Source organism: Ornithorhynchus anatinus, chromosome 5, assembly GCF_004115215.2.
Source record: "Ornithorhynchus anatinus isolate Pmale09 chromosome 5, mOrnAna1.pri.v4, whole genome shotgun sequence".
Taxonomy (NCBI): Eukaryota; Metazoa; Chordata; class Mammalia; order Monotremata; family Ornithorhynchidae; genus Ornithorhynchus; species Ornithorhynchus anatinus.
Window position 1 is genome coordinate 13149 of NC_041732.1, and position 67127 is coordinate 80275.

General features: G+C 61.0%; 4 protein-coding genes across 4 annotated transcripts; all 4 read right to left on the reverse strand.

Moving 5' to 3' along the window:
* Positions 1–1586: 1586 nt before the first annotated feature.
* LOC103168854 (Fc fragment of IgG binding protein) lies at positions 1587–18327 on the reverse strand. Its single transcript, XM_029065185.2, has 19 exons — positions 17065–18327; positions 16326–16663; positions 14633–15203; positions 13557–14158; positions 12534–13101; positions 11703–12298; positions 10254–10836; positions 9773–9972; positions 8989–9130; positions 8324–8643; positions 7587–8160; positions 6685–7283; positions 5654–6218; positions 4599–5170; positions 3609–4182; positions 3240–3439; positions 2672–3043; positions 2236–2528; positions 1587–1670 (listed from the first exon to the last, which is right to left on the reverse strand). The coding sequence occupies exons 1-19, from the start codon at positions 18245–18247 to the stop codon at positions 1628–1630; spliced, it is 8895 nt and encodes a 2964-aa protein (XP_028921018.2). The 5' UTR covers positions 18248–18327; the 3' UTR covers positions 1587–1627.
* A 7700-nt stretch (positions 18328–26027) lies between these two features.
* HPN (hepsin) lies at positions 26028–44204 on the reverse strand. Its single transcript, XM_029065298.2, has 12 exons — positions 43993–44204; positions 32721–32822; positions 32390–32431; positions 32074–32203; positions 31719–31841; positions 31531–31571; positions 29396–29561; positions 29041–29231; positions 28738–28833; positions 28483–28625; positions 26428–26592; positions 26028–26237 (listed from the first exon to the last, which is right to left on the reverse strand). Exons 2-12 carry the CDS (start codon positions 32734–32736, stop codon positions 26199–26201), a joined length of 1152 nt encoding a protein of 383 aa, XP_028921131.1. The 5' UTR covers positions 32737–32822; positions 43993–44204; the 3' UTR covers positions 26028–26198.
* A 1547-nt stretch (positions 44205–45751) lies between these two features.
* SCN1B (sodium voltage-gated channel beta subunit 1) lies at positions 45752–50964 on the reverse strand. The gene is made up of 6 exons (XM_029065343.2): positions 50599–50964; positions 49229–49394; positions 48485–48725; positions 46338–46479; positions 46168–46240; positions 45752–46062 (listed from the first exon to the last, which is right to left on the reverse strand). Exons 2-5 carry the CDS (start codon positions 49334–49336, stop codon positions 46174–46176), a joined length of 558 nt encoding a protein of 185 aa, XP_028921176.1. The 5' UTR covers positions 49337–49394; positions 50599–50964; the 3' UTR covers positions 45752–46062; positions 46168–46173.
* Positions 50965–58463: 7499 nt separating this feature from the next.
* Positions 58464–66706, reverse strand: PSMC4 (proteasome 26S subunit, ATPase 4). Its single transcript, XM_029065292.1, has 11 exons — positions 66615–66706; positions 66097–66195; positions 65740–65926; positions 65493–65639; positions 65261–65370; positions 65077–65170; positions 64588–64755; positions 64422–64498; positions 64060–64228; positions 63730–63785; positions 58464–58667 (listed from the first exon to the last, which is right to left on the reverse strand). The coding sequence occupies exons 1-11, from the start codon at positions 66648–66650 to the stop codon at positions 58554–58556; spliced, it is 1257 nt and encodes a 418-aa protein (XP_028921125.1). The 5' UTR covers positions 66651–66706; the 3' UTR covers positions 58464–58553.
* Positions 66707–67127: the final 421 nt, after the last annotated feature.

Sequence of the window (67127 nt, forward strand, 5' to 3'; positions counted from 1 at the left end):
GGGAGAATCAAGGATAGTGGGGAGGGTCTGGGCTTGAGATGCCCCAAGGAGGGTGGTGTTGTCAGAGTCATGGGCAAGTCAGAGGTCAGTGAGGATTTGGGAGGGAAGAAAATAATAAAAATAATATTTGTTAAGCACTCACTATGTGCCAGGCACTGTCTTAAGCACTGGGGTAGATATGTGATAATCAGGTCCCACATGGGGCTCAGAGTGTAAGTAGGGGGGAGAACAGGTACTGAATCCCCAGTTTGTAGATGAGGGAACTGAGGGACAGAGAAGTTAAGTGACTTGCCCAAGATCACACAGCAGGACAGTGCTGGGATGGAGAGTTCAGGATTAGGGCTGGGAAGGAAGGAAGGGTTAGGGGAAGGAAGAGGGTTAGGACTGAGGAGGAAGACTAGGGCTGGGGAGGACGGAAGGGTTGTGGGGAGGAGGAGGAGGGTTAGGGCTGGGGAGGAGAAGAAGGGCTGAAGGGGAAGGGAGGATTGGGGGTGGAGCTCTAGGCTCAGTAGAGAAGTGTGGCCTAGGGAACAGAGTATGGACATGGGAGTCAGAGGACCTGAGTTCTAACCCCCACCCCGCCACTTGTCTTCTGTGTGAACTTGGACAAGTCACTTCACTTCTCTGTGCCTCAGTTATGTCATCTGCAAAATGGGGATTAAGACTGTGAGCCCTACATGGGACGTGGACTCTACCCCGCCTAATTATCTTGTATCTGCCCCACGATTTTAGTAAGTCTTTGAAGCTGGGGAGGATGAGGTCTATTGTAGGTGAAGGGGGAAGGAGTTCCAGGACAGGGGGAGGATGTGAGCGAGAGAGTCAACGGAGAGATAGACGAGATGGAGATACAGTGAGTACGTTGGTATGAGAGTGGAGTATGCCGGCTGGGTCGTAGTAGGAAAGCAGTGACAGTCCAGGTTCTCTGACTCCCGGGCTCGTACTCTTTCCACTAGGTCACGCTGCTTCTCCCTTGGATCTGTACCCTTTTAAGCACTTGATTTTCACCCCATTTTCAGCCCCACAGCACTTAAGTCATTTATTTTAACGTCCGTCTCCCCCTCTAGACTGAGCACTCGTCGTGGGCAGGGAATGCATCTGTTTATCGCTAGAGTGTACTCCCCCAAGGACTTAGTACACTGTTATGCACACAGTAAGCGTTCAATAGATACGAATGAATGAATAAGTGAATGGATGAATGTCACCTCCTCTAGATTGTTAACTCCTTGTGAGCAGGGAAGGTGTATCAACCCTGCTGTATTATGCCTATCCAAGTCCTTAGTACAGTGTTCGGCCCTCAGTAAGCGCTCAGTGGGGATTTGCGGTCCAGAGCCCACTAGCTTGACCCGGGGGCCGCATCCCTCTCAAGGCCCCCAACCCTCTCAAGGCAGTGATTGGCCCCGAGACCCGGTCCTCGCCCCCCACCCCCCGAAGCCGAGCCTCCCTGCCCCACAGTTCCCCGTGGCGGCGACCCTGCACCTCCTGAGCCACGCGGGCCCCGTCGGCCTCTCCCAGATCACGGCCCACCCGCCCCGGGGAGATGGGCCCCAGACGGACACAAGAGGAGGAGGAGGAGACGGACACACAGGCTGTGTTCAAGAAGATTTTTATTGGTCCTTTCTGGCAGCCACTAGCGGGCCACGTCTTCTCTGTGGTCCTCCTCGGCTTGGTAGCTGGGGAGGAAGGGGAGAGGGAGCCGGAGTTGTGGGGTCTCAGGCGTGGCTGGAAGAGAACAAAAATCAGCCCCTGCCCCTCGTCCCACTCCTGGTCTTGCCCCCCGTCCCTGCCCCTGTCTTTTCCCTGTTCCTCCCCTGCTCCTGCCTCTGCCTTACCCCACCCTCTGCCCTGCCCCTACCCTGCTCCAGCTTCTGCCCCATCCCTACCACGCGTTTGGATTTGTTCCCATTTGTTCACCCCTCTCTCAGCCCCATAGCACTTAGGTCTATACCTGACATTTACTTATTTACATTAATGTCTGTCTCCCCCTCTACACCGTAAGCTCGTGGTGGGCAGGGAACTGTTACATCGTACTCTCCCCAGGGCTTAGTACAGTGCTCTGCACCCAGTAAGCACTCAGTAAATACGATCGATCGCTCTGGCTTCAGCCCTGTCTCTCCCCTACCCCTACTCTGCTCTGTCCCGTCCCTTCCCCGCTCCTGTCCTGCCTCTACCCTGCTCCTGCCCCCGCCCTATCCCTACCCTGCCCCCGCCCCGCCAGCGTCCCCGGCCCCTCCTCACCAGGTTGAGAAGTCCTCTGCCCTCCAGCTGCTCATCACCCCTTGCTCGTCGTCGACCGCTTTCTTGCCCCGGGCCTCCTGCAGGTCGTTGGTCTTGTCCCCGTCCAGGTTCCCGCACAGGCCGCACAAGGCGCCGGCCAAGGCGTCGGGGGCCGTCACGTCCAGCTCCCCGTTGGGCCGGAGGCGCAAGCGGACCCCGGCCGCCTGCTGCACCACCAAAGACCCGTCCGGAGAGCGACTGACCGACACGCCGGCCAACACCCGGGCCGGGAGGGACACGGGCCGTCCGTTCACCTGGAGCCCCGGGGAGGCGGGGAGAGGGGGAGCCGACGGTTCAGAAGCCGAGGCCCGAAAGTCGCCGCCCCCACGCCCGGTCCTCCCGCCCCCGCCCCCCACCCCCGCCCCCCACCCCCTTCCGCGCCCCCCCCCCCGCCTACCCAGACGCCGGACTGCCGGGTGACGGTGACCACCCCGTCGCGGAAGAAGATGGTGCCCACGGTCAGGGCGGCGGGATTGTGCCGGAGCCCGACCAGCACGCGGAACCAGGCCCCGAGGCCGTCCCGGCAGGGGGCCGACAACTCATAGGTGCCCGAGCCGACGACGGCGCCCCGGGCCCCGTCGAAGGAGGTGAGCCGGTTCCCGGCGGCGAGAGAGCAGAGGCCGCGCCAGGGCCGGCAGGTCCGGGAGCCTTCGTGCAGCTGGCAGACCCGATCGGGCCCGCAGCCCCCCGCCGCCGCACAGCGCAGCCCGGACCCGCCGGTGCAGCGGCAGCGCTCCGAGCAGTCGGGGGACAGGAGGCTCCCGTTCACCTGGCCAGCGGGACGACGAAGGGCAAGGGCTCAGGGCCCGGCCCGGCCCCTGCCCCCGCCTGGCTCCGGCGAAGCCAGCCCTCCTCTCCTCCTCCCCGGCCCGCTCCTCCTCCCCGGCCCGCTCCTCCTCCCCGCCCCGCTCCTCCTCCCCGCCGCCCGCAGCAGGGGTCCGGGCCGACCCCGTCCCGGGCCTCACCGGGAGGTAGCGGCCTCGGTGGAGGCAGCCGCAGTCCCGGACGGGGACGCAGGCGCCCTGGGACAGCAGGAATCCGTCCCGGCACTGGCAGCCCTCGAAGCAGCGCGGGGAGCAGAAGCCGGAGGTCGACAGGGCCGAGCACGAGCTCTCACACGACCGCATGCACACGGAGTAGCGGCCGTTGGAGGGGCAGCTCGGGGCTGGAGGAGGAAGGGAGGGAGGGGCGGGGAAAGGGACAGAGCCACCGAGAGTGAGGAGCGGGACGACGGGGGCGGAGATCGGCCGCGTCCCAACTCCGCTCCGCCCCCGGCCCGCCTCCAGCTCCCCGAGCCCCGGCCCGGCCCGGCCCGGCCCGGCCCGGACACTCACGGCACAAGTCGGGTCTCCTCCAGGACTGGACGGAGGCCCCGGCAGCCTGGCACACCGCCGTGTAGGCCTGCAGGCTGCGGCACAGGGCGGCCGCGGCGCCGCGCGTCTGGCACAGGTCGTAGACGCACTGGCGGAAGTACTCGGACGGATTGACCCGGCCGTGGCAGTCGCCGAAGGGGCCTTTCACGTCCCGCAGCATCCCGCAGGCCGTGGGCACCTCGTAGGGCGCCGTCTCGGCCGCGCTGCAGACCCGGCAGCCTCCCGGCCCGCAGCCGTGCCCGCACTGGGCGGCGGACCCGGGGGCCTTCCACGAGGCGCCGAAGTCTTGCACGCTGGTGGTGACGGCGCCGCCGGGCAGCCGAAAGTCTTCGCTCCAGTTGCCGTTGAAGTTGCCGCACAGGCCGCAGACCTGGCCCCAGTACGTGCTGGGCACGGACAGCAGCACCAGCGCGTCCCCGTCGTACAGAATACGCAGCCCCAGGGTCGCCTGCAGCACCACGTTCTGGCCCTCGGCCGTCAGCCGCAAGGCGCCTCCGTCCAAGGGCAGGGACACCGCTTCCCCGTCCACAGAGGCCTGAGGGGCGGGGGCGGGGGCGGGGGGAGACAAGGGAGGCAAGGGAGGGGAGAGGGACGGGGAAGGACTGAAGGGAGCTCGTCCCGGACCCGTTTCTCCCCTCCACTCGGGCGTCCCGGACCCGCTTTGACCCTCCGGTCCGTAAGCTCCTCGCGGGCGGGGAACGCGTCGGTTCAATTCTGTGGCGTGGTAGCACGTGGCAGCGCGCTCAAGGAACACCTCTGATCGATCCGTGGACCCAGACGTCCCGACCCCCGCCCCCCCCCAACCCGGCTCCCGCCCGCCCCCGGCCTTCGAGTCCGGCGTCCCGACCCCGTTTCTTCCCCTCGCCCCCTCCCCAGCCGAGCCCTCGGCGACCCGGGCCCCAGCCCCGCTCCCCGACCCCGACCCCGACCCCGGGGGTCCGGTTCCCTCACCTTCTGGCCCTTGCCCAGGACCACACGGTGGCCAGCGACCGTGACCAGCAGGCGGGCAGTGTCTCCAGCCGCGTCCTTCTCCAGGATGACGGAGAAGTCCTGTAGGCCTCGCGCCGTGGGGCACAGCTGGCTCAGCACGTAGGAGCAGGAGCCGTGGAAGTCGAAGACGCGGCCGTCGTAGGTGATGAAGTGGGCTCCGGCCGAGGTCACGCAGCGGCCGCAGCCCTTGGGGTGGCAGCCCGGGACTCCGGCCTCCAGTCGGCACTCCTCGTGCGGCCCGCAGCCCGGCCTCTCCTGGCAGCTGACCTCGCCGTTCAGCCCGCACTCGCAGAGCTGCTCGCAGCCGGAGCCGGGGTAGAAGGTCTGGCCCAGGGGATAGTAACGGCCGAGGTGGACGCAGCCGCACTGGGCCAGGGGGACGCAGTCGGTGCCGCTGAGCACGAAGCCCGAGTCACAGACGCAGCCTTCCCGGCAGCCGGACCGGCAGCCGGCCGGGCCGGAGAGGTCCGCACAGGTGGACGGGCAGGAGTCGCCGCACAGCTCGTAGTGGCTGTTGGGGGAGCAGCTGGCGGCTGCGGAGGCCGTTGGACACGGTCACCGGGAGGCCGGGAGCGGGCGCCCGGGGCGGGGGGTGGAGGGGAGGGGGAACCAACACCCACCCTGGAGTCCCTCAGACAGCCCCCGGGGGCCGACTCCGGCCCGGGCGGGGCAGGGCAGGGCAGGGCAGGGCAGGGCAGCGAGGAGGGCAGCGGCATCCGGCCCCGACCGTGTGGGGGACACTGACCACTGACCTTTCCTCCTGGGTTCTCCCCACCTGTTCTGGGCAACTCCCTGGGGCTCTGCCCCTGCGAGCTAGAGGAGGGTCTTGGGAGGAGGGGCGGGGCGGGGCGGGGCGGGGCGGGGCGGGGGGGGCTGGCTGGTCGAGGGGGAGACGGATAGACGGGATGAATAGAGGGGGCGACGCTGGGAGAGAGGAACGGACAGGCCAGCGGAGGGACGGAGAGGGTGGGCAGACGGATGGGGAGGACGGACAGGGGGAGGGGGGAGCCACTCACGGCAGAAGTCCGGCCGTCTCCACTCTTCCAGCTTGGCCCCCGCGGCTTGGCAGGCGGTCACGTAGGCGGCCACGGCCGAACACAGAACACTGGGGTGGCCTTGGGCTTCGCAAGCGTCCAGGAGGCAGGAGGAGAAGAAGGGGCTGGGGTCCACCAGGCCGTGGCAGGCGCGGAGGGGTCCGTCCGGCTGGGAGATGACCCCGCAGGCCTCGGGGCCGCGGTACTTGTCCTGTTCCTCCTTGCTGCAGACGGGACAGCCCCCGGGGCAGGAGGATGCGCACTCGGGGCCTCCGCCCACCTGCCAGCTGTTTCCGAAGGTGGAGGGGTCGGGGGTGGGCGTCCCGTTGGGCAGCGTCAGGTCGTCCGAGGGGTCCCCGTTGTAGTTGGAGCACAGGCCGCAGAGCGAGTCGGTGTAGGGGCTGGGCGCCGACACCCGGACCAGGCTGTCCCCGTCGAAGGTCACCTGCAGCCCGAAGGCTGTGGCCACCACCACGTCCTTCCCGCTGATGTAGGCCCGGAGCCGCCCGTCCAGCTGGAAGGGCAGGTCTACAAAGGCGCCGTCCACCTGCCGGGCCCGGAGCAGACCGACGGTCAGGGCGGAGGAGCTGCCCCCGCCGCCTGCCCCCGCCCCGCACCCAGTCCCCTGCTCGACACGGGTCGCTGTCGCCTCCGTGACCCCCATCCCCGGGGAGCCGTCCCCTACCGCCTGGGTACCCCGGCCCCCCGTGTCCCCCGTCCTCTCCGTGCTCAAGCTCCTGTCCTCCGGCCTCCGTGGTCCTCTACCCGCCATGTCCCTCTGTCCCAAGTGCTCCCCCCCGACTCCCCGCACTCCCCCCTCCGTCCGGCCGTCCCCCGTGTCCCCCTCCTGTCCGCAGACTTTCCCCAGCCCCGCGTCCTCCTGTCGCCCGTGCCCCCCTCCTCCGGGCAGACAGTCCCCGGTCCCTCCCCCGCACCCCGGCGCCCCTCTCCGCTCCTCCCCGCTCCGCCCCGCTCCGCCCCGCTCCGCCCCGCTCCGCTCCGCTGGGACGGACCTGCATCCTGCGCGGGAACTCCTGGCTGAGCGCGAAGCTGTGGTTGTAGACGTGGAGCGTGGCGGTGCGGGTGTAGGTGACGGCCCGGCTGGCGCGGTGCCTGTTGGCCACCACCACCTGGAAGGGCTCCAGGCCCGGGCGGGGGCGGCACAGGCCGCTCAGCAGGTAGTCGCAGCCGCCCTGGAAGTCGTAGCGGCGGCCGTCGAAGGTGACGTAGTGCGGGTCTCCGTAGGCCTGGCAGACGGCGAGGGAGGCCGGGTGGCAGCCCAGGACCCCGTCGAGCGCGGAGCAGACCTCGCCGGGCCCGCAGGAGGCGGCGCCGCACAGCAGCTCGGCCCGCTCGGGGTCGCAGCGGCAGCGGGACCGGCACGACTCGTCGCCCCAGAACTCGGTGCCCGGCGGGTAATAGGTGCCGTTGGCCGAGCAGCCGCAGCCGCCCAGGGGCACGCAGGCCGCCCCGCTCAGCACGTGGCCCGCGTCGCACTGGCAGCCCTCGGCGCAGGGCTCCGGGCACGGGGCCGGCGGGGTCCGGTCGGAGCAGCTGGCGGGGCACGAGGAGCCGCAGAGCTCGTAGTGGCTGTTCTCCGGGCAGGCGAGCGCTGCGGGGACAGAGCCGGGGCGGGGACGGAGTCAGCCGGGGACGGGCGACGGAGGGACGAGAGGCGGGCGGGAGGCGGGCGAGGGCCGGGCGAGGGCCGGGCGAGGGCCGGCCCGGAGGCGGGGGAGGGCGGCCGGGGCGGGGAGAGGCGACGGGGGCGCGGGGGGGAGGCCTGGGTATGGGTGTGCATGTGTGTGCGTGTGTGTGTGCGTGTGTGTGTGTGTGTGTGTGGCCGGCGGGCGGGGGGGAATTGGGGGCAGGGGCACCGGTTCCTCCGTCCCCGCCCCGGCCCCGCCCCACTCACCACAGCCGGCGCCAGACCGCCAGTCGTCGATGGGGACGCCTTTCTGCTGACAAGCGGCCGCGTAGGCCGCCAGCGCCTGGCACAGGATGTCCTGAGCGCCGCCGCCCAGGCAGACGTCGTAGACGCAGCCGTCGAAGAAGCTGTCAGGGCTCACGACGCGGTGGCAGGCCGAGAAGGGGCCGTCGGGGGCGGCCGTCAGGACCCCGCAGGAGCTGGGGCCCTCGTACTTCTGCTTCTGGTCGTCCGAGCAGGTGGGGCAGTGCCCGTGGCACTCGTCCCAGCAGAAGGGGTCTCGGTCGGGCACTCGCCAGCTCCCGCCCCAGCTGGGGATGGAGGCGGCCAGCGTCCCGTTGGGGTAGGCCAGGTCGTTGGCCTTGTCCCCGTCGAAGTCTCCGCACAGCCCGCACACGGCGTCGTGGTAGCTGCTGGGCAGGGTCACCTCCACTCTCCAGTTCCAGTCGTAGGTCACGCTCAGCCCGAAGGCCGTGTCCACCACGGCCTTGCCCGGGCCCTGCTTCACGGTCAGCTGGCCTCCGGCCAGGGTCACCGGCAGGGTGGTCCGCACCCCGTTCACCTGCAGCGGGGGTGGGGGGAGAGGGGTCGGCCGGCCGCCGGAGACCGGGCCTGGCGGCCCGACCGCCCCCCCCTCCGCGCCCTCGCCCCCCGCCCCCCACCGCTTCCCGCGGCGCCCCCCGCGCCCGCCCCGCACTCCCTCCCCTCTGCGTCCCCCCACGGACCCGCGCTGCGCCGAATTCCCCCTTGTGCACGGAGACGTTGAGGCCATAGACGGAAACGGTGACGGAGCGGGCGTAGGACACCGAGGGGTGTCCCCGGTTCTCGTTCTTCGTGGTGACGGCAAAAGCCGGGAGTCCGGCGGCCCCGGGCCCGCACGGGGCGGCCAGCAGGTAGCTGCAGGTGCCTTGGAAGTCGAAGGCGCGGCCGTCGAAGGACTGGTAGTGCGGGTCGCCCCACAGCCAGCAGGTGGCGCTGTAGTCCGGGACGCACACCCCGTCCTTGCAAGTCTCCTGGTCCCGGCAGGTCACGTCCCGGCAGGGGTCTGGGGGAAGGCCCCAGTGTGTGTGTGAGTGTGTGTGCCCGTGGGTGCGCCCGTGGGGGTGCGCGTGGGTGTCCGGGGGGGAGGGGGGGGGACGCCGGGCTCCGGGGAGAGGGAGAGCGGGGAGAGGGGAGGAGGGGGGAGGGAGGATGGAGACAGGGAGAGGAGAAGGGTGGGGCAAAGGGAGCAGTGGCAGGGAATGGAGAGGGATGACAACGTGGGGGCGGGGCGGGGAAAAGCCCACTCATGTCAAGATTAAGCCAGGCATTCCGGCCCCACCCCCTCCCCACTTGCCCCTCGCCCTCTCTCCACACGTCCCAGTCCCGACTCCGACCCCCGGTTCCGCACCTCGGGAGGTGCAAGTTAAGGCGCCATCGATGGCCTCGCAGACGTGGTCGCTGGGGCAGCTGTGAGGGCGGCAGGTGAGGCCCTGGCCCGGGCGGCAGGTGCATATGTCGTGGCAGTTGTTCACCAAGACGTCCTCGTTGGGCTGTGGGGACGGGAGCCGGGCCGCGGAAGGGGTGAGCACAGGTCTGGGGCGAAATCAAGCTCAGCCCAGTAGTGACTGCTCCCACTCCCCACCCCCCAGCCCGCTTACACTCTCCCACAGAAGAGTATTCCCCAGGGGCCCCCCGCAGGGGAGTCTCCCCGAGTCCCCATCCAGAAGATGTCTCCCCCATCCCCACTGGAGTCTCCCTCAGTGTCCCACCCTACCAGAGGAGTCTCTCTCAGTGCCCCCCCCAGCAGAGGACTCCCCAAGTCTCCCCGACAAAGGGGTCTCCCCCATTCTCCTCCACAGAGGAGTCCCCCTCGGGCCCCACCTCTGACAAGAAGCGTGGCCTAGTGGAATGGGCACGGGCCTGGGAGCTAGAGGACTTGGGTTCTTGTCCCGACTCTACCACTTGCCCGCTTGTGTGACCTTGGGCAAGTCACTTACCTTCTCTGTGCCTCAGTTTCCTCAACCGTAAAATGGGGATTTAAGAGCTGTTCTCCCTCCTCCTTCGACTAGGCGCCCCAGGTGGGACAGGGACGGTGTCCAACCTGATTAACTCGTACCTACCCCAGCGCTTGGCACGGGATAAGTGGTTAGCAAACACCACAGTAAATAAATAAGAGTCTCCCGGGGCCCCACCTCATAGTATCTCCCGTCCTCGAAGCATCCGCAATCCTGCAGCGGGACGCAGGTGGGTCCGGCCGCCAGAAAGCCGGGGTCACATTGGCAGCCTTCGGAGCAGAAGCCGGGGCAGTTGGGGGTCTGGTCTAGGGCGGCGCAGCTGGTGGAGCAGGAATGGGCGCAGAGCTCGTAGTGGCTGTTGGCGGGGCAGCGCATGGCTGCGGGAGGCGGAGGGCGGGGGGGCCGGGCTCAGAGACGGACCGGGGCGGGAGGCCCCCCCGCTCACCTCCCGGACCCCTTCTGCATCCCCAAGCTCCCAGCGCTCCTCCCGCCGGCTTCCTTTCCACCGCTCCCCTCCCCAACCCCCGCCCCCAGCTACCCCTCCTCCCTCCTCCTGCCCCGCGCCCCCAGCTGCCCCCTCCTCCCGCCCCACCCCCTCAGCTACCCCCTCCTCCCGTCCCCCCCAGCCGTCCCTCCCCGACCCGCCCGGGAGACTCACGGCAGAACTTGTCACTGCGCCACGGGCCGACGGTTACGCCGGCGGCCTGGCAGGCGGACACGTAGGCGTGGACGCTGTCGCACAAGATGCTCTCGTTCCCGCCGCCCAGGCACAGGTCAAACACGCAGTCCTTAAAGTAGCCTTCGGGGTTGATCACCGCGTGGCAGGGCGCCAGGGGACCCTGCTGGTCGGTCAGCAGCCCGCAGTAGCGGTTCTGCTTGTAGTTGTCCTCGAGGGCGGGAGGGCAGGTCTCGGGCGGGCAGGGGCTGCCCCCCGGGCAGATGGAGGTGCAAGAGGAGCCGGGCACGGGCACCTCCCAGGAGGCCCCGAAGGTCGTGGGGTCGTTGACCGTCTGGCCATCGGGCAGCCGGAAGTCGTCGGCCGCCACCCCGTTGTAGTCGCCGCAGAGGCCGCAGACCTGCCCGTGGTAGTTCCCGGGGACCTTGACCCGGACGTGGTAGACGAGGTCATAGGTGACACGTAGTCCAAAGTCCGTCTGGATGACCACGTCGGCGCCTTGCTGAGCCGCCTGGACTCTCCCACCAGCCGCCGACACGGGGAGTTTCAGGGAGATGCCGTCCACCTGGGGGTAGTTCAGGCTCAGAGTGGACACCTCCCCCGACCTCCCCCCGACCCTGAAACTCCTCCCCTCCCCCAGCTCCCCAGCGACCCCCTGGCCACGCGGTTCCCCGATCCCCCGGGCCCCCGGACCCCACTTGTCGCGGCCTCAGACCCTAATCTCTGCCCCACCGGTCCCTGGACCACAGCGGCGACCCCTTCCGCCTCCTTGGACCCCTACCCTGTTCCCCAGCCCCTCTGCGCCCAGCTCCGCTGGTCTTCCGGCCCCCTGGGCCCCGGGTCCTAGCCCCTGCTCTCGCTTCCTCTGACCCCTCTTGGTCAGAGCCCTACTGAGAGCTCACCTCCTCCAAGAGACCTTCCCAGACTGAGCCCCCCTTTCCCTCTGCCCCCCACCCTCTGGTCCTCCCCCTTCCCCTTTCCCCTCCCCTCAACACCGTGCTCATTTGTATATTATTCATTACCCTAATGATTTTGTTAATGAGGTGTACATCCCCTTGATTCTATTGATCTTGATAACGTTGTCTTGTTTTTGTTTTGTTCTGTTTTGCTTTGCTGCCTGTCTCCCCCGTTTAGATTGTGAGCCCGTCACTGGGCAGGGATTGGCTCTATCTGTTGCCGAATTGTCCATTCCAAGCCCTTAGTACAGTGCTCTGCACATAGTAAGCGCTCAATAAATACGACTGAGTGAATGAATGGTCCTGTCCCCCCCGCCCCTGGCCTCGCTCCCTCTACCCCGTCCTGGTTCCGCCCCCCACCTCCACCGGAGTCCCTTGGCCCCCGTTCCCTCTGTCCCCCACTCCCGGTCCTGACCCTTCCCTCACCCCCCCCCCCCCCGCGAATCCCCTGGTCTCCCCTCCTCCCGGGCCTCACCTTGACCAGTCCTCTCTGGTTCTGCTCCAGGACGAGCTTGACTCCGGCCGTCTGCAGGGCCACCAGGCGCGTAACGCTGACCCGCCCGTTGCCCCACTTGACGTTCTGCACGAAGACGGCGAAGGCCTGGAGGCCGGGCCGCTCGCCGCAGCTGCGGGCCAGCACGTACGTGCAATCCCCCATGAAATCGAAGCGCCGCCCGTCGAAGCTGGTGTAGTGAGGGTCGCCCGAGGCCGAGCAAGTGGCCGAGCCCACCACGACGCAGCCCCAGGCCCCGCCGGAGAGGCCGCATTTCTCGTGGGGGCCGCAGGAGGCCGGGGTACAGTGCAGCTGGCCCCCGGCGGTGCAGGAGCACTGCTGGGCACAGTCCGGGCCGGTCACGAACGAGGAGCCGGGCGGGTAGTAGGAGCCGTGCAGCGAGCAGCCGCACTGGGCCGGCCGCACGCACGTCTCGCCGTTCAGCAGGTAGCCGTCGTCGCAGGCGCAGCCCTCCTGGCACTGGGAGCCGCAGCCCCCGGGCACCAGCTGGGTGCCGCAGCTGGACGGGCAGCCGCGGACGCACAGCTCGTAGTGGCTGTTGGCGGGGCAGGTCAGAGCTGCGGGGCACAGAGGAGGGGCGGGGGGAGCGGGAGGTACAGTCCAGCTCTGTCCCACCGGCCAGGGCTTCTTCCCCGCCCCCTCCTCCCACCCCGACTCCAGCGGCCTCCGCGTCCCACAGCTCAGCCCCAGGCCCCTCGCCGGCCTCTTTCCCTCTGGACCTTAGTGCCTCCCGCCGCTCGCCCCCCGGCCCCCGGCCCCCGCCCCCGCTCCCCCCGGTCCAGCCCTACTCACGGCAGAAGGTGTCCGAGCGCCAATCTGTGACGGTGGCCCCAGCGGCGTGGCAGGCGGCCACGTAGGCGGCCACGGCTTCGCAGACCACCCCCGGCCGGCCGGGCAGCAGGCAGGTGTCATAGACGCAGTCCCGGAAGAAACCCTGCGGGTCCACTTTGCCGTGGCACCCGCGGAACGGCCCGTTCGTGTCCACCAGGATGCCACACTGCTTCCCGCTCTGCTGCTGCTGCCCCATCAGGATGTTCAGGTCCGGGCATGAGCCAGGGGACGTCTCGCTGCAGCCCGGCACCGTCTCCTCCCGCCAGCTCTGCCCGAAGGCCGTGGGGTCGGGGGCAGGGCCCCCCCCGCGCAGGAGCAGGTCGTCTTGCGGGTCGCCGTTGTAGTTCCCGCAGAGCCCGCACAGAGCCTCCTCGTAGCTGCTGGGGGCGCGGACGGTGACCCGCGCTTTCCAGTCGTACGTGACCGTCAGGCCGAAGTCGGTCCGGATCACGGCGTCCTCGCCCTGGCGGAAAATGTCCACGCGGCCGTCCGCCGTCTGGTGGGGTAGGTACTGCAGGAGGCCGTCCACCTGGACAGGGGTGAGGGGGTGTCAGGGGAGGGTGCGGAGCTGAGTCCCCGGCCCGCACCCAACGAGGCCCGCGGCGGCCGCAACCCCGCAGACCTCCGCACCGACTCGCGGCTCCGCCCCTCCTTCCCCTTTCCCCCGGGAGCCGGTTCGCCCGGGCCTGGGGTCCCCCGGGACCGATCCGCCCAGACTCGGGATCCCCCAGGACTCGTCCCGTCCGGGCTGGGGGGGGTCCCCCAGGACCGATCCGCCCAGGCTCGGGGTCCCCCGGGATCGGGTCCTCCCAGGCGCGGGGTTCCCTAGGACTTGTCCGTCCGGGCTCGGGGTCCCCCGGGACCGATCAATCCACGGGGTCTCCGGCTCCCCCGGGGTGGATTCGTCCAGGCTCGGGGTCCTCCGGGACCGGGTCCGCCCGGGCTCGGGGACCCGCGGAGCGGATCCGCGGTGCCCCGACTCACCAGGACCCTGCCGGGATGCTCCCTGCGGACGGCGATCTGGAGGCCGTAGACCTTGACCCGCACGGCCCGGGTGTAGGACACCGTCTGGCTCCCGCGATGCTCGTTCTCCACGAGCACCTGGAAGTCCTGCAGGCCGGGGCTGGACTGGCACAGGCCGGCGAACAGATACACGCACGTGCCCATGAAGTCGAACCTGCGGCCGTCGAAGCTGATGTAGTGCGGGTCCCCGGACGCCGAGCAAGAGCCGAATCGGATGGGGTAGCAGCCGCGGAGCCCGTTCTGCACGGTGCAGCGCTCCCCTTTCAGGCAGCCCTGGGCCCGGCACGACACCTGGCCCGTCTTGCCGTCGCACTGGCAGCGTTGCTGGCAGCGGTCGTCGCCCCAGAACTGCTCGCCGGGGGCCAGCGGGCGGCCCTGGTGCACGCAGCCGCAGTCGGAGCGGGCCACACACCGTCCGCCGCTCAGTACGAAGCCCGCCAGGCACCGGCACGTCTCTACGCAGGGCAGCGAGCAGTTGGGGGCCGGACCCGTCTGGTCGCTGCAGGTGGCGGGACAGGCGCTGCCGCACGCCTCGTAGCGGCTGTTGGCCGGGCAGGAGTACGCTGGAAGAGGGGCGGGGGGCGGAGGGGAAAATGGGGGGGCCATCAGGGGCTCGGAGGCGCCGGCCCGCTCCCGGGCGGCCTCGCCTCCGCTTCTACCCGGCCCCGCTCGGTCCCCCCCCCCCCCCCGTTCCCCGCACTCTCCGCCCCCGCGTTCCCAGCCCCTCCGCACTCCCGGGATCCTGAATTCCCAATCCCCACACTCCCGGCCCCCCGCATCCCCGGCCCCCTGCACTCCCAGACCCCTCACCGCCGGACCCGGCACTGCCGGGACTGGGAACTGCCGGTCCCAGCCCTCCCGGCGCCCTCACGCCCCCCGGCCCTCTGGACTCCCGGCCCTGGCACCCCGAGACCCTTTGCTGCCGGACCTGGCACTCCCGGCCCCCGCCCTCCCGGCCCTGCCCCCCCCCCCCAGAACCCGCACTAGACCCCTTCGCCTCCTCCCCCGCCGCCCGCATTCCGGATCCCAGCACTCACGACAGCCGGCCGGGGTCCTCCAGTCGCTGACGGGCGCTCCGGCGTCGCGGCAGGCCTCCGCGTAGGCCTCCAGGCCCTGGCACAGCACGGGCCTGTCCCCTTCGCTGACGCACAAGTCGTAGACGCAGTTGTCCAGGAAGCGGTCGGGGGCCACGACGGCGTGGCACTGGCCGAAGGGCCCGTCGGGCAGCCTGAGCAGGCCGCAGAGCCGGGCGTCGCTGTAATCCTGGACCTGGCCGGCCGAGCAGGTCGGGGGCCCGCCGGGGCACTCGTCCCAGCAGAAACGGTCCCCGTCGGCCAACTTCCAGCTGCGCCCGAACTCCACCGGGTTGGCGGCCGGCGTGCCGTCGGGCGTGGCCATGTCGTCGCCCGGGTTCCCGTTGTAGTTCCCGCACAGGCCGCACACGTGGGCCCAGAAGCTGCTGGGCAGCGTGATGCTCAGCCGGTTATCCCAGTCGAAAGTGACCCGCAGGCCAAAGTCAGCCTCCACCACGCCGCGGTTCCCGCTCTGAAACACGCGCAGGCGTCCGTCGTGCAGCGACACGGGCAGCAGCGAGCGCTGGTTGTTGATCTGCGGGGCGAAGGCGACATGGGGGCCGCGGGGGCGGGGGCGAGAGCGCGCTAGGGTTAGCGGGGGGGTGGCGGGCAGGGAGAGGGAGAAGGGTGGAGGTTGGGGTTGGGGTTGGGAGTTTGGGGGTTGGGGTTAGGGCTAGGATTAGGACCTAGGGGCTACGTTTAGGGGTTAGGGGTTAGGACTCGGATTAGGGTTTAGGACTTGGGTTGGGGTTTAGGGGTTAGGTGATAACAGTGGAAATTAAGGTTAGATTTGAGCGGGGTTAGGGTTTAGGGCTAGGGTTAGTTACTCGTCCCCTCTTCAAAGCCTTATTGAGGGCACATCTCCTCCAAGAGGCCTTCCCGGACTAAGCCCCCCTTTCCTCTCTTCTCACTCCCTTCTGCGTCGCCCTGACTTGCTCCTTTTCTTCATGCCCCCTCCCACCCTGAAAGCACTTATGTACATAGTGGAAATTTATCTAGTTATATTAATGTGCGTCTCCTCGCCTCTAGACTGTAAGCTCGTTGTGGCCAGGGAATGTGTCCGTTTATTACTGCATCGTACTCTCCCAGGTGCTTAGTACAGTGCTCTGCACACACTATGCGTTCAATAAATACGAATGAATGAATAAATGAATGAATGAATTTAGGGGTTAGACTTTAGATACTGAGGTTAGGGTTAGGGTTAGGGTTTAGGGTTTAGGTGTTAAGCGTTAAAGTTAGGGTTAGGTTCGGGGGGATCAGCAGTGGCCACGAAAATTTTGCAGATGAAGGAAGGTGGGTTAGGGGCCCGAAGCTGGGTCTCTCTTCCTTCCTCCCCCCCTCCTTCTTCCTCCTTCCTCCCTCTTCCCTCCTCTTTCGCCATCCACCCTTCTCCCTCTTCTCTCTTTCTCCATACTCCTTCCTCCCTTCTCCCTTCTCTCTTCTCTCTCTCTCTCTCCCCTCTCCTCCCGCGCCCCACCCCCGACCATGAGAGGAATAGGGCGCGGCCGATCTCCAACCCAACCAGGGGGTCTCCTCGGCCGCTTCCCCGGCTGTCCCCCGGGAGAGCCTGCAGCGGGAGGCGGGGGCTGTGGGCGGGGGGCGAGCTGTCCAGAATTGGGGCGGACAGCTCCGGGAGTCAGCACGGTCCCGCACTCACACGGGCGAAGCCGTGCTCCCCGCGGGCCAAGGAGACGATCTGGCTGTAGGCGCGGACGGTGACGAGGTTCACGTAGGACACGCGCTTGCTCCCGCGGTTGTCGTTCTTCGCTTCCACGCTGAAGGCCGGGAGCGACTCGTCATCCCCGCATATCTCGGCCAGGGTGTAGGTGCAGGTGCCCATGAAGTCGAATGCCAAGCCGTCGAAGGTCCAGTAGTGCGGGTCTCCCTCCGCCCGACACGTGGCGCTGGAGTCAGCCACGCACGAGGGTTTACCGCTCACCAGCTCGCAGTGCTCTTGCGGCCGACACTGGGGGGTGCATCGGATCTCGGAGGTCACTGCGGAGAGTGCAAAGGTCAGCAGTTGGAAAGCGGGGAGCAGCCGGTTGAGCGCGAACTCTGGGTAGGGGAGAAGCTGAGGACGAGGAGGAGTTGGGTGAGGGAGGCGGGGGGGGGGCGAGGGGGAGGCCGGGATCTAGCGGGTCCCAACTGTACCCATTCAGGGGAGAAGCTGGTGGGAAGGCGCGGGGAGGGGGCCGGGTTCGGGGGGCGGGGGGGGGGCGAGGGCGGCAGGCGGTCCGGTGGGTCTGAACTCTCCCTGGGGTGCGGGGGGGTGCGGAAAGAAGCCGGGAGTGGGGTGGGGAGAGGGGAGCATGGAGAAGGACCCCTGTCCGCCTCCCCCCTCCCCTCCGTCCGTCCATGTGCCCGTCTGTCCCTCCCTCCCTCCAGTCCTCGCTCACTCTCGCCACAAGCAGCTCCCGTCCCGAATCCCGTTGCCTGGGCCAGGCCGATGGTCAGCAGGCCGAAGGCTCCCTGCGCGATCCGCAGAGCGTGGTTCTGGCCGGCCGGCCCGAACTCTACTTCGGCGTAGGAGAAGTCGCTCCCTGGCACGGTGGTCCACGGGCTCCCGGGCCCCAGGGCCTCGCCATCCAAGGTCACGCCGGCCACGTCGGCCGCGGGGGCCACCAGCACAGCCAGGTTCTGGACGCCGGGCAGGCCGGCCGCCACGTAAGCCGAGCAGTAGCTCGTCACCGGTGGGACCAGGGCGAGGTAGGGGTCGTAGGAGACCGCCCCCCTGGCGCCGCCGGCCCCGAAGAGCAGCACCTGGATGCCGGCGTTGGCCTCCAGCAGCAGCGGCCGCGTGGGCCGCACCTCCAAGGCCACCACCTGGCCGGACTTGAGGGCCTGCGAGCCCGGCGTTCCGCCGTGCACGAAGCGCAGCTCCGTGGTCCGCGCCGCCACCACGTAGGCCAGGTCGTAGCGGGACTGGAAGGAGGCGGGGGGCACCACGAACGTGGTCCCCCAGGAGGCCGTGGGCAGCAGCTGCTCCGTCACGTGGTTGCAGCTCGTGTGCTTCTGCACGCACGTGTTGCCGGACAGGACGGCCACGGGCCGGTTCGAGGTCACGCGGGAGCCCGACAGGTCGGAGGTGCTCTGCACCTGGGCCACGCCATAGGGGCCCAGGGCCGCGGCCAGGCGGCTGCCCGCCGGGTGGAAGGTGCCCCGGAAGGTGGCCGACCCGGTGAGGAGCACGTCCACCGAGGCGCCCGCGGGCCCGGCCACCACGACGAACTGACGGAAGTGCTTGGCCGAGTTCCCGGGCGGCGTCAGCACGAAGTACTCCGTGCCCAGCGCCGCCAGCGGGAACACCTGCGTGACCTCGGCCGTGTTGGGCTTGGCGTTGACGGCCAGCACCGCGACGTCCTGGCTGGCCCGGATGACCACCGCCCGCTCAGACACGTCGCTGCCGGTCACCTCGGCCGAGGCCGGGATGACGACCGTCTCCGTCTGGCCCGGGGCCACCGTCACCCGCAACTCGTCGCCGGACGCGTGGCTGGACACCGAGACGTCGGCCGCGGCCTCCAGGCTGGTGATGCGCAGGCTCAGGTTGGCCGCCGAGTAGCCCACCTGGTAGTTCTGCATGAACGCCGTCACGAACTCACGCCCCACGGCGCCCACGGCCTCCCCGGCCTCCCGGGCTCCCGCCAGCGCCTCCACCGTGGCCGCCAGTCCTGCCGGCAGCGAGATACGCCCGTCACCCTGAGGACTGGGGACGAAGAGGTCCCAACCGGAGCCCCCAACCGGAGGCCCGGAGAGGGAGGCAGGCTGGGGGTTGGGGGAGAGGGAGGAGGGGGAACTGAAGAGAAGGGAGGCGGGGGGGCTGGGGGAAGGGAAGGGAAGGGAAGGGAAGGGAAGGGAGGAAGGGAAGTGGGGATGGGAGAAAGGGAGGGAGACGGGGTGGGGGAAGGGAAGGAGGGAAGGGAAGGAGGTGGGGAGGAGGGAGGCGGGGGGGGGGGAGGGGAAGTGAGGGAGGAGGTGAGAGGCATGGAAGCGAGAGTGAGAGGGGTGGAGGCGGGGCCGTAGGAGGGAGGGATGGAAGGAGGAGGGGATGAGAGGGAGGGAGGGAAACAGGGTGGGAGGGAGGTGGGAGAGGGTCATGAATGGGAGGGAGGGGGGAAGGGAGGAGGGAGGGAGGCGGGGGAGGATGGGAGGGAGGTGGGAAAGGAACATGGGTGGGAGAAGGGAGGAGGGGTGGAAAGGAGGCGGGAGTGGGAGGGACGGAGATGGGGTGAGAAGGAAGGAGGGAGGGAGGGAGACGACGAGGGCGGGATGGAGGGAGGCGAGAGTGGAGGAAGGCTGGCCGTGAAAAGAGGAGGGGAACGAGAAGCGGAGGAGTTGGGGGGAGGGAATGAAGAGGGTGGGGGGGGGGGGCTGAAGGAGAAAGTGACGGAGGGAGGGGCCGAGGGGGAAGAAGGGAGAGAGGCGGTGGGATAAGAGAGAAGAGGTCTCTTCTGGTGGGGAGCGGCGAGAGACCGGGAGGCGGGTGGGAGAAAGGCAGGGCAGGAGGCAGGGAGGGGGAAGGACAAGGGGCTGCAGCGAACCGAAGGGAGGTGGGAGGTGGGATTTGGGGGAGGGCCGAAGCGAGAAAAATAATTATGATGGTATTTGTTAATCGCTTACTTTGTGCCAGGCACTATACTAAGCTCAGGGGTGGATACAAGTAAATCGAGGTGAATACAGTCCCTGTCCCATGTGAGGCTCACAGTCTCGATCCCCATTTTACAGATGAGGTAACTGAGGCACAGAGAAGTGAAGTGAGTTGCCCACGGTCACAGAGCAGACAAGTAGCGGAGGCAGGATCAAAACCCACGACCTTCTGCCTCCCTGGCCCTCCTATCACCAGTCCGTGCTGCTTCTCTCCAGGGAAGAAGAGTGGGCGTGCCACTGCGTGCGTGTGTGTGTGTGTGTGTGTGTGTGTGTGTGTGTGTGAGTGAGCGCGTGTGATCGGGTGAGGGAGATTGAAGGCAGGCAGGGAGAGAGGGAGGGATGGGCTGGGGTTAGAGTTTGGGTGAGAGAGAAGTATTAGGGTTAGAAAGAGCGGAGAAGGTAGGAATGGGGAGAGGGGATAAGGTTAGGGTTAGGAAGAGGGAAAGGGTTCGGGTTAGGGAGAGGGGGAAGGGTTAGGGTTGTGGGGAAGGGTTAAGGTTAGGGAGGGGGGAAGGGTTAGGGACGGGGGAAGGGTTAGGGTTAGGGAGAAAGTGAGGCAAGAGCGGACTGGCGGGGCTGAAGAAAGGGAAGGAGAAGAGTGGATTGTGGTGCGCGGTGAGAGGGAGGGGAGGAGGGACGAAGGGAGGGAGGCGGGAGTTATGGAGTGAGGTGGAAGGTTGCTGGACGGCTGAGGCGGGGGTGGATAGGAAGTGGGGCCTGGAGGGAGGGGAGGGGAGGGGAGATCGACACTGCTTCTGCAACAGAGGGGGCTCTGTCCATTCTGAAATCTGTCCGTCTGTCTTGGTGGGTCTACCTAAACCGGACCCTAGGGTCTGCTTGCCAGGGATCTGACTGTCCAGCTGCCCTGGGGTCTGTCCATCCCCCAGTCCATCTGTGCTGAGAGGGCTGTACCTGACCCCGGAGTCTGGGTTCCGCCTGTCCAGGGGTCTCTCCCCGTACCCAGAATCTTGGGTTCGTCTGTTCTGCAGTTTGTTCGAACGTCCTGGGATCCGTCTGCCGTGGGGTTTGTCCCACCGATTGTCCTGGGGTCTGTCCAAGCCCAGGGTCTCGAGTCCTTCTGTCCTGGAGCTTATGGATCTATCCCGAGTCCCCACTGGCGGATACTTACCGAACAGGACGGCAGCCCCGGCCCACAGTGACCATCTGGTCCCCGGCACGGCCATCTCTGTACGGGACACGGGACGAGGCAGAGCGTTAGTCCCCGAGGGCTGCCCGTCCCCCTGCGTCTCTGGCCCCTGCCTCCACGGGCCTCCCAACCCCGTCCGCTGCCCCCCAGCCCAGGCCTGCGGCACAGCTCCTTCCTTCTGTCTCTGCGAGGACGGGGACGGGGACGGGGACGGGGACGGGGGTCCGGAGGGCTTGGGAGAGGGCCGGGGAGGTGGGAAAGGTCCGGGAGAGCGGGAGCCAGGGCCGGGGCGAGGCTCGGGGCAGGAGAGAAGGTGTCGGGACAGGACGCCGGGGTGTCGAGAGGGGCGGAGGGCGGATTTGAGTAGAGAGTGGCGAAGGCGTCGAAGGACGAGTCGTACCTGCAGGCGGCCGGGTTTATCCCGCAGCGGAGCGCGCCCGGTGTTTTATAGAGCAGAGCTCCGGGCCGGCGCCCGTCACACCTTGGACACCTGCCACCCCCTGGACACCTGCCACTCCCTGGACACCCGCCAGCGGGGACGTTGGCACTTCCTAGAAGGAGCGACGGGGCAGGGGGGGAGGGAGAAGAGGGCAGCGCAGAGCCGGGGGCGGCAGGGTGGGCGAGGGCAGCGCAGAGAGGGGAGTGCGGGGGGAAGGGGCGACAAGGTGGGCGAGGACAGCGCAGAGCGGGAGGGGGTGGCCGGGGGAGAGCCGGGCGGGGGCAGCAGGGTGGGCGAGGGCAGCGCAGGTCGGGTGGGAGACCGGGTGGGGCGGGGGAAGCAGAGAGCATATGAGCCGGGCAGAGCGCGCGGGAGGGTGGGGGTCGTCGGAGCAGCCCCCAGAAGGGGCGGGGGTCGTTGGTCCAGCGCAGGGCGCCGGGGGTCGCCGGGGCCCGGCGTGGGGGGCGGTAGGGGGAGAGAGGCTGGAGGAGTAGAGAACCCAGGGCGGAGAACAGCTGCAGAGTGTGCGGGGAGAGGGGATTGGGGCAACCGACAGCCCGGAGCGGGGAGTGTCGGGGGCGGCAGCGCTGGGCAAGGAGATTGGGCTGGTGCAGAGCCAGGGTGCAGGGGATCGGGGCGGCGTAGAGCGGGGGGCGTGGGGGTGGGGGTATCGCAGAGAGTGGGGTGGAAGGGGTTGGTGCAGCACAGAGTGGGAAGGTGGAGGGGGTTGGGGCCGCGCAGTGGAGGTGCGGGGTGGTTGGTAGAGTGGGGCTGGTGAGCTGGAGAGGTTGTAACGGGGGGCGGGGGCTGTTCGTGTGGCGCGGGCGTCGGGGGGGGGGCGGGAAGGAGGTTGGGGCAGCACAGTGGAGATGGGGGTTGGTGGGTAGTGTAGAGACGGTATAGCTGGAGAGGGCGAACCGGGGGCGGGCGGGCAGGGGGCTAGAGCGGCGCAGAGCTGGGGATGGAGTGGGTTGGGGGCGGCCCAGAGTGGTGGGCGGGAGAATGAGGGACAGCGCGGGGCTGGGAAGGGGTCGGGCGGCTCAGAGCGGGGGCAAAGAGGGGGAGTGAAGCTCAGAGCTGAAGGGTGACCGATTCGGGCAGCGCAGGGCAGAGAGTGGATGTGGCAGGGGACGCCGGGGCAGCTCGGGAAGGGGGGGGGACGGACCAGGGCGGGAGGGCGAGGGGTCAGCTCGGAGGCGTCGGCCGTGTTTGCCCTTTGGGCCCCCGCCCTCTTCCTCAACAGAAGTTCCTTCTCCAGGCGCTCACTCCGACACCCCTACATCCGGGTCCTGGCAGCTCCCCAAGTCCAGGCGTTCTGTCCACGAGCTCAAGGGCCGCTTATCCCTGCCCCCGCTCCCCCCCCGAACGCCTGAACCCCTGATCCCATTCCCCCTCCCCCGCCCCCTCCCTCCCCTCCGATCCTCTGCCTCTGCCCCTCGCAGGCATCATGTGGGGGGAATGGGAATACCAAATAAAGCCCCCCGGCGCCCTCGACTGCGGGCTGGTGGGTCTGTGGGTCTGTGGTTCTGCTCACGGCATCCAAGGCGCCAGGAGGCCCCCAAAGATAATAGGAGTGGGAGTCGGGCTAGGGCGGAGAGAGAGACGGTGCCCCCAGAGATAATGGAGTGGCAGTTGGGTTTGAGGCGGGGGAGCGCAGGCGATAATGGGAGTGAGGATGGGGCTGGAGCGCCAGGCTGACCCTGGGGCTGGGCCGCGGTGGACCCTTGAACCGCAAGGTCGGGAGCCTGAACCCTGGGGCTTGGCTAGGGTGGCGGTGGCTGTGCCCGGGTCCTGCCCCTACCTCTGCCACCAGCCCCTAGCCCCGGACTGACCGGAGCTGCGGCCCGATTCCCTCTGGCCTCATCCCGTTGTTCGTCGTCCGAAGCCCTGGCCCTTTCCCCCCATCCTCTCAACGCCCCCTCCACACAAAACGGGGGATGGGGGGCGGGCGCTGGAGGTCGTGTTTGGGTTGGAGTGGGGAGAGGGACACCAGAGCTCCAGGCTCCCGTTCCGGGACCCTCCCCACGGCTCTCCCCACGACCCTCCTCACAGCCCCGGCCTATTCCTCCCGGCTAACTCCCTGCTGTCAACCAGCTGGGGAGAATAGACACCTCCACGAGAAACGCCCACCACCTGCCGCTCCAGCCCCACCCTCACTCCCATTATCGCCTGCGCTCCCCCGCCTCAAGCCCAACTGCCACTCCATTATCTCCGGGGGCACCGTCTCTCTCTCCGCCCTAGCCCGACTCCCACTCCTATTATCTTTGGGGGCCTCCTGCTTCCCCTCACCCCTGCCTCATCCCAACATCAATCACGCCCTTGGCCTGGAAACGGGGGCGGGGAGGGACCTCCGGTTTTTCCCTCAAACCCTGGGGGGTTCAGGCACCAATCCCCAGCCCCTTCAGCACTCCCTCTCCCCACTTCGATTCCAATGGAGAGAAGCCCATAAGGGGATAAAGGCTTTTAATAGCATAAGTCAGTAAGAAGAAGGGTATCAGGTGAGAAATCAGAGATGTGTGGAAGCGAACCGAGGGGGCCGATTCAAGCCGGTTCCCTACGGGGAGTTGACCGGCACCGCCTGCACCTTTCGCCCCGCTACAGCCCCGCTGCAGGCCCGGTCCGCTACCTGCAGCTGCCGCCCCGCTGCAGCTCTGGTCCGCTGCCTGCAGCTCCTGCCTCCCTGCAGCCCCGGTCCGCTGCCTGCAGCCCCTGCCTCCCTGCAGCCCCGCCCCGCTGCCTGCAGGTCCCTCCTCGCTGCCTGCGGCTCCCGCTCCTCAGCAGTTCCTGTCCGCTCACTGCAGCTCTCGCCCCCGCTGCAGCCCCGCTGCCCGCCGCCCGCCGCCCGCTTCTCCGCAGCCCCGTGGGCAGGCGCGGAGGAGAAGTTCTCTATCGCCCCCTGCTGGCCCCAGAGCGAGGCAGTTCCCTGCAATGAGGGAGGGCGGCGGCGAGAGGGAGCCCCGCGCACCGACCGGGACGGAGGATGGAACTCAGAGCCCCGAGGCCGGAGAGTTGAGAGGGTGACCTCTTTGTGGGCAGGGACCATATCTGCCAACTCTGTTGAATCACACTCTCCCAAGCACTTAGTATAGTGCTCTGCAGGCAGTAGCCACTCAATAAATGTCACTGACTGATTGGTTAATAGTCGGAGAAGGGAGAGGGTAAATAGGAGGGAGAGAGCTGATTGAATGCCTTCAAGCCAGTGGTTGGGACTTTTGTTCTGAAGAGAGGGGAAATGGCAATGCTTGAAAGTTTTTGAGAAGCATCGAGTAGCCTAGTGCAAAAAGTATGAGCCTGGGAGTTTGAGGATTTGGGTTCTAATGCTGGTTCTGTCACTTGCCTGCTGTATGACTTTGGGAAAGTCATTTCGCTTCTTTCAATTGATTGTATTTATTGAGCCCTTACTGTGTACAGAGCAATGTATTAAACACTTGGGAGAATACAATATAAAGGAGTTAGACATGCTCCCTTCCCACAAGGAGCTTACAGTCTAGTGTGAGAGACAGATATTAAAATGAATTATGAATATGTGCATAAGTGCTGTGGGGCTGATGGTGGGGTGAATAAAATATTGTTTAGTGGAAAGAGCTCAGGCCTGGGAGTCAGAGGACCAGGTTCTAATCCCAGCTCTGTCAATTGCTTGCTGTATGACCATGGGCAAGTCATCTAACTTCTCTGTGCCTCAGTTATCTCATTTGTAAAATGAAGATTCAATCCTATTCCCTCTTACTTAGACTGTGAGGCTCAAGCGGGATAGGGACTGTGTCCAACCTGTTTAACTTGTAACTACCCCAGAAGTTAGAATAGTGTTTGCCACACAGTAAGCACTTAACAGGTACCATTATGATTATTAGTATCATAAAGGGTATAAATTCAAGTGCAAGTGTGATGCAGAAGGAAGACAGAGTGGGGGAAACGGGGGCTTAGTTGGGGAAGGGCTCTTGGAGGAGATGTGCTTTTAATAAGGCTCGGAAGGCGGGGAGAGTGGTGATCTGTCAGATATGAAGAGGGAGGGAGTTCCAGGCCAAAGTGGGTCATGGGCAAGGGCGTGGCGGTAAGATAGACAAGACTGTGAAGATGAGAAGCAGCGTGGCCCAGTGGAAAGAGCCTGGGCTTGGGAGTCAGAGGTCATGGGTTCGAATCCCGGCTCTGCCACTTGCCAGCTGTGTGACTGTGGGCAAGTCACTTCACTTCTCTGGGCCTCTGTGATCTCATCTGTAAAATGGGAGTTAACTGTGAGCCTCACATGGAACAACCTGATTACCCTGTATCTACCCCAGCGCTTAGAACACTGCTTGGCACATAGTAAGCGCTTAACAAATACCAACATATTATTATTACTGTGGTATAGTGAGTAGATTGGCTTTAGAGCCAGGTGTATGGGCTGGGTTATAATAGGAAATCAGGGAGGTAAGATAGGAGGGGGCAAAGAGAAAGTGTGCTTCAGAAGTGATGGTAAGGTTCTATTTAATGGGAAACCACTGGAGGTTCTTGAGGAGTGGGGAAAGATGGACTGAATGCTTTTTTAGGTAAATGATCCAAGCAGCAGTGTGAAGTATGGACTGAAGTGGGATGAGACAGGAGGCAGGGAGAACAGCAAGGAGACCGATGCTGTAATTAAGGCAGGATAGGATACATGCTTGGATCAACGTGGTAGCAGTTTGGATGGAGAGGAAAGGGAGATTTTAGCGATGCTGTGATTTGGTGACAGATTCAGTACGTGGGTTGAATGAGAAAAATAAGTCGAGGGTAATGCCAAGGTTATGGGCTTGTGAGGTGGAGACTGGTGGTGCCATCTACAGTGATGGGAAAGTCGGAGGTAGGACAGGGTTTGTTCCTCCGTTTCCTCATCTGTAATACGGGAAATCAATTCCTATTATTCCTCCCTCTGAGACCGTGAACACCATTTGGGACAGGGTTTGTGTCTGACCACATCATCTCCTGACCTGAACGCCCCCCACCATACCATGTTCTCAGGCTCCTGAAAACACTCTGCCACCATTTCCCCCCCCCCCCGCCCAATCCCCTCACTGACCTGGCTCCTGAGCCCCCATAAACATCCACCCCCAGCACTCAGGTCCCCAAGGATATCCCCTGAGCTGGCAGGATCGGAAGGAGCACGTAGAGCAAGCCCTAATTCAAACCAGTTTTATTATTCAAAGTTAACATTTACAGGGAATTGGGGTGGGGGAAGAGCCTGGCCTGGGGGTTCACCAGCTATTTACAGGAGGGTCTGGGGGAACAGCAGCAAGGGATGGGCTGGAGAGGGGCTCAGCCCCCGGGAACCAGAGGCACAGTTTGAGTCAGAGCTGAACCTTCATTCCAACGTCTTCAGCATGAGCCTAGGGGAGAGAAGCAAAGGGTGGGGAGAGAGAGCGGGGAGTCAGAGCTTAACTCTACTCCACATGAGTCTGGGGGAGAGGATGCCCGAGGGCAAGGGAAAGAGCCAGGCGGAGGGTGAGGGGGAAGAGGAGGCGGGGGAGCGAGGGGTGCGAGCAATGGGGGAGGGGGTGGGGCTGCGGCTTTCAGTACCTGCATCGAGTGGTGGATCCAGTCCCGGAATTCACTGACTCTGGTGTAGACTCCGGGTTTCTGTGCCAGGGCACAGCCCATCCCCCAGCTGACAATCCCACACAGCCTCCAGCGCAGGGTCTGGGAGAGTGTGTCCTCACATACGAGGGGCCCCCCGCTGTCCCCCTGCCAGAGTGGGTGGGAGAGGAAACAAGTGGGCTGGGGGTGGGGCCTACAGGGCAGGGAGTAGGAGCAGGGACTAGGCTGGGGATGGGGCCAGTCATCAGTCAGCCAGTCTTGGGCCAATCCGTCAGTCAGTTGGATTTATTGAGGGCTGACTGCATGCGGAGCACTGTATTACGCGCTTGGGAGAGTACAAAATCACAGACACATTCCCTGCCCACAGCGAGCTTACTGGCCAGAGGGGGAGACAGACATTAACAGAATTAAATAAAATTATGGACATGTACATAAGTACTGCGGGGCTGGGAGGGGAGATGAATGCAGGGAGCAAGTCAAGGTGACACAGAAAGGAGTGGAAGAAAAGGAAAAGAGGGCTTAGTCAGGGAAGGCCTCTTGGAGGAGATGTGCCTTCAAAAAGGCTTTGAAGGTGGAAATTGCCTGTTGGATATGAAGATGGAAGGCATACAGGCCAGAGGCGGGATGTGGGCAAGGGGTCGGCGGCGAGATAGACGAGATCAAGGTAGAGTGAGAGGTTGGCATTAGAGCAGTCAAGTGGGTAGGCTGGGTTGTAGTAGGAAAGTAGCAAGGTGAAATAATAATAATAATTATGGTATTTAAGTGTTTACTATGTTCCAAGCACTGTTCTAAGTGCCGGGGTAGATACAAGGTAATTAGGTTATTCCACGTAGGGCCCTCAATCTTAATCCCCATTTTACAGATGAGGCACTGAGGCTCAGTGAGGCACAGAGAAGTTAAGTGGGTTGCTCCAGGTCACACAGCAGACAAGTGGCAGATGCGGATTAGAACCCATGTCCTCTGACTCCCAAGCCCATGCTCTTTCCACTAAGCCAAGCTGCTTCTCAAGTAGGAGGGGGAAAGGCTGCTGAGTGCTTTAAAGCCAATGGCAAGGAGTTTCTGTTTGGTGTGGAGGTAGACAGGCAACCACTGGAGGTACTGGAGAAGTGGGGAAACATGGCTGGGATGTTTTTGTAGAAAAATGATCCAGGTAGTAGAGTGAAGTATGGACCAGAGTGGGGAGAGACAGGAGGCCGGGAGGTCAGCAAGGAGGCTGATATGGTAATCTGGGGGGGGGGGGTTGGAATAAGTGCTTGGATTAACGGGGTGGCGGTTTGGTTGCAAAGAAAAGGGCAGATTTTAGCAATGTTGGAAAGGTCAAACCAACAGGATGAAGTGATGGATCGAATACGTGGGTTGAATGAGAGAGAGGAGTCAAGGATAACACCAAGGATAAGGCTTGTGAGACAAGAGGGATGGTGGTGCCGCCTCCAGTGAGAGGAAAGTGAGGGGAAGGACAGGGTTTAAGTGGGAAGATATGGAGTTCTGTTTTAGACATGTTAAATTTGAGGTGACAGCGGGATATCCAAGTAGAGATGTTCTGAAGGCAGGAAGACCTGCAAAACTGTAGTGAGGGAGAGGGTCCAGGGCTGGAGATGTAGATTTGGGACTCTGCATAGAGGTGGTAGTTGAAGCCATTGGAGTGAATGAGTTCTCCAAGGGAGTGGGTGTAGATGGAGAATAGAAGGGGACCCAGAACTGAACTTTGAGGGACACCCACAGTTGGGGAGTGAGAGGCAGAGGAGGAGCCCGTGAAAGAGACTGAGAACGAGCAGCCAGAGAGATAGGAGGAGAACCAGGACAGTGTCAGTGAAGCTGAGGTTGGATAATGTTTCCAGGGGGTGGTTGACAGCATCGAAGGCAGCCGAGAAGTCGAGGAAGATTAAGATGGAGTAGAGGCTGTTGGGTTTGGCAAGAAGGAGATCATCGGTGATCTCTGAGACGGCGGTTTCTGTGGAGTGAAGGGGACGGAAGCCGGTGAGCGGGGGCAAGAAAGCGGGTGAGTGGGGGGCACGGGCAGAGGCTGGGGGGCCACACCTGGCAGGCGTCGATGCCGCCCTCGGTGAAGCCGGCACACAGCATCTTGGGTTTGACCTGGGCCCCGTAGAAGCCCGGGCTGGTGCAGACTGCGTGGCTGAGGACCGGCACTCGAGCCTCCTGGAGCACGTCGGCCTGCTGTCCTGAGGATGGGGGTGGCGGTGAGTTGGGAGCACAGACCTCCACTCTGTGCCCACATCTGGGGGCAGGGCGAAGCAGCACCACCCCCGTCCCTTCCCCCAGCGGAGAGCTCACCATAATACTGAGTGTTCCCCCAGCCCGTCACGGTGCAGACTCTGCCCTCCTCCACAGACTGGCCGGCCGCAGGGAGACACACAGGCTGGATAAACTCTGCAGTTGGGGGAGGGGAGGAAGGCACACACTAACCTGAGCCCCCATCCGAGGGGTCCAGATCGGCCTGAGTCTCAGCCCAGAGTGGGCAGGGGGCACACCGACCTGAGCTTCCCCCCGGGGGGGTAGCCACACTGGCCCGTGCCCCAGTCAGGCATCCCCCCCCGCCACCCGCCTCGCCACCCCAACCTCCGGCCCCGGGCGCACCAGTCAAGGGCAAGGAGTCAGACAGGCGGACCAGGGCGATGTCATTGCTGCTCTCCTCGCTGTTGGGGTCCTGAAAGGGCCTGTAGCCGCCGTGGTAGACCACCGCCCGGACACCCAGCTCCAGGCCCTGCCCCGAGGTCTGTGTCACAGCCCCCGCCACCACTCGCCACCGAGCCAGAACCCGATTTCTCCTGGTGGGGGCGGGGGAGGGGATGAGGGAGGCTGTTCAGGGGAGGTGTCATGGGGATTCCCAACCCTACACCTCCCTCTTCCAGCGTTCTGGGATCTGCAGCTGTCCCCATCCCCCACCCATCCCACTCCCCACGCGTCCGCCTCCTCCCAAAGGGTCACTCACTCAGGGAAGCAGTGGGCAGCGGTCAGCACCCAGTCTCCGGCCAGCAGGGAGCCCCCACACAGGTGTGTCCCGTCATAGCGCAGACTCACCTGCCACGGCCAGCGGCCCAGGCTGGCATCCTGCCCGCCCACAATCCGGTCCACGGGCAGCTTTCGCCGACCACAGTCTAGAGGCACAAGTATCACATGGTACCCCGAGGGCTCGCGAGCGGGGCACAGTCGGTGACTCAGCCACAGTTGTGGCCAACCATCTGGCCACAGACGTAGCCACGGTTCACAACTTGGCCACAGATGTGGCCATAGGCAGCCAGGGGCACACACATATATACGCACACACATACACATGCATACAGGGACTCTCCAGGATGCAGGCAGAACTGTCCGCATTCCTGAGCATCTGTACACACAGACATCCCTTACACATCCAATATACAGACTCGTGGGTAGGCTTGGAATGAGAGATAGAAAAAGGAACCAAACCACATCCACTTACCAGGTAAGGACTCATTACATAAATCCATACATAGAGAGAGCCTTTGACTCCATGACACTCATGACAAAGCACCTCCATAGACACACTACCCCAGCCCCTCTCTCAGTCAGAGCCACAGCCCTTCAGCCCCATATGTGCAGGTGCCTTGTCATCCTCCAGGCTCATAGGAGCAGCCATTGATGGTGAAACTCAGCCAGGTGTGGGGATGTGTGCTTGGAAAGGCCAATATGGCTGCACTGCGTGCAAAAAAAAAGTGGATCCTTGGTGTTTACAAGGCCTAACGTTTTTGTCACTGTTGCCTCACTTTCTCTCAATCCTTACGAAGCTTCTGCTCCAAAAGAGCTGCTCGATCCTGGGCCATCGTGGGCCACCACGGGCAGGGCTGCTCTGCGACTCCTGGCTTTCAGCTGCAGTGCACCACTGTCAAAGGCTGGCGGTACTGTGTCACCCTCCTTGCTTTTGCTCTCCTGGTTTCCGCTCCAAATTCAGCAGCTTTTCAGATACCCGGCTGACATTCGTTCTCCTCCCTTGTGTCCCACCCAACACAGCTCTGCTGTGGTGAGTGTTGCTCAGAGGCTCGGAGACTCAGGGGGAGGTCGACCTCGGCCCCAGGACTGCGTGACCCTGCCCTGCCACTCGGCATCTAGTCTGGCCCATAAGCAACACCGGAGGCAGTGGTTGAGGAGGTGGCAAGGGGTTCTGGCACAAGGTCCAGGACCCTCAGCTGTGGAGGAGATGGGGCACCCTATGGCTTGGACACACACCTTTAGTTTTATCTGGCGCTCACTCCCCACCACCTCAGCTACCGCCACTGATGCCAGGCTCAGTCTCCCAGTCCCCCAGAGGAAGTGCTGGCCTTCTTAACTCAGTGTCTTTTTCTTTCTGTTTGCTTTTGGGGGTATTAAGCACTTACTATGTGCCTGGCACTGGGGTAGATTCAAGGTTGGACACAGTCCATGTCCCACACGGGGCTCTCAGTCTTAATGCTCATTTTAAAGGTGAGGTAACTGAAGCACAGAGAAGTTAATTGATTTGCCCAAGGTCACACAGCAGACCACTGGCAGAGCCGGGATTAGAACCCAGGTCCTCCTGAATCTCAGGCCTGTGTTCTACCACTAGGCCACACCACTTCTCTGTATTCTTCAGACTTATCGTTTGCCCTTCACTCCTGGCTGATTGGGCGAAGTAGTTTACCTTTGCATGTCTTCTTGGGTGTTTGGGTCTTTAGGCGGCAGTCAGTTGCAAACAGTCATTCTGTCATGACTGTTTCTAGGGCTTTGGATGATGCTCGAAGAGCAGTGAAGCTTATTCTCACATCTTCATCTGGCTCCCTGGTTGCACCATCCAGCGAGGCCGCATTGAACAAGTTGTATGGGACTGGCCTGATCTGCCTCACCCCATTGGTGATGGGGAATGGACCGGACAGGGCGACCTCGGCTCCGCCCCACCCAGCCGGGCCGTCAGGAACTTCTCAGGGCAGTCGGATGGACTGCACACATACACATGCACCCCCACCCACCGACCTCTACATATACCCCCAGGTACCCCCTCCGATCTCCTTCCCACATTTATCCCCAGAGTGAGGGTGCGCAGGAAGGGTCGGGGCCAGGAGTGGAGGGGGAGGCCCGGATGGCGGCTCCTACCTTGACAGAGAACAGCCAGGAAACGGCCAGCGGGACAGTCACTGCCGGGGGTGGGGGGTGAGGGGAGGGAGGCAGGGAGGTGAGCAAAGACTGGGGGCACCCACCCACAGCCTCACAACCCAGTCTGCCCCCACCTGCCAGCAGCCCCCAGTGGTCCCCATCCCAAGTCCCCCCAGGTCTCCCCTCACCACAGGGCCACGGCATCCAGCAGGCGCCCAGCAGTGGGCAGCCGCTCCTCATCCACACAGAAATATCCCGATGTGCCGTTGGAGCCGGATGTCCGGACGTCCAGCTCCTCGTGAGTCAATGCCCTGCAGGGGTGGGAACCGAGGGTCAGGACAGTGTCCCAGTCCCAGCCCTACCCCCAGCCCTGGCCCCATCCCTGGCCCTGTTACCTTATGAAACCCAGCCCCAGGTGAGTCGATGCCCAGCAGAGGTGGGGGGCAAGGCAGCACCGTCCCACCCCAACACCCCAAACCGGTCAGGCCCCATCCCCACTCCCACAACCCCTGCCGAGCCCCTGCCCCACCCCGGCCCCGCTACCTGGCGAAGCCCATCTCCTCACAGCCCAGGGCGGCCGCCCGCGCATTCAGTCGGGAGGAACACAGCAGCCGCCACTGCGCCTTGGCCGCATCGTACACTGCCAGGCGCAAGTCCCCGGTGCTGACCTGCACTGTGGGACCGGACCAGGGGTCAGAGGTCGGAGTGGGGCCCATAGGAAGTTATGGGGGGATGGGAGGGGAGCCAAGGCATTTGGGATGGGGGCCGCAGGCCCTGAGTTGGATGTTCAGTAAAGTGCCCTGCAAACAGTAAATGCTCAATAAATGGTACAGATTGATTGATGGTAACAGACACTCACCAGGATACAGCCCATCTCCTGAGCCAGGCAGCACCACAGCCACTGCAGAGAGATGGACACAGGTGAAAGGGAGGCCAGGGAGGGGGAGGCCCGGGAGGGCAGCATGAGGAGGGAGAGGCCTGGGAAGGAGAGGTCCAGGAGGGTGGCACGAGGAGGGGGAGGTCCAGGAGGGTGGCATGGGGAGGAAGAGCCCTGGGAGGAGGGGCGGTATAGGGAGGGTGGCATGGAGAGGGCAAGGGGAGGGGGAGGTGAAGGGAAGGTGAGGGAAAAGGAGTTTCAGGGGCCATGGGAGGAGGGAGGGGAGGCAGGGAACACGAGTCCAGGCTCTCACCGATGACCCAGCTCATGACTGCCACAGTAGCCAGCACCACGAGGACCCCGATGAAAACAGCCGTGATCCTGGGCGGTGACCACAGTCTCCCCGATGGCCGACCTAGGGTACACACCCAGTCCACCCTCCGACCCCGGTACCCCACACTCCTGACCCCCAGCCCCCTAGTCCCCAACCCCCAGATCTTGATTTCAAGGCCTATCACAGGCAACAAGACTACTGGGCCCAGGCTCCAGACCCCTCAGGCCCCCAGCCCTCCAGAACCCCAAACCCCGAGTCCCAAGGCCCCCAGCTCCTCAGGCCCCCAGCCCCTGCCAACACTTCAGAACTTTGTGTTCAGGTCTGGGAAGGTGAAGGCAGGAAGGAGAGGGGAGGGAAGGGGAGGATGGGGGGAGCAGCTATAGGCCTCTCCCCATCTCACTAGGGCCAATGGATACTCAAGGCCCCACCTCAGGGGAAGGAGAGGAAGGAAGTGGAAGTCAGGGAAGGGAGGGAGTTAAACAACCAAATGCACTGAGTAATTGCTATGTACTCTGGGTAGAAGTTTGTACTAAGCTCTTGGGAGAGTTAGTAGTCATGATCTCTGCCCTTGAGGAGATTATAATTTAGCTGGGGAGACAGATCTTAAAATACAGTATTAATACGGTGAAGTACACAAATGCTTAGGTGATGAAGAAGTGCTCAAGTGGCAATGGGAGAGGAAATAGGGTGGCGATATGAGAGATGAATCAAGGAAGGCCTCTTGGGAGAGGTAGAATTTCAGAAGACCCTAAAAGATGGGGAGAACAGCGGTCTACCAAATATGAAGGAGAGCTTCCCCTCCCCTTCAAAAGGGCCGGACGGATGTGGCGACCAGAGGGAAGGCACGAGCAAGAGAAGCAGCATGACCTAGTGGTTAAAGCACAGGCTTGGGAGTCCGAGGGCTGGATTCTAATCCTGGCTCTGCCATTTGTCTACTGTGTGACCTCAGACAAGTCACTTAACTTCTCTGAGCCTCAGTTACCTCATCTGTAAAATGGGGATTCATACCGTGAGCCCCATGGGACCATGAACTAGTCCAACCTGATCAGCTAGCCTCTACCTCAGCACTTACTATACTGCCTAGCACACAGTTGGTGCTTAACAATTACCATTAAAAAAAGAGCACAAGGTATAGGTGCCTCTAGAGGAATGGAGCAACTGAGCTGGGGTGTAGTGGGATGGGAGTGAGGATAAGTAGCGGGAAGACAGCTGATCCCCCTAAAGCCAATGGTTAAAAGTTTCTGCTTGATTTAGATATGGCTGGAAAACAGTTGGAGGTTTCTAAAGACAGAGGAAATGGGCTCAGAATGGAGGCTGAAGAACAGAATCAAGGCAGTGGAGTGCAGTATGGAATGGAGAGGGAAGAGGCTGGAGCATGGAGGTCTTGTAAGAAGGCTGATGTGGTAGTTGAGCCGGGGTACGGCAAAAAAACCGGACTATTGTGCTGGAGAGAAAAGGGTGGATTCTGGAGATGGTAAGGAAGCAGCAGCAAAATTTGATGACATTGAATATAAGGACTGAAAGAGAGAGAGGAGTCAAAGATAAGGCAGGGAACATATTATCAACTCTGTTATATTGTACTCTCCCAAACGCTTAGTACAGTATAGTGCGGATTCCCAGGAGGCCAGTCCAGTAAGGTCCGGCCCCAGGGCAGACCGCCCCCAACCCCTCCCTCCCTTCCGCACCTTCCCCCCCGCCCCCAACTTCTCCCCTTACTTCTCTTGCCCCTCTTTTCTCCTTTCTCCCTCCTTTCCCCCCCCACAAACTTTTCTCCCTTCCCCTTCCCTCTCTTCACCATCCCTTTCCCATCCTTCCCCCCTTAACTTTCTTCCCCCTTTCTCCCTTCTCCTTCCTTCCTTCCCTTCTCCATCTCTTTCCCACCTTCTCCTCTCACCTCTCTTGCTCCTCCTTTTCTCCCTTCTCCCTCCTTCCCTCCCCCTTCCCTCTCTTCTCTATCCCTTCCCTACCTTTCCCCCTTACCTCTCTTGCCTGTCTCCTTTCTCCCTCCTTCCCTCCCCCCAACTTCTTGTCTCCCTCCCCATTCCCTCTCTTCTCCCTCCCTCTGCCCTCTCTTCTCCATCTCTTTCTCCCCCTTATCTCTCTTGCCCCTCTTTTTATCCCTTCTCCCTCTTTCCCTCCCCCTTCCCACCCTTCTCCATCCCTTTCCCGCCCTTCTCCTCTTACCTCTCTTTTTCTCCCTTGATCCCCCTTCTTCCCTCCCCTCTTCTCTCTCTTCTCCTTCCCTTTCATTCATTCATTCATTCAATAATATTTATTGAGCGCTTACTATGTGCAGAGCACTGTACTAAGCACTTGGGATGAACAAGTCGGCAACAGATAGAGACAGTCCCTGCCGTTTGACGGGCTTACAGTCTAATCGGGGGAGACGGACAGACAAGAACAATGGCAATAAATAGAGTCAAGGGGAAGAACATCTCGTAAAAACAATGGCAACTAAATAGAATCGAGGCGATGTACAATTCATTAACAAATTCCCTTCCCCCTTTGCCTCTCATTCATTCCATTTTATTTGTTGAGCACTTACTGTGTGCAGTGCACTCTCTTCTCTCTCCACCTTTCTCTCTTCTCCCACCATTCCTCCCTCCCTGCTTATTGAGACTGTGAGCCCCACATGGGACAGGGACTATGTCCAACCCAATTTGCTTGTATCCACCCCCGTGCTTAGAACAGTGCCTGGCACATAGTGAGTGCTTAACAAATACCATTATTATTATTATAATGATCTGCACATAATAAGTGCTCAGTACATACAATTGATTGATTGATAATACCAAGCCTGATGGCTTGAGAGACAGGGAGGATGGTAGTGTTGCCAACAGTGATGGGAAAGTTAGGAGGGGAAGAGGATTTCAGAGAGCAGATGAAGAGTTCACTTTGGGATATGTTGAGCTTGACGTGCTGGCAGATATCCAGAAAGAGATTTCCCGGGAGGGGATGTTGCGATTTCACATGTGAAATTGCAGAGGATGAGATAGGTTGGGGTTAGATTTGGAAGCCATCCACATAGAGGGGGTAGTTGAGGCCATGAGAGAAGATGAGCACCACCCCGCCACCCGCCGCAAGGGAGCGGGTGAGAATGGAGACATGAAGGGGACCCAGAACTGAGCCTTGAGAGACCCCCCACAGTTATAGTGTGGGAAGCAGAGGAACTGTTGGCAAAAGAGACTGAGAGGGGGTGGTGAGAGAAGTAGGAGGAGAACCACAAGAGGAATGGCAGGGAAACCATTGGTATATAGTGTTTCCACCAGAAGGAGGTGGTTCACAGCATCACAGGCTGCCAAGAGGTCAAGGAGGATTAGGACAGCATATAGTCCATTAGATTTGGCAAGGAGGGGGCCACTGGTGGCTTTAAAGAGAGCAATTTCGACCAAGTGGGAGAATGGGGAAGCCAGATGGCAGAGGATGAGTAGAGGAGAAGTGGAGGCAGGGGCTGTAAATGGTGCCTTCTAGGAGTTTGAACAGGAATGTTAGAAGGGAATCAATCAATGTATTTACTGAGCATTCACCATATGCAGAACACTGTACTAAGCCCTTGGGAGAGTGCAGCAGAGTTGATAGACAAGTGCCCTGCCCATCAGGAGCCTACAGTCTAAATGCGAAGACAGACTTTAACATAAATAAATTACAGTTACATACATAAGTGCTGTGAGGCTGAGAGTAAGGTGAATATCGAGTGCTGAAAGGGTACAGATCTAAGTGCACAGATCTAGGAGATAGTAAAGAAGAAGGCATAGGGAGATAATAATAATAATAACGATGGCATTTTTTAGTTAAGTGCTCCCTATGTGTCAGGCAGTGTATTAAGGGCTGGGGTGGATAAAAGCAAATTGGGTTGGACACAGTCGCTGTCCCACTTGGGGCTCACAGTCTCAATCCCCATTTTACAGATGCGCTAACTGGAGCACAGAGAAGTGAAACAACTTGCCCAAGGTCACACAGCAGACAAGCAGTGGAGCCGAGATTAAAAACCACGACATTCTGACTCCCAGGCCCGTGTTGTATCCACTACACTGTGGTGCTTTTCAGTATTTGTTAAGTGCTTACCATGTGCCAAGCACTGTACTAAGCACTGCAGTGGATATAAGCAAATCAGGCTGGATACAGTCCCACAAGGGCCTCGCAGTCTTAATCCCCATTTTACAGATGAAGAAACTGAGGCACACAGAAGTGAAGTGACTTGCCCGAGGTCACAGAGCAGACAAGTGGAGGAGCCAGGATTAGAACCCATGACCTTCCATGACCTTCTGACTCCCAGGCCCGTGCTCTATCCACTATGCCATCTTGGACAAATATTTCATTTCTTATTATCCTAATTCAGCTATGGGCCAAGCAATGTACTAAGCACTGGGATAGGTACAAGATAATCAAGCCAGACACAGTCCCTGGCTCATGAGGGGTTCATGGTGTACGGGGAAGGGAGAACAGGTGTCAGATCCCCATTTTACACATGAGGAAATGGAGGCACAGAGAAGTTAAGTGGTTGTTCCGGGATTAGAACCCAGATCTTCTGACTCCCAGTCAGTGGAGGGGGTGAAGTGACGAGAGGTCTCCGTGGAGAGACAGGACAGATTTGTGGAGAGAAAGCGCGTGGGAATGAAGGCAGATGCGGTGGTTATGGGCCGTGAGTGGGATTTCGGTGCTGGTGAGGGTAGAGATTGTACAGCGACTGCTGAGGCTGAGGTCTGGCGTGTGTCCCCTAGTCGGTGACAGATCTGGTGGGGCAGAGCTGAGGAGCGAGAGGAAGCTGGTGGCTGGAAGGCCATTGAGAATGTCCACCTGGGCTGCTGGAGGACCCATGCCCAGGGTGGAGAAGGAGAGAAGGAATGTAACAGAGGCTTCCAAACTTCTCAGAAACCTGGAAGGGGTCATCGGAGGCAGTAGATGATGTTGCTAGTAATTGAAGTGGGAGGGAGGGATGGATGAGGTGGGCATCTGGGGAAGGTTAAAAGAGAGACAGAGGGGATGAGAACGTGAGAGAGCAACGCTGCAAGGCAAGAGGCAGGCCAACTCCTCCCCCTTTCCCAGTGAGACTGGAGAAGTGGGAAAAAGTGAAGCTGCTTCAGAGAGATGGAAGAAGGGGGCCTGGGGAGGGGGAGGGGTAGAGTCCCCTGCAGGGAGTCAAGCATGGGTGGGGGCCAAAAAGACCAGTGACTGGTCAGAAGCAGGGAGAGGATGAAGGGGAGACTGGTCTGCCCTCCCCACAGGAGGAGTAAGAGTTTTTTATTAAGCACTTACTGCAACTCAGAGCACTATATAAGCACTGGGAGAGAGTACACAAGTGGGAATTGGACAAGGGACCTCTGCTTCTCAGGAGGCTCACAACCTAAGGATGTAAATGGGGAGAAGGGCCTGGAGACAAACACATCAGGAGTGATGACAATGTTCCTTGGCACTCCTCCTCTCTGCCTCCCACCCCCTAACTGAGGGACTCCCTCAAGGCTTCCTTCAATTCTCCAGCTCCACCCATTGCCTTGGAGAAAACTCATTCACTCCCCGCCCCAGCCCGTCCCCACCCCCCCACCCCGGCTTCAACTTCCACCTCTACGCAAATGATTCCCAAATCTACCTCTCCAGTCCTGACCTCTCTCCTTCTCTGCAGTCTCACATTTCCTCCTGCCTTCAGAGTGGCTCTACAAAAATGTCTCGCCAACATCTCAAACTAAATATGTCCAAAATGGAATTCATTCATTAATTCACTCAATCGAATTTACTGAGAGCTTACTCTGTGCAGAGCACTGTACTAAGCACTTGAGAAAGTACAATTCAGCAATAGAGAAGCAGCATGGCTCAGTGGAAAGAGCACGGGCTTGGGAGTCAGAGGTCATGAGTTCGAATCCCGGCTCTGCCACTTGTCAGCTGTGTGACTGTGGGCAAGTCACTTAACTTCTCTGTGCCTCAGTTACCTCATCTGTAAAATGGGGATTAACTGTGAGCCTCACGTGGGACAACCTGATTACCCTGTATCTACCCCAGCGCTTAGAACAGTGCTCGGCACAAAGTAAGCGCTTAACAAATACCAACATTATTATTAGAGACAACCCCTGCCCACAATGAGCTCCTCATCTTCCTACCCAAACCTGCCCCCCCATTCTTTCCCATAACTGTAGACACCACCACAATCCTCCCTGCCTCACAAGCCCATCCTCAACTCATCTCTCTCATTCAGCTCACATATTCTATCTGTCGAGGATTCCTTACAGTTGTACCTTCACGTTGTCGCTAAAATCCACCCTTTCCTCTCCTCTCCATCTATGCTGCTACTATGCTGGTCCAAGAACTTATTATATAATAATAATAGTAATAATGGTATCTGTTAAGCACTTAACTCTGTGCCAGGCACTGTACTAAGTGCTGGGGTGGATAAAAGCAGATCGAATTGGACACAGTCCCTGCCCCACGTAGGGCTCAAAGTCTCAATCCCCACTTGACAGATGAGGGAACTGAGGCCAGAGAAGTGAAGTGACCTGCCCAAGGTCACACAGTAGACAAGTGACAGAGTCAGGATTAGAACCCATGACCTTCTGACTCCCAGGCCCTTGTTCTATCCACTACGTCATGCCACTTCTCTATATCCCACTAAGACTACTACATCGGCCTCCTTGCTGACCTCCCTGCTTCTCCCCACTCCAGTCTTACTTCACTCTCCTGTCCAGATCATTTTTTCTGAAAAGCCATTCAGTTCTCCTCTTCCCATTCCTCAAGACCCTCTAATGGTTTCCCATCCACCTCCAGATCAAACAGAAACTCCTTACCCTCAGAACTGAAGCACTCAACCAGCTTACCCTCTCCTATCTTACCTTGATGATTTCCTACTCCATCCCAGCACACTCACTTGGCTCCTCCAACGCCAACCTATTCACTGTACCTCGATCTCATCTATCTCGCTGCCGATCCCTCGCCAACATCCTGCCTTTAGTCTGGAACGCCCTCCCCCTTCATATCTAATAATAAATGTGATTGACTGATATCTGACAGGTACCACTCTCCCCACCTTCAAAGCCTTATTAAAATCACATCGCCTCCAAGAAGCCTTCCCTGACTAAGTCCTCATCTCCCCTAGTCCCTCTCCCTTCTACGTCACCTATCCCCTTAGAACTGTTACCTTTTAAGGGTTTGATATTCACCCCACCCTCAGCCCCACGGTACTTTTGGACATATCCATAATGTATTTTAAAGTCTGTCTCTCCCTGTAGACTGTAAGCTCCTTGTGGATAGGGAACCTGTCTACCAACTCTGTTGTACTGAACTCTCCCAAGTGCTTACTACAGTGCTCTGTTAGTCCGGTGCTCCAAACCCAGTCAATCAGTCAAGCAGTGGTATTTATAATGGTATTTACTGAGCACTGACTATGTACAGAGCACTACAGTAAGCATTTGGAAGAGTAGGCTACAACAGAATTAGCAGATACGTTCCCTGCTCATAATGAGCTTACAGTCTAGAGGAAGTAGTCAGGGAGAGGGTGAGAGGATCAGTCCATCAGGACCTTGGCAAGAGGGGTGGTAGGAGTTAGTGTTTAATAAATACCACTGATTGATTTACACAGTCAAAAACAACACAGACAAATACACACAATAAAGGCAAAAACCAGCAGGATGCCGTGGCTGAAGGAGCTGAACGTCAGGCTCGGAGTTGGAGGCCCAGGCAGCCTCCAGTGCTTGGCAGCATTTGGCTGGGATTGTGAGGCAGGTCAGGGAGAGGGGAATGGATGGAGGGGGAAAGGAGGAGGAGGAGGACTAGGACATCCATTTGTCTGTCAATCAATGAGTGGCATTTATTGAGTGCTTACTGTGTACAGAGCACTGTTTTAAGTGCTTGGGAGAGTGCAAGACAATAGAGTTGATAGGCACTATCCCTGCCCTGACCTTACAGTCCAGAGGGAGAGAGAAAGATACTAAAATAAATTCCAGAAAGAGGAAGTAGCAGAGGATATAAGGATATATACGTGAGTGCTGTGGGGCTGAAGGTGGGATGAATATCAAGTACTTAAGGGGTAGAAATCCAAGTGCATAGGCAACACAGAACACAGAAGGGAAGGCAAATAATCAATTGATCGTATTTATTCAGCATTTACTGTGTGCAAAGCCCTGCACTAAGCACTTGGGAGAATACAATATCCAGAGTTGGCAGAAATTCTCCCTACCCACAAGGAGCTTACAGCCTAGAGAAAGAAACAGACATTAAAATTAATATCTTGTAGTTTAAAGAGGGAGACAGGTATTAATTTCAGTCAAATCAACTTTTAAATGAATTATGGATGCATACATAAGGGCTGTGGGGCTGAGGGTGGGGTGAATAAAGGGTATCAATCCAAGTGCAATGGTGAAGCAGAGGAAAGAGGGAAATGGGGATAAGGGTTTAGTTGGGGGAGGCCTCTGGGAGAAGATGTGATTTTAAGAAGGCTCTGAAGGAGGTTAGAGTGATGGTCTGTCAGAGGTGAAGAGGGAGAGAGTTCCAGGTCAGAGGTGTGAGATGGAGGAGGGCTTGGTGCAAGATAGAGATTGAGGGCCAAGCAGCAGTTTGGCTCTGGAAGAGTCAAGTGAGCAAATAGGGAAACTGAGGACGTAGGGAAGACCTCTAGAAGGAGATGTGATTTTAATAAGGCTTTTGAAAGCTTCCCCTCCAGACTGTAGCTCGTTACGAGCAGGGAGCCTGTCTGTTATATTATATTCTCCCAAGCACTTGGTACACTGCTCTGCACAAACTAAGCGCTCAGTAAATATGATCGATTGATTAAAGGTGGGGAGGGCGATCGTCTGCTGTATATAAAGGGGGAGGGAGTTTCAGGCCAGGGGGGAGGATGTGGGTAGGGATTGGCAGCAAAGTAGGTGATATTGAGGTATAGTGAGTAGGCTGATATTAGAGGAGCGAAGTGTGTGGCCTGGGTTGTAATATGAGTTCAGCGAGGTCAGGTAGGAAGTGGGGAGCTGATGGTGGGGGTTTATGTTTGATGGGCAACCACTTAAGGTTTTCAAGAAGTAAGGAGATGTGGACCACCTGTCTGTCCTTTCCCCAACTTTTAGTCACTTGCCCATGCCTCGTGGTCCAGTCTGAGAATCATCATCACCATCATCATCATCATCATGGTATTTGTGCCATTTGTCATTTCGTACCAAGCAGTGTGTTCAGCACCAGGTAGATATAAGACGATTAGATCAACCACAGACCCTGTTCCATAAGGAACTCCCAGTTTAAGCAAAAGAACAGAATCCTCATTTCAAAGATGAAAAAACTGAGATGAAGAGCAGTTAAGTGATTTGTCCAAGATCACACAGCAGACAAGTGGATGGGGTTGGAATTAGAATCCAGGTCTCCTAACTCTCAGTTCTGTGCTCTTTCTACTGAACCTTGCTGCCTCGGTCTGTCTGGGCATGTGGGTGCACTTAATTCACTCTGGTACTTATTCTCCCCCCCCCCCCCCCGCAGCCTCCCACAGAAACTCCTAGCTGCTCCAGGATGAAACACAGTCCTAGGCAGGGTGAGGGTGGGGGGCTGGGGCCTCAGCTGCACAAGGTCCAGTGGCAGACTGGTTAATGGTTAATGGATGGAGGAGACCAAAGGGGACAGAGCTAAAGGCCCTGGGGGTGTTGGGAGAGACCCATAAGGTCATGAAATACTAGGTGGCCAATCGAGGGAGGGGAAGCAGGATCAAAGGGCCAGGGGGGGTTAGGCCAGGGGAGGACACATAAGCAGGGAAGTACAAAGTGTGTGTGGGGGGTGTCAAGGGAAGGAAGTGCGTGGGGGGGGGTGTCGTGGGGAGGGGAAGCGGCAAGGGAGGGAAGACAGGTAAGAGAAGGTACCAAAGGCCAGCTGGTGGCGGGGGGGGGGGGCGGGAGCGGGGGGGGGGGGGGGGGGGGGGGGGGGGGGGGGGGGGGGGGGCTGGAGGGGAACAGACAAGTAGGGAAGTATCAAGGGGGTGGTCGGGGTCAGGCTGGAGGGGATAAACAGGCAGGTAAATTCCAAGGAGGAGGTCAGGGTTTGAGCCTTTGAGAGGACGGACGGGGGTAAAGGGGCAAATGGGGCTGGCACTGTCAGGTGCTGCCCGCAGGGTCCCGCAGACTTTTGTGCCACCTTTCTACACCTTTTGCGTGCTGAGAACCTCCCACAGCAAGCTCTCTATGCATGGACTTACATATCCAGATATTTTAAGCACTAACTCATATCGAATCCATTCCTATCGAGATTACGTCAATGGCTGTCTCCCAGGCTAGACTGTAAACTCCTTCAGGGCATGGATCTTTAGTACTAACTTTAGTGCAGAGTACTGGACTAAGCTCTTGGGAGAGAAAAAAATGATTGATCGCAGCAGGAAACATCAGCGAGTCCAACGAGGTCAACGTAGCTTCAGAGACAGCTTTCCTTGAGGGGAGAGTCAAGGACCAAGAAGGGAGAGCCAGGGGCTTGGATGGTCCATACTGATTTACTGGGGGAGAATCAAAAAAGGGCGGAGGGAGTTAGGTGGTTCACGCTGGGTCACTGAAGGGAAAACCAGGGATGGGGAGGGGAGAGTCAGAAATGTTGAGTGGACGGTGGGTCAGTGGGGGTAAAGAGTCAAGAATACAGGGATGGAGAGAGGAGAGCTAAGAGTGTTGGGTGGTTCCTTCGGACTCTGAGGGGTGCCCGGAGTTGTCACGGGGGTCACTGTGAAGACGAGACCCTGGACCGGACGGGCGTGGGGAGACAGACAGCGGGGGGGGGGGGAGGAGAAGCAGGGAGCAAGCAGTGGGGGGAGGGGGTGGACACACTCACTGTCCTTCCTGGCCATGGCCCGCTGTTGGTTAATGATTCCGGGAGCGAACGGTGGGGCAGAACGGCCAGGGGAGCCGCCAGAGGGGCCTAGGGAGTGGGGGGGCACTGAGTCAGGAGGGCGCGGTGCCTCGGGCGCAGCTCGCCGGCCTCCCTCCCGAGCCGTCCAGCCGTCGTCAGCCTTTGCCAGTGCTTTCGGTCACCTCGGACAAGGACACGGTTTACAGGCTGGGCAGAGGGGCTGAACGGGGGCCCGGACATTTGGGTCCGCAGAGGGGAACGGGACCAGGGGGGGGAGGGGACGGGACCACCGGGGGGACAGGACGACGGCGGGGACGGAGTAGATCCGGCTGGAGGGGAGCGGACGGTGAGGGAGCGGGAGTGGCTGCGGGGGGTGAGGAGGAGGAGGACGGGGCCGTCTGGGGGGGGTGGGGAAGGAGCTGGCCTCGGGGCTTTGCAAGGGCGCGGAGGGCTGCGGGGTCCTTACCGACGAGCGCCCGGAGGGGCCTGGATCCCGCGTCCTAGGGGACCATCGGGGCCGGCGGAGAAACATGGTGGTCAGCCGGCGGGGCCTGGGGGGGCTGGGGAGGGCGAGCTCGGGCCGGGCAGGGCAAGGCAAGGGTAAGGCAAGGCAAGGCAGGCAGGGCAGGGCAGGGCAGGGCAGTACGGGCAGACAGGCCCGCGCGGTTGGGGGCTTTGCACACCGACTCACCTGAGCAGGAGGGCCGGGCGGAGGAAGGGGCGGGAGGGGGAGGGCCTGTCCCGAGGCCCAATGGGGACGGATGCTGCCCGAGGGCGTGGGGGAGGGGTGACCGGACAGGGAGGTGGGAGGCATCAGCGATTGGGTCTAGTTATTGTTAGAGTGCACTCTCCCAGGCGCTTAGTGCAGTGCTCTGCACTCCGTCGGCGCTCGATAGAAACGATTAAACTGAATGGAAAGTGTGTCTGTCCGTGAGAACGTGCTTGTGCACACAGCTGGGCAGGTGTCACACCCCGCCGTGTTCTCCGAGAGGGCTACTCGTGTTTGCCGGCGCCAGGCCTGGGCGGGCGATTGGTGAGGGGCCGGTGCCCGAGTTCGGCTGTGGGGGCGAGGGAGCCGGTGCCTCTGAGTTTCAGCTGTCAGGGCGATGGGATCGGTGGCCCCGAATTCTGGCTGTGGGGGCCAGGGAGCCGACGTCCCCGAGTTCCATCAGGGTGACGATGGGGTCAGTGGCCCGGTTCCCGGAGCAAAGTCTCCGTCTCCCTCCCGACCCGGGCTTCCCCGGGGCCTCCGACCAGACCTGAGAGCTTCCTCCCAAGCGGTTATAAAGTCCCAGACACAAATAGGCCTCTCTGACCCGTTGGCCCTGCGCAGCCTGCAAGCACCCATCCTGCCCCAGCCACTGCCCACTTAGCTCACCTCCCGCCCGCAGCGCCAACAGCTCCACACGGGAGTGGCCGAAGGTGTGCGTCCCCGACACAGGGTGTGAGTGTCTATCCGTGTGTTTTCCCTTTGCGCCTAGGACTCAGTGGACACGAGCCCAGTCCCATCTCCCCGTCCCAAGCCGCACTTCACTTCCGCTCTCTGCCCTTCTCATTCCCCCAACTCCGCACAGAGAGAGTCAGATAGACAGACACAGAGTAGACACAAACCCACACTCACCGCCCCCCGCCACCCCAAATAGAATTAAACTCGCACGGAGACCCTGACAGCCTCGCCCCCACCCTCCAGGCCCAGCCCGCACCGCCATCGACGCTGACTGCGGGGAGACGGAGATCCGGGCCGGTCCGGTCCAAGAGTCTTTATTTTCCCCGGCCAAGTCCGCCCATTGGGGCTGGGCCAGGGCCAGGTCAAGGGCTGGAGTCCCGCAAGAAGGAGCGGGGCCGGGGGGCGGGCTGGGGCTGGCGGAGGCGGGGTCGAGACCAGGCCCTGAGAGGGGGGCCGGGCCCGGGGCGGGGCCAAGATAAAGGTGCGGGAACGGAATCGGGCAGAAGGCGGGGCCAGCGGCGAGTTTGGTTCTCTCGGAGGCGGGGGGAGGCTCGAACGGACCCAGGTGTCCTATGGCAAGTCGCCAGGCTGTCCCTGCGGCCCGTGGGGCGGGGGGCTGGGCCTGGGTGACCCGAGGCGGGCTCAGCGGGCCGGGGGCAGTGCTGGCCGGGCTGAGTGGGTGCGTGCGTGTCGGAACGGGCGCGTGGTGCAAATCAGTGCGGGGGGTGGCCGGGGGAGGGTGGGGGGGAGGGGACGGGCAGGGGCAGGGGACGGGCAGGGAAGGGCGAAGAGGGAAGGGGAAGGGAAGGGGAAGGGCGGGACCTGTCGCCCCCTCCCCGGCTCGACCCGGCCCGACCCGGGGAGGCAGCGAAAGCGGCAGCGTATTGCTTTTCCATCATGCATTGTGGACGGGGCGGCAGGGTCTTCAGGCCCCGGTTAATTAGAACGAAGAACTTATGCGGCGCCCACCTCCCTTCCCCTCCTCTCCTCTCCCCTTCCCTCCCGGCTCCCCCGACCAGGGCTGGGGACGCTCCCTTGATCCGAGGCGAGGGAGGCACACAGACTCCCTCCCGTCTCCGGAGCCGGGGTCTGAGGATTAGAAGAGAGCCAGGGGTCATTTCAGGAGCCAGGCATCCCCCACCCCACTCCCCACACAACCCGCCCCCAGCTTCCCCAGCCTCCTGTCTGGCTTACCCTGAGCTATTCAGCCACCTGCACGCCTGTGCAGTTATCTTTGCTCTCCGACGTGATAGCTAGGTACTCCGAGCTGTGGGGCCCAGAGGTCAAATGTCAGCGGTCACGGATTACCGCACGGCCCCCCTCGCCCGCCGGGCTTCTATCCTATCTCCCCTGACCCCACTCACGCATTCTCCTGAGCGGCAGCCTCAGTGGCAGCGGCGATCTTCTTATAGCAATACACCATCTCGGCCGCCAGCCAGATGGTCAACACGACGATGAGCACGTACATCATGATCTCCGACACGATGGACGCCGTGTCCCTGTTGGCTGTGGGGTCGGGGGGGGCCAGGGGGGTCAGGGGGGCCGGGGCATGCAGGGGGGACGGGGCAGGAGCGGAGGGGCATCTGGGAGGGTCGGTGAGGGCACCAGAGGGGCCAGGGTCAGGACCGGGCCACACTCAACCCGCCAGGTGACCCCATCCTCCGACCCCCAGTCCGAACGTGGAGACCCCGGGGCAGTGAGAACAGGCAGGCTGAATGAGCACACAGAGGGAGGGACGGGGAAAGAACCAAAGACACACGGACGTAGTCATCCAGGCTGGCCACGTGGGCAGAGGCGGCAGGCCCATGAGTGACTGCTCCCTCCTCCCCACAGCTCCCACCGTGCCCAGTCCGAGCTATCGCCGACAGCGGCGCTGGGGCGGATGCTGGATGCCGTCCTCGCATCCAACTCCTGGTTAGGACTGAACCATTCAACCCCCCAAAGTCATCTCTCTCTCCACCCCTGACTCTCCACCAGGGACCCAGCACGGACCATCCAGCACTCCTGACCATCTCCTCTCCATCCCTGACTCTTCCCCAGTGATCTAGTCAGCGTGGCTCAGTGGAAAGAGCACGGGCTTTGGAGTCAGGGCTCATGGGTTCGAATCCCAGCTCTGCCACTTGTTGGCTGTGTGACTGTGGGCAAGTCACTTAACTTCTCTGTGCCTCAGTTCCCTCATCTGTAAAATGGGGATTAAGACTGTGAGCCCGACGTGGGACAACCTGATTCCCCTGTGTTTACCCCAGCGCTTAGAACAGTGCTCGGCACATAGTAAGCACTTAACAAATACCAACATTATTATTATTATCTGTCATAGCCCATCCAACACCCCTGACTCTCCCCCAGTGAGCCACCATGGAACATCCAACACCCCTGATTCTTCCCTCACTATCTCTGATTCTCCCCCACTGACTCAGCAAGGACCACCCAACAGCCCTGACTCTTCCCCAGTATGAACCACCCAACACAACAGCTCCCCCAGTGACCTAGCGTGGGCCACCCAACACCCCTGACTCTCCTCCAGTGACCCAGCACAGAAGCTCATTCAGGGACTTGTCCAAACCTTTCTGGGACCTGCTGATGTCCCTGGATACTAAGATCTCTGTGGGACAGATTCCCTGAGCTCACTTCCCCTCTGCACTAGGGGATTGTATTGTACCTATACTAACACTTAGCCCAGTGGTTGGTCCATAGTATGCATTTAACAGATACTATTATTACTGTTATCATTAATAGTAGTAATAATAAATGATGGGTATTTGTTAACACTTACTATGGGCCAAGCCACTGTTCTAAGTGCTGGGATAGATATAAGGTAATAAGATTGTCCCACATGGGGCTCACAGTCTTAATTCCCATTTTTACAGGATGAGGTAACTGGCAGGGCACAGAGAAGTTAAGTGACTTGCCCAAGTCACACAGCTGACAAGTGGTGGAGCTGGATTAGAACCCACAACCTCTGACTCCCCAAGCCCATGCTCTTTTCAGTAAGCCATGCTGCTTATTACTAGGGGAAGAAATGTTTTCAGCTGTCTGTTCTGTGCCTGCCCTCCCTCCAGTCCTAGAAGAGACCCCTTTGTCTACTGGGGAGGGATTTGGGGAACTGCAATCCCAGGGTCCAACCCCTTCTTTGTTCTGCGAAGTCCAACCCTGCCCATCAGCCTGTCCTCTCTCGGAGGCAGCTCCAGCCCCCCGGTCGACCCAAAGGGGGCCTTCTCCTGTCCCCTCTGGGCTCCCTCCTGCCCTGCCTGAACCTGCTGAAGAGAGGCCAGCCAGGGGCCAGGGAGCAGGGGGATCACGGCGCCCGAGCGTAAACAGAGCTGGACAGATGGAATGCCACAGACTGGGAGGGCGGAAAGCAACAGACAGGAAAGGCGGGTGGGTGGAGTGCCAGCGTGGGCCCTGGGCCAGGGCAGGTAGGTGGCCGGGGGGTTGGAGGTGGGGGGCAGGGAATCAGCAGGCCGACCCGGGGGGAGGCGGAGGCCAACGGGCCTCTGTGGCATGGGCTAACCTTTGTCCACCACCTCCAGGTGGACCCTTTTGGTGATGTCGTGTTGAACTCGTAGTTTGTCGAAGAACAGCAGGCGGTAGACGTGGCACTCGTAGTCGCCCGAGTGGTTGTAGGTGACGTTGGTGATGAAGATGGATAAATCCTGCAGGTCGCGGCCCCCGCGGCTTCCGTTCCAGACCACGCGGCCCTCGAACCGCTCATCCTCCTCCAACTGCAGGACCTCGTTCTCGTAGCGCAGAATCTGTGGGCCCAACTGCTGGCCGCTGCCCCTGGCCCCGCTGCCCCCGGCCCCGCTGCCCCCTCCCACCCAACTCCCGACCGCTGCCTTCCTCCTCGCCCCTGACCCCTCTGCAGGCTCCCACCCACACCCTGATGGCAGCTGCCCTCCTTCCTTTGACGACCTCGCTGTGCTCCCTCCCTTGTTGTCCCCTGCCCAGGCCCCAACCCTCTCTCCTCCAGGCCCCACTGCTCCTTGAGTCCACTGCCCACTGCCTCTCCCCTATGGCCTCGCTGTCTCCCTGCCCCCGGGCCCACTTCCCCCTCCCCCTGAGCCCCTGCCACCCCCCCACTCCCTTCTCCAGCCCCGTTTGCCCTTCCTCCCTCCTCCCCCAGCCAACAGCCCCACCATCTCCGACCCCCAAACCCCAAGCCCACTACCCTCCCAACAAGCCAACGGCCCCACTTCCCTCTCCCACCAGCCCCGCTCCCCCACCTTCTGCCACATCGCCCCATGCTGTGTCCCACCTTGACAAACTCTTCCGTCCCCTTCTGGCGGAAGGTCCACTCTGTGAAGGTCTCGGCCACCGTCTCGCTGCGCCGCTTGCAGGAGATGCACAGGATCTTGAACGTCATCCCGTACACGGCCTCAGTCTCCGAGTCCACCTCCACGCAGCCCCCTGGACCGCAGCCACTGGGACGAGGGGGAGGGGGAGGTCACCGGAGCCCGGGTGGGGGGCCGCGGGGCAGGGAGAGGGGTTTCTTCCTGGAGCCTTTCCCATATGAAGGAGATTGCAGTCGGCCTCCGTGTGTCTGAGTGTGTGTGTGTTTGTGTGTTCTTGGAGCTCCGTGTCTAAATGCGTGTGTGTGACTGTTTTTAAGTGTAAGTGTGTGTTGGAATGGTGTGTTTGTGTTTGTGTGTGTGTCCTTGGGTCTCTGTGTTTGTGTCTACGTGTGAATGCGTGGTTGTTGTGAGTTTATGCACACCCGTGAATATGTGTGTGTGTGTCTGCTCCAGGAGTTGGGGTCTCTGGTTGTGGAGATGGAGATTGTCTAACAGATTCCAGAGCGACCATTGACTCCTGGGCCTGACGGCCTAGTCCAGCCTTTTGCCTCTCTGCTAACTTGTCCCCGACTCCCCAAGACTCCTGGGGGTGGGGGTGGGGAGGGATGCGGTAAAGCTCCCTTAACAGAATCAGTGGGCAGGGCCGCGTCCCGATCCCGCCTGAGCTCGAATCCGTCCCGCGCTTTCCCGCTCACCGTGTCCCCTCGCCCTCCGGTGTCCCCCCGCAACACCCGAGCGCCCGGAAGATCCGGAACCGGATTTCTCCTTCCCGGGCTCCGGCTCTGCGGATTCGCCTGCATCCGCGGGAGCGGCGCAGAAAATCCGGCCTGGAGTTTCAACTCCTGCCCCCGGGGCACCGGCAGGAAAGAATCTAAACTGGATTCTCGTCCTCCCGCGGAGATCAAAGACACATCATTCTCGGGCCCCGCTCATCGAGGAAGCCCTCGTGACTTCCTTAGGTCCTCGTCGACCCCCCCCAGGTCTTGACTCACCACCCTTCAAGGTTCTTGCTGACGTCCCCAACTCCTCGCTACCATCACAAACTCCCCGCTGACCCCTAGGTCCTCGCCGGCCGCCCCCCCCTCCAGGTTCTCGCTAACCCCCAAACTCCCCGCTGATCCCTGGGTCCTAACTGACTGCCCCCCCCCCCACCCCGAGGTTCTCGCTGACCCTCCTAACTCCCTGTTGACCCCTAGGTCCTCGTTAACTGCCCCCCCAGGTAATCGCTGACCTCCAGGGCCACGCTGACCTCCCCCCCACCCCCGCGACCGGTTCTTAATCACCCCCAGGTCCTGGCAGTCCACCTCTTCCCCCTCCTCCCCACCTTACTCACCTAGCGCGGTGACCACCAGCAGCCCCAGCCACGGGTCCATGGCTGGGGGGGCCCGGGTCGGCAGGCTCAGCAGGGCAGCCGGTCCGGTCCTGTCCTGTCCTGTCCTGTCCTGGGCGCTCGGCACGGCGCCGCCCCCGGCCCGGTATTAATAGCCCCGGGAAGGAGGGAGGCGGCGGCGGCGGCGGCGGCGGCGGCGGCGGCGTGGAATGTCCCCGGGAGTCACCCGAGCGGCCAAGGCGGCGGTCAGCGGCGCAGCTGCTCCGGCTCCGGTTCCGGACCCGAAGGACAAACCCTCCGGCAGAGTGTGTGTGTGTGTGTGTGTGTGTGTGAGTGTGAGTGTGTGTGTGAGTGTGTGTGTTTGTGCCGGGGGGGGGGGACGGGCCCCCCCGCTCCGGTTACCGGGGGGCGCTCAGCCCCGGACCCCAGCGTCCGGGCATCCCAGCCTGCACCAGCTTTGTCATGGCTTCGGCCCCCAACCCGGAGCTCCGCGCCCCCCCCCCCCGGCCCGGCACCCCCCCAGCCCGCTCGCCTCTCGGCCGGCCCGGCAGCGCGGGCCAGATGTGGAGGCGGAGTCGGGCTTGCGGGCGAGCGGGCGGGCGGGCGGGCGGGGGGCTCGGAAGTCTGGGTCCCCGGGTTGGTGGCTCCTTCTCCTGCGCACTGCAGCGGGCGGGGGATGAATCAGAGCCGCGGGCCAGGGGTGAGGGGGCGCGGGGGGGGAGGGGGAGGGAGGCGGGGGACCGCGGCGGGGGCTCGGGGGGCGGGGGGGGGGGCCGGCTCTGCTGATGCACTGCAGCAAGCGTCCAGACTCCCCTCCGTTCGCCCCGCCCATCTTCCCCGGCCTCCGCTCTGCTCTCCACCCCCCACTGCTGCTCGCTCCGCCCCCCATCTTCCCCGCCCTCCTTCTGCTCCCCCCCTCCCGCTGCTGCTCGCTCCGCCTCCCCCAGCTTCCCCGCCTTGCGCTCCCCCATCTTCCCCGTTCCCCTCTTTCCCCCACCCCCGCCGCCTGCTCGCTCCGCCATCTCTCCGACCCTCCCCCTGCACCCCCCACTCTCCCGAGCCCTGTCTATTGCCCTCCCGTCAATGCCCCCCCTTCCACCCTCAGCCTAGGAGTAGGACCCCTGGGTCCTGAGCCTGGGAGCTGACGTTGGGGAGGATGACACCAGTCGGCTAGTCCTTCTGCTCCCGTCTCTCTACTGCTCAAACCCTTCATTGGTCAACAGAAACTCCAGACGATATGCTTCGAAGGTCCTCCCCATCATCTTACCATCTTCCACTCTTCTATCCCACTACACCCCCAGCTCGCTCTCTGTTCCTCTCTGGCCAACCTCTTTGCTGTGCCTCATTCTCAACGGTCCCATAGCTGACTTCTCGCTTTACCCTCCCCTGTTACTGGAATTCCCTCCCCCTTTAGATCCAGCAGACCACTGCTCTCCCCATCTTCAAAGCCCTCCTGAAATCACATCTCCTCCGGAAGACGTTCCTTGATTAATGTCTCCCCTGCCCCAGGTCATGTCCTCACAATAGCCAAGTTTCAACACGTGCAATCAAAGCCACCCAAGGCACTTCTGTTCTGATGGCCTTAGACACCCTTCTCCTAAGTAAGCACTTACTCATTCACCTACCCATCTTTCTAGGCTCTTCTTTCTTCTGTCTGTAAATTATTTTGTGTCTGTCTCCTCCATTAGTCTAAGCTTCTCCAGGGCAGTTACTGAGTCCACTGATTCTATTCCTTAGTACACTGCTCTTCAAACAGTAAGTGCTCGATAAATTCCACTGGCCTCTTGGTGGCAGCTGGACCAGGCCTGCCAGCTCTCCCTCAGCTAGGACAACTGACCTCTTCCCTTCAGTCTCTCACCTGCCAATCTCATCATTCCTATTGGCTAAAGAACCGCCCCCCCCCCATACATAGACATATTCACAAACTGAGGGGAAAGGGTCCCATGTACCCAAGGGTGTGTGTGTCGCGGGCAGAGGGGAGGGAAGACTATGACTGGATGTTGGATAACACCCTATGTGTGTGCCTGACTGTGTGTGAAGCTTCAAATGTGTAATGTCGTGTGTGTATTTCTTAGTCCCACAGTCACTGACATCCAAAAGCACACACAAACACGTACACCCAGAGACAGAAATACATATATCCATGCACCAACACAGGCAGACACACAAGGATAGTCATGGTTACACAAGAGACACAGTCACACACACACGCACAAAGACCATCCAACCCCCTGGCAAAACGGAGAGAGGAGACAGTGAGCAAGAAAAGCAGAGGGGCGGGGGAGAGAAGCTGGTGAGAACCTTGGGGCAAAGAGGACAGAGATTCCTTTGACTTCAACTCTCATCTCTGCCTCCATCCAAATGTTCCTCTCCAGCCCCGACCTCTCACCTAACCTACAATCCTGCATTTCCTCCGACCTCCAGAACATCTCCACTTGGGCGTCCTTCTAGATTTAATAAGTCCAAAATCGAAGTCTTCCCGCTGCCCGCTAAGCCCGCACCTCCTCTCCCCTCCCCATGTCTGCAGATGACACCTCAATCCTTCCCGTGCCCAAAGGCCGCAGCCTTGGGGTCATCGGCGACATCGCCCCTTCTTTCGGCTCTCGCATCCCCCCCCCCCCCCGTTAAATCGTGCCAGTTTTTCCTCCGCATTTCCCGGTTCTCCCTCTCCCCCCTGATCCGTAGCCCGGCACGAGCCCTGTATCGGCCTCCTCACGGGTCTCCCCGGTCCAGCCATGCGGCCCGTCCGGTGCAGGCTCCACGCCGCTGCCCGGGTCACCTTCCTGAAACGCCCCTCAGCACACACCTCCCCCCTCCTACAAACCTCCGGTGGCTTCCCCTCTCCCCAGACATCGAGCGGAAATTCGTGCCCAGCAGCTGCTAGTCTCACCCCCGGCTCTTTCCATCCTACACCTTCGCTCTCTTCCCCCATTCCTCCCCAGCTCGCTCCCTTCGGTCCCCTCCCAAATTCACCTCCGCACGGTCTCTCGGCTGTTCCTCCTCCAGCCCCAAACTCTCGCTGCTCTCCCGGCCTTGAAAGCCCTAACCCCCCCCCCCCCCCCCCGTATTCACCGGACCCTAACTCTCCCTGCCTTCGAAACTTCCTGAAATCCCCGCTCCTCCTCCCTCCGCCAAGGAGCCTTCCTTGACTCATTCCCGAAGCCCGGGGAAATCACCCTCAGCGATTACAGACTCAAATAGATCCCACTGTCCGTTCGGTTACGGGTTCACCTACTACATCCTGACACGCTCGGACCTGGCGGCGAGCGGGGCCGGGCGTCAGAGGAGCCGAGTTCTCGTCCCGGCTCTACCGCTCATCTTTCTGGGTGACCTCGGGCAAGACACTGAGCCACTCTGGGCTTCGGTGCCCTCATCTGTAAAATGGGCCGAAGAGATCCGTGGTCTTCCTCCCTCTTGGAGGGGCCAGAGTGGCGGCGGCGGCGGGGGGGGAGGGGGGTCCGATCTGGTCACCCTGCATCCATTCCCTCGCCGAGCAAGGGGTTTGGCGTAGAGTTAAATGCTGAATGAATCCCATCATTATTGCTGTTACTGATTGAGAGCTGCGGCGGGACCCCCCGCCCCCGTCCCTCTGTCCCAACGCATTCCGCTCGGGGCCCGGGGGCCTCCCCGCGCCGCGAGAAACCACTAGTCCCCTCCGGAGCGGACGGCCGAGAGACCGACAGCGTCTCGACCAGGGACCCCCCGGGACCCTCCCCCGGGACCCGTCCGCAGCTCCGAGCCCCGGGCCCAACCCCGCGGGACGCAGTCAGGCCGGCGGAGCCCGGACCCGAGGGTCGCGGCCGCCGCAGGGCGGGAGCGGGGGCAGGGGCGAGGGCAGGGGCGGGGCTGGGGGCGCTTGTGCCTCCTGCCCGACCCCAGCCCCTTCCGGCGCTCGGCTGCAGGCGGCAAAGCCCCCCCCCCCCCTCCCCGTCCCCACCTCCGCCGCCGCCAGCCCACCGGGCTGGCGGAAGCTCTAATCACAGCGCTGGGCCCCGGAGGCCCCGGAGGCCCCGTTGGGGAGCTGGCCCGGCGCCTCCCCTCCCCTCCTTCCCCTCCCCGCGCCTCAGAAGGAGATGAAGCCGGTAATTACTGCCAGTGGATTCGTCCCAGAGGGTTGAGCGAGGCCTAGGCCGGGCTCAGCTCTGGCCCCTTATGCCTCCGGCCTCCTCCCCCGACCCTCCCTCACTCCGCCACCATCCCCCCTCACTCTGGGCCCGCCCCAGGACCCCCTCACTCCCTCTGGGCCCGCCGCCGGCCCTCCCTCACTCCACCACCTTCCCCCTCATTCTGGTCCCCCTCCCGGCGGCCCCCCCGCTCCGCTGTACCTCTCCCCCCTACCTCCACTACCCCCCTCACTCTGGCACCGCCCCCGGTCTCCCAGCGCTGGGGGGGGGGGTGGTACAAGGTGATCAGGTTGTCCCACGTGGGGCTCACAGTCTTCATCCCCATTTTCCAGATGAGGTAACTGAGGCACAGAGAAGTGAAGTGACTTGCCCACAGTCACACAGCTGACAAGTGGCAGAGTCAGGATTAGAACCTATGACCTCTGACTCCCAAACCAGTGCTCTTTCCACTGAGCCATGCTGCTTGTCCTCCTCACTCCAGTGTCCCTGTCCCCCCCTCCAAACTTCGTCCCAGATTCCCCCCACTCGGTCCACTCCGCCCCCCACAAGCGGGACCCTGAGACCCTTGCCACAGTCCCTCCGGAGTGAGCTCTCACCCCTTACACTTGTGTAGTTATGGGGGGACCTGTCAGACTCCTGCCTGCAGCCTCTGAAGCTTTCTGGCTCCGACTCCCACCGACTGGGGAAAGGCCATCTGTCTCACCTGGAAGACTGAGGGCTCCTGGAGGGTAGGGCTGGAACCAGTTCTGCCTCTTAAACACTGCCCTCTCTCAAGCGTTTGGTACAGCAGCCTGTTCTTAGGTATATAAGGCATTTACTGAATACTCTGTGGCCCTAATAATGTTGGTGTTTGTTAAGCGCTTACTATGTGCAGAGCACTGTTCTAAGCGCTGGGGTAGATACAGGGTAATCAGGTTGTCCCACGTGAGGCTCACAGTTAATCTCCATTTTACAGATGAGGTAAATGAGGCACAGAGAAGTCAAGTGACTTGCCCAAGGTCACACAGCTGGCAAGTGGCAGAGCCGGGATTCGAACCCATGACCTTTGACTCCCAAGCCCGGGCTCTTTCCAGCCACGCTACTGAACCAAGCAGCTGGGAGGGCGCAGTGGAGTAAGAACCGTGGTCCCTTTCCTCAAAGATCAATCAATCAATCAATCAATCGAGGGCTTACCGTGTGCTTGAGAGAATATGATGGAGTAAGTAGACACATCTCTGTCCTCAAGGACCTTATGATCCAAACAGGGAGGCAGAAATGAAAATAAATCACAGGCAATGTAAAAATATGTACATAATGCTATAAGGTTATATCATACTCTCCCACACGCTTCGTCTAATCTTGTCTCCACCACTTGTCAGCTGTGTGACCTTATGCCTGTCACATCACTTCTCTGTGCCTCACTAACCTCAGCTGTAAAATGGGGATTAAGACTATGAGCCCCATGGGGGACATGGAATGTGTCCAATCTGATTAGCTTGTACCTAGCCAGTGCTTAGTATGGTGCCTGGCACGTAGTAAATGCTTCTCCCCGTCTAGCCTGTAAGCTTGGTATGGGCGGGGAAAGTGTCCACTAATTCTGTTGCATTGTACTCTCCCAGGCACGTACTACGGTGCTGTACACATAGTAAGTGCTCAACAAACACCATTGATCGATTGATTAACAAATACCATTAAAAAAATACAACTGACAAGATTTGGTGACTGAATATGCAGGTGGAAAGAGGGAGATGAGTCAAGGAAAATGCTCAGATTGGCAACTCGTTTTGGTCCCTAGTACTCATATTACATTACTATTATTAGTATCATCATCATCATCATTATTATTAGAGTGATGGGAAAGTAATGGGGGAGGAGAGGGTTCAGGTGGGAAGATGAGAAGTTCAGTTGGGGGCATGTTGAGTTTTTGGTGGTGGCGGTAAATCCATATAAAGATGTCCTGGAGACAGGGAGAGGTGTGAGATTGCACAGGAAAGGAGAGGTTGGGGTTGGAGGAGTCAATTTGGGATTTGTTGGCCCAGAGTTGGCAGTTGATGCCGTGGGCACGAATGAGCTCCCTGAGAGAGTGGGTGTAGATGACGAATATAAGGGGATCCAGAACTGAGCACGGAGGGGCCTCCACAGTTAGGAGGTGGAAGACTGAAAAGCAGTGTGGCCTAGTGGAAAGAACATAGGCCTGGGAGTCAGAAGACCTGGGTTCTAACCTTGACTCCACCACTTGTCTGCTATGTGATATTGGGTGAGTCACTTAATTTCTCTGTGCCTCAATCCTGCCACCTGTAAAATGGGGATTAAGACTGAGAGCCCCATGTAGGTCATGGACTGTGTCCAACTTGATTAGCTTGTATCTATCCCAGTTTTTAGTACAGTGCCTGGCACATAGTAAGCACTTAAATACCAATTAAGAAAAAAAAAGTCGCAGGCAATAGAGATTGAGGATTAGTGAGAGGGGTAGGAGAACCAGGAGAGGAGTGTCAATGAAGTCACAGTGTGTTTCCAGGAGGAGGTCCACTGATTCGCAGGGAGTAGAAGCCGTTAGATTTGGTGAGGAGGTCATCGGTGACTGTTGAGAGCATTTCAGTGGAGTGGCAGATGGGGAAACCAGATTGCAGAGGGTGAGAAGAGGAGAGGAAGTGGAGCCGGTGGAGCCAGGGAGTGTAAATATCCCGTTCCAAGAGTTTGGACAGGAAGAGTAGGAGGGAAATAAGGCGATAGAGGGTGAAAGGCAGAGGAGGAACCGGCGAAAGAGACTGAGAGGTTGTGGCCAGAGAAACCAAGGATGGTCCACAGCATCCAAGGCTGCCGAGTGGGTACAGAGGATAAGGTAAGAGGAAGCAGCCAACCTGCGTTGAGAGTCCGATAGATGGATCGAGAACAACACAGAGGAATAGATGTGAGGAACAGATGGAGGATGGAGCTGGGCGGGGAAAAGGGTGGAGGCGGTGATGATAGAAAGGAAGGGGACACAGTGCATTGTGGTCGCTTCGGGCCACTGAGGATCACTTGGGGACACGGGGATGTGTAGCCCATGTGCGGGTGTGTGCGTGTGTGCCGGGAATGGGGGTGTGTGCACGCACAGCCTTGGATTGGTTCAGCCCAGATACCTGGGTTCCTCTCCCTGTAGCTCCCTCCCCAGCCCAAACTCCCTTTCTGGAGCCAAGCCACTTCCTGTGAGCAACACCGGGGAAGGGGCTCCACCCTGAACCAGCCCAGTTTGAGGCAACTGTGGGCCCCGGCCTCCCTGCCCAAAGTCATTCCGGACCGAGCCGGCCCCGGCCTCCCCGCCATAAGTCGTTCTGGGCCAAGACGACCCAGGCCTCCCTGCTGGAAGTTGTTCGGGGCCGCGGTGGGCCAGGGGCCTGCAGTTGCCCAGGGGGCTGTGGCAGCAGGCTGAGCTCAGGCAGGCTGGCTCTGGGGCTGGCAGGGGGTGACAGCGAGTGTCTCCCCAACCCGGGTGCAGGGGCAGGAGCCCCGTGGAGGGGTAGGGTGGCACAACAGTCAGCGCCAAGTTAGTGCTGGACTAGCTCCCCACAGGGATCTGGGGAGACCGCACAGCCCCCAGCCCGCGTCCGGCCCAGACAGCTCTGACAGGGTCCACCCGACCCGTTGTTCCCCCAAACCGTGGGCCAGAGGGTCAGGCGCTTCCCAGCCATGGTCCTGGCTTCTGCCGCCCATTCCCAAAGTCTTGCTGGCAGCGTGTGTGCCCCAACTCACCACCCCTCCCCCTCTTTGGGCAGGGGAGGGCAGTCCAGTTTGTTTACTGTTTATTGAAGAGGTTGAACGCACAGGGGGAGGGGAGGGCAAGGGAGGGGTGACGGAGGACAGAAGGACACAGGGTCACTTGTAAAACTCATGCTCCTGCTCGTCTTTCTTGATGACCGTCTTGTATGCCTTCTCGAAGTCCTTGGCCAGGACGATGTAGCGGTTCTCACGCACGGCCAGCATGCCACCCTGTGGGACAAGGGTCAATATGCCGGGGTCAGCGTCCTGTCCTCGGGGCCACATCACACTCGCGGTTCTCCCACCCCGCCCCCCTGAGGATCTGGGAAAATGCAGGGCCAGAGGACATCTGCCAGTGATGGGAAGAGCAAGGTGGGCGATTGGGCGGCAGGGGTTAGAGGGCAGCAGGGGCCGGGAGGGACCGAGTGTTCCTCCAGGATCAGTTGAGGTCTCTATCTCTTCTCACCCTCTCAGGGAGCTCATCCGATCCCACGGCTTCAACTACCCCATCTGCACAGAAAACTCTCCAAGAGAAGCAGCGTGGCTCCGTGGAAAGAGCACGGGCTTGGGAGTCAGAGGTCATGGGTTTGAATCCCGACTCTGCCACTTGTCAGCTGTGTGACTGTGGGCAAGTCACTTCACTTCTCTGTGCCTCAGTGATCTCATCTGTAAAATGGGGATTAAGACTGTGAGCCTCATGTGGGACAACCTGATTACCCTGTATCTACCCTAGCACTTGGAACAGTGCTCTGCACAGAGTAAGCACTTAACAAATACCAACATTATTATTACCTCTCCAGCCCAGACTTCTCCTGTCCTCTGCAATCTCACACCTCTGGAACCTCCACTCTATTACAGGTAAGCTACCTTTCATCCATGACCTTTTCCTCTCTCGCTCTCTCCTCCTCCTCGCCCTTTCGGAAACGTGGCTCTCTCCCGAAGACACGGTCTCCGCCGCCGCTCTCTCCGGCGGAGGCCTCTCCTTCTCCCACTCCCCCAGACTCACCGGTAAGGGAGAAGGCGTCGGCTTCCTCCTCTCGCCCCGTTGCCGCTTCCGCACTATCCCTCCTCCCCCCTCCCTCTCCTTCCCCTCCTTCGAAGCCCATATCGTTCGCCTCTACCACCCACTCCAGTTACTTGTCGCCGTCATCTACCGCCCTCCCGGTCCCACCTCCGACTTCTTCAACCACCTTGACCCCTTTCTCACCTTCCTCCTCTCCTTCTCTCTGCCCACTCTGATCCTCGGAGACTTCAACATCCATATGGATGTACCCGACGACTTCTCTGCCGCCCGCCTGCTATCCCTCCTCGACTCTGCCGACCTCCTCCTCCACCATACCGCGCCCACTCACCGACTCGGTCACACCCTCGATCTCCTCATCTCCTACCGCTGCACTATCTCCTCCCTCACCGACTCTGAAATCCCTCTCTCTGACCATAACCTTCTCACCTGCCTCATCTCTCACACTCCCTCCCCCTGCAAATCTTCGCTACTGCCCCACAGAGACCTCCGCTCTCTCGATCCCATCCGTCTTTTCAATAGCATCTCTCCTCACCTTGCCGCCCTGTCCTCTCTTCCCACTCTCGACCATCAGGTCTCCGCTCTCAACTCCACCCTCTCTACTCATCTCGACTCTCTCGCCCCCCTTTCCCTCCGCCGCTCTCGCTCCACTAACCCACAGCTCTGGATCACCTCCTCCGTCCGCCTCCTACGCTCCTATGCTTGAGCTGCTGAGCGCTGCTGGCGAAAGTCCAAGCACCAAGCCGACCTCATACACTTCAAATTTATCCTTTCCTGCCTTAACTCTGCCCTCTCCTCCGCCAGGCAAAGCTTCTTCTCCTCCCTCATCGACACCCATGCCCGTCACCCCCGCCGATTGTTCCGGACCTTTAACTCTCTCCTTAGGCCCCCTGTTCCTCCCCCTCCCCCATCTCTCACCCCCAATGATCTGGCCACCTATTTCCTCACGAAAATCAACACGATCAGGTCTGAGCTCCCCAAAGTCACCCCTCCGCCTCTCCCCTCCCCCCCCACCAACCCCCTCCCCTACTTTCCCATCCTTCCCTGCAGTATCCTCAGAGATCTCCTCCCTCCTCGCAAGTGCCACCCCCTCCACCTGCGCCTCGGACCCCATTCCCTCTCACCTTCTTAAAACCATCGCCCCTGCCCTCCTACCTTCCTTAACTTCTATTTTTAACCAATCTCCAAGGGCTCCTTCCCCTCTGCCTTCAAACATGCCCACGTCTCCCCCATCCTAAAAAAACCCGCTCTTGACCCCGCTTCCCCCTCCAGTTATCGTCCTATCTCCCTACTACCCTTCCTTTCCAAAATCCTAGAACGAGTCGTCTACAATCGATGCCTGGAATTCCTTAACTCCCATTCTCTCCTAGACCCCCTCCAATCTGGCTTCCGTCCCCTCCACTCTACCAAGACTGCTCTAAGGTCACCCATGACTTCCTTCTTGCCAAATCCAATGGCTCCTACTCCATTCTGATCCTCCTTGACCTCTCTGCTGCCTTTGACACTGTTGACCATCCCCTCCTCCTCCATACCTTATCTCACCTTGGCTTCACGGACTCTGTCCTCTCCTGGTTCTCCTCTTACCTCTCTGGCCGATCATTCTCGGTCTCCTTCGCTGGAGCCTCCTCCCCCTCCCATCCTTTAACTGTTGGAGTTCCTCAAGGGTCAGTTCTTGGCCCTCTTCTGTTCTCCATTTACACTCACTCCCTCGGTGAACTCATTCGCTCTCACGGCTTTGACTACCATCTCTACGCAGATCTACATCTCCGCCCCTGTCCTCTCCCCCTCCCTTCAGGCTCGCATCTCCTCCTGCCTCCAGGACGTCTCCACCTGGATGTCGGCCCGCCACCTAAAACTCAACATGAGCAAGACTGAGCTCCTCATCTTCCCTCCCAAACCCGGTCCTCTCCCAGACTTCTCTATCACCGTGGATGGCACGACCATCCTTCCCGTCTCTCAGGCCCGCAATCTCGGTGTCATCCTTGACTCGTCTCTCTCGTTCACCCCACACATCCTATCCGTTACCAAGACCTGCCGGTTTCACCTCTACAATATCGCCAAGATCCGCCCTTTCCTCTCCACCCAAACGGCTACCTTACTGTTACGGGCTCTCGTTATATCCCGGCTAGACTACTGTGTCAGCCTTCTCTCTGACCTCCCTTCCTCCTCACTCGTCCCGCTCCAGTCTATTCTTCACTCCGCTGCCCGGCTCATCTTCCTGCAGAAACGATCTGGGCATGTCACTCCCCTTCTTAAACAACTCCAGTGGTTGCCTATCAACCTCCGCTCCAAACAAAAACTCCTCACTCTAGGCTTCAAGGCTCTCCATCACCTTGCCCCTTCCTACCTCTCCTCCCTTCTCTCTTTCTACCGCCCACCCCGCTCCTCTGCCGCCCACCTCCTCACCGTCCCTCGGTCTCGCCTATCCCGCCATCGACCCCTGGGTCACGTCCTCCCGCGGTCCTGGAACGCCCTCCCTCCTCACCTCCGCCAAACTGATTCTCTTTCCCTCTTCGAAACCCTACTTAAAACTCACCTCCTCCAAGAGGCGTTCCCAGACTGAGCTCCTCTTCTCCCTCTACTCCCTCTGCCATCCCCCCTTTACCTCTCCGCAGCTAAACCCTCATTTTCCCCTTTTCCCTCTGCTCCTCCACCTCTCCCTTCCCATCCCCACAGCACTGTACTCGTCCGCTCAACTGTATATATTTCCGTTACCCTATTTATTTTGTTAATGAATTGTACATCGCCTTGATTCTATTTAGTTGCCATTGTTTTTACGAGATGTTCTTCCCCTTGACTCTGTTTATTGCCATCGTTCTCGTCTGTCCGTCTCCCCCGATTAGACTGTAAGCCCGTCAAACGGCAGGGACTGTCTCTGTTGCCGACTTGTTCATCCCAAGCGCTTAGTACAGTGCTCTGCACATAGTAAGCGCTCAATAAATACTATTGAATGAATGAATGAACACCTGCTCCTGCCCTCCCAGCACTCGTATGTGGAAGTCCCAAGCACTACTAAGCGCTGAGGGAGACACAAGATGATCGAACACAGGGCTCATAGTCTAAGTAAGAGGGAGAACAGAGACTGAATTCTCATTTTTACACATGAGGTAACTGAGTCCCAGAGAAGGAAAGTGACTTGCCCAAGGCACAACAGACAACAGGATTAGAACCCCGGTTCTCTGTCTCCCAGGCCCGGGCTCTTTCCCCTAGGCCACGCTGCTTCTCCCACTAGGCCACAGGGTGAAAAAGGTTCAGTCCGCATTTCCCCATTCCTCAATACTCATGAGGAGGTTGCCCATCCATCTCTGCATTAAGCAAAGTCCTGACCTGCAGCTTCAATGAGCTCTCCCCCCAGAAGTACCCTCACTTTCCTGACCTGCAGCTTCAATGAGCTCTCCCCCTTGAAGTACCCTCACTTCTCTCCCACTACACCACAGGCCCGGACACCTCACTCCTCTCTAGCCAACCTGCGCCCTGTGCCTTGTTCTGATCTTTCTCACAATCGACCTCTTGGTCACACCTTCCCTCCCCCTCCACATCCAACCAACGACTGCTCGCCTCATCTCCGGAACCCTACTAACATCACCACCTCCTCCAGGAGGCCTTTCCTGATAAATCAGTCAACTCCACAGCCTGTTTTCCTCCCAACTGGCAGTGCAGCAGTCCTGGATCCTCACCTCCCAGGCACCTAGCACTTCAGTCCCGATATTTATACTCCACTGCATCTTCCTGCTTGTAATTTATTTTAAGAGTCTGTCCTCCACTGGATTGTAAATTCGTTGAGGATAGGATCCTGTCCACTATCTTCAGCGTTTAGCACAACTACAATCAGCTTCCTCGCTGACCTCCCTGCCTCCCGTGTCTCCTCACTTCAGACCATATTTCACTGTGCTGCTTGGATTTTTCTCAAAAAAATATTCAGTCCACCTCTCCCCAGTTCTGACAAACCTCCAATGGTTGTCCATCCACCTCTGCATTAAGCAGAAATTCCTCACCACCAGCTTTAAGACACTCAATCAGCTCACTCCACCCACAGCCTACACTTAGGTACATATCTTTATTCCCCGCCATTTACCTTCTCTCTATTTTACTGTCTGTCTCCCCATCTAGACTGTAAGCTTCTTGTGGGCAGAAAGCGGGTCTATTAACTCTGTTGTACTGTGCTCTCTCAAGTGCTTAGTAAAATGCTCTGCACACATTAAGCACTCAGTGAACCCCACTGGTGGACTGAGTAGGAAGGAGGATGCTGGGGTCAAGGGGAGAGTCTCACACCTCCTGGCAGATGGAGTTGATGTCGGCTCCTGAGATCTTGTCCGGTCGAGCAACATCTGGGCAAGCGACAGTCAAGGAAACACGGCCGAGGGGACAGTGAACCCCCACGCCAGCCTCCTTCCACCCACCTGGGCCCCCAGGAGCCTCTGGGCCCTCGAGCCTCCGAGGGAGGTGTGAAGACCCCCTCCCTCCCACCCCTCTGGATCCCAACCCACTAGGCCCTCTCATCCATCAATCCTGGCTCCCTGCCCATCCTCCCAGCTCCCCGCCCCCCAGGCAAGACGCAGGGTCCCAGGTGGATCTCCTGACGGCTGTCCCCAGGGAGGATACAGTCCTCTAGGTCGACCTCCTCAGACAGGTTCATCTTGCTGGTGATGGTGGAGAATATGAGGCGCTTCTGCCGCCGGTCCGGCAGGGGGAATTCAATCTTGCGGTCCAAGCGGCCGGGCCGCAGCAGGGCGGGATCCAGCGTGTCGGCCCGGTTCGTGGCCATGATCACCTGGCGGACGGAGGCAGGGACGTGATCGTGCAGGGGTGGCCTGCACCCCCTCCTCCCACCCAGTCGGGCCACATCCCCTGCTCTCCCGGGCCCAGGGAGGTGACCCAATCAGGCCTGGGCAGACTGTACCCCCGGCTCCCTCCTGGCCAGGCCGGGGCAGGCCCCAGGGCTCCTCCCAGGCATCGCTGCCTACCTTGACATTGACATTCTGGTCGAATCCATCCATCTGGTTGAGCAGCTCCAGGAGAATCCTCTGAACCTCACGGTCAGCTGGGGGAAACAGGTGGTCCCAGTCAGGCCCGGACGGTTCCTTCCTGGCCGATCACCCCCAGCCCCGTTCTCAGGCCCACCAGCCTCACCCCCAGTCTGGGCATCGAATCTCTTGGTGGCGATGGCATCGATCTCGTCAATGAAGATGATCGCGGGGGCGTTCTCTTTGGCGAGGCGGAACACATCCCTTACCATGCGAGGACCCTCGCCCAGGTACTTCTGGACGAACTCGGAGCCCACCACTCGGATGAACGCCGCTGCGGACAGAGTGCGCTCAGCCACGGAGGGAGTCGCAGTTGCACACACAGAAACTCCCACAAGAACGGGCCTTCAGACAGACCCCCCCCCCAGGCAAGAGAGCAGGTACTCAGACAGCCCCTACCCCTGCGCCTCCCCCGACAGGAGAGCAGGAGCTCAGACACACACCTCCCCCCAGCGAGGAGAGTGGGAATTCAGGCAGCCCCTCAACCCTGGGAGAGAGCAGACTCAGACCCCAGCATGGAAAAGGGTAACCCTCCCCCACCTCTGGGAACCAGACATTGTGCAGCTCCTGTAGGGGCAGGGCAAGGGGGTCTTACCTGTAGTGTGATGGGCCACGGCCTTGGCCAACATCGTCTTGCCACAGCCCGGGGGGCCGTACATCAGCACCCCTCGGGGGGGATCGATCCCAATCTGAAAACAGCAGGTCCATGACCCTGGCACACAGGTCCCGCTGCCCCCCCCGACCTCCTCCCTGCCCCATCATCGCCCGCCCCCCCTCACCTGCTTGTACAGTTCAAAATGAGTCAGGGGCAGCTCCACGGCCTCCCGCACCTCCTGCTTCTGAATGTCCATCCCGCCAATGTCCGCATACATCACATCTGGCTTCTGGTCTGGGGCAGTCGAGGGGACAGTGACCCCAGGGTGAGCCGGCTCTCCAGTCCTCCTCCTCCTCCTTCTCCAGGGACCCTCCCTCCCCGCCTCCTTCCCTCCCATGGGGCAGAGCTGAGGTCACCTGAGGTCAGCATCATGATGCTGCTGTCGGCCTCGGGAGGCAGCACATCCACCAGCGCATTGCTGTGCTTGTGCAGGGCGACCGAAGCGTTGGGTTTCAGCAGCTCCCGGTCGATAGTGCTCAGGATCCGCACGTAGTAGTTGGAGCCTGTGGGCACCGGGGGAGAGAAGACACGGGGAGGCTCGAGGAGGGCGAGGACCCGGGCCCGGCGCTCCCACCCCAGGCCCGGCCAGCCCCGGCCCCGCACCGGTGGTGGAGCCCACGATGGCCGTGTTCTGGTCCACGGCCTCCAGGAACTGGCCGATGACCAGCGGGATGCTCTGGATCCGCTTCACCTCCTCCTGAGCGTGGAGAAACTCCTTCTTCAGGTTCTTCTGCTCATCTTTGATGTACTCCTCCTGCACCTCCAAAAACTCCAGCTCCTGTTGTAGCTTCTGCGGGCCGAAACGGGGGACGGTGGGTTGGGGGGATGGTGAGGCGGGGGACGGTGGGACGGAGAGTGGGAGGCCGGGGGCCCGAGCAGTTCTCTTCAGGTGCTTCAGACCCTCCCCGCGACTTCCCAAACCCCCACCCCTGCGGGCCTGCGGCCCCCGGTCCCCCGTACCTTGTAGCGGCTGTACAGGTCCTCCAGGTCCTCGGGTTCCGGGCCCAGGAAGGACAGGGCCGTGTGGGGTCGGGACACGGCCAGGGCGGGGGCTTCATCCTAAGGGGGGGTGTGGGGGGGGCGGCCGGGCAATAGTCATTCATTCGATAGTATTTATTGAGCGCTTACTAGGTGCAGAGCACTGGACTAAGCGCTTGGAATGGACAAGTCGGCAACAGATAGAGACGGTCCCTGCCCTTTGACGGGCTTCCAGGAATAGTCACGGCAGCGTCGCCCCCTCCCGGCGGGGCCGGTCCCCTGACGTCATTCCGCGGGAGTATGACGTGACGTCACTCCCCCCCCCCCCCCCCCCCAGTGACTCGACAGTTTCGTTGGGCTGGTGCTCGGCGTCCCACCGCCGGCCGGCCCGGGAGCCCCGGGAGCAGCCCCGGGAGCAGCCCCGGGAGCAGCCCCGAGGTCGCCGCGGGCGGCCCCGGTCCCCGCCACCCCCCCGGCCCCCGCCACCCCCGGGCTCCCACCTGCGTCTTCTCCACCAGGATGCCGATCTCCTCCATGGCTCCCGGGCGCGGCGCCGACCTCGGCCGCCGCTTCCGCTCCTGTGGAGGAAGTCCCGCCCCCGAGGGCCGCGGGAGGCCGCGGGGCCGCCTGGGAAATGTAGGCGGAGGCGGCCGCGGGGCCGCCTGGGAAATGTAGGCGGGGCCCGCTTCGGCCCGCCTTTGCCCCTCACCTTTCTGCCGTTGTGGCCATGACGGGCCGGGCGGACCGAGGCCGTCCCAACTGATGTTCTCCGTCTCGCCCTCCGCTCTCCGCCTGTCCTCTCAAATCTCTCTCCGGCCCCGACATCCCTCCTTCGCATTATCGAAGGCCCATCTCCTCCAAGTGGTGTCTCTCCCCCGACTAAGCCTCCTCCCATTCCCCTCCGTGTCGTCCTGACCTGCTCTTTATTCAGCCCTGCGGCACTAATGCCCCTCTACCCCTAATTTATTGATTCGTATTAATGCCTGTCTCCCCTTCTAGACTGTAAGGTCGTC

Coding starts and splice junctions, on each gene's coding strand:
- LOC103168854 (XM_029065185.2), bottom strand. CDS start 18,247: ATGCAGAACTACCAGGTGGGCTACTCGGCGGCCAACCTGAGCCTGCGC. Junction 16,664..17,064: donor GGGAGCTGCTTGTGGCGAGA/GTGAGCGAGGAC, acceptor CACTCTCCGCAG/TGACCTCCGAGATCCGATGC. Junction 14,159..14,632: donor GAGGACCCCGGCCGGCTGTC/GTGAGTGCTGGG, acceptor CCCCTCTTCCAG/CGTACTCCTGCCCGGCCAAC.
- PSMC4 (XM_029065292.1), bottom strand. CDS start 66,650: ATGGAGGAGATCGGCATCCTGGTGGAGAAGACGCAG. Junction 65,927..66,096: donor ACCTGTACAGCCGCTACAAG/GTACGGGGGACC, acceptor TTCGGCCCGCAG/AAGCTACAACAGGAGCTGGA. Junction 58,668..63,729: donor TCAACTCCATCTGCCAGGAG/GTGTGAGACTCT, acceptor CTTGTCCCACAG/GGTGGCATGCTGGCCGTGCG.
- HPN (XM_029065298.2), bottom strand. Junction 29,562..31,530: donor CCTGGCTGTTCTCTGTCAAG/GTAGGAGCCGCC, acceptor TTGTGCCTCTAG/ACTGTGGTCGGCGAAAGCTG. Junction 26,593..28,482: donor GCGGCATCGACGCCTGCCAG/GTGTGGCCCCCC, acceptor CCACTCTGGCAG/GGGGACAGCGGGGGGCCCCT.
- SCN1B (XM_029065343.2), bottom strand. CDS start 49,336: ATGACGTTCAAGATCCTGTGCATCTCCTGCAAGCGGCGCAGCGAGACG. Junction 46,480..48,484: donor CCTGGAGGTGGTGGACAAAG/GTTAGCCCATGC, acceptor CCGACCCCACAG/CCAACAGGGACACGGCGTCC. Junction 46,241..46,337: donor GCTGCCGCTCAGGAGAATGC/GTGAGTGGGGTC, acceptor TGGGCCCCACAG/CTCGGAGTACCTAGCTATCA.